The 72,089-nt window shown below is 34.7% G+C and overlaps 6 protein-coding genes across 8 annotated transcripts; 2 read left to right on the forward strand and 4 right to left on the reverse strand.

Moving 5' to 3' along the window:
- Nucleotides 1-9,091: 9,091 nt before the first annotated feature.
- Nucleotides 9,092-12,464, forward strand: LOC145114250 (guanine nucleotide-binding protein-like NSN1). Its single transcript, XM_079050252.1, has 9 exons — nt 9,092-9,246; nt 9,378-9,622; nt 10,237-10,366; nt 10,482-10,646; nt 10,735-10,952; nt 11,041-11,305; nt 11,400-11,579; nt 11,666-11,880; nt 11,998-12,464. Exons 1-9 carry the CDS (start codon nt 9,228-9,230, stop codon nt 12,373-12,375), a joined length of 1,815 nt encoding a protein of 604 aa, XP_078906378.1. The 5' UTR covers nt 9,092-9,227; the 3' UTR covers nt 12,376-12,464.
- A 1,117-nt stretch (nt 12,465-13,581) lies between these two features.
- Nucleotides 13,582-15,407, reverse strand: LOC145114251 (uncharacterized). The gene is made up of 3 exons (XM_079050253.1): nt 15,084-15,407; nt 14,154-14,308; nt 13,582-14,018 (listed from the first exon to the last, which is right to left on the reverse strand). Exons 1-3 carry the CDS (start codon nt 15,307-15,309, stop codon nt 13,794-13,796), a joined length of 606 nt encoding a protein of 201 aa, XP_078906379.1. The 5' UTR covers nt 15,310-15,407; the 3' UTR covers nt 13,582-13,793.
- A 9,096-nt stretch (nt 15,408-24,503) lies between these two features.
- LOC145114253 (vesicle-associated membrane protein 722-like) lies at nt 24,504-26,965 on the forward strand. Its single transcript, XM_079050254.1, has 5 exons — nt 24,504-24,809; nt 25,720-25,861; nt 25,934-26,054; nt 26,176-26,238; nt 26,559-26,965. Exons 1-5 carry the CDS (start codon nt 24,620-24,622, stop codon nt 26,706-26,708), a joined length of 666 nt encoding a protein of 221 aa, XP_078906380.1. The 5' UTR covers nt 24,504-24,619; the 3' UTR covers nt 26,709-26,965.
- Nucleotides 26,966-43,221: 16,256 nt separating this feature from the next.
- LOC145114261 (uncharacterized) lies at nt 43,222-48,088 on the reverse strand. 3 transcript variants are annotated; one of them, XM_079050262.1, is made up of 12 exons: nt 47,920-48,088; nt 47,282-47,472; nt 46,303-46,344; nt 46,058-46,202; nt 45,733-45,962; nt 45,593-45,650; nt 45,443-45,520; nt 45,249-45,337; nt 45,085-45,166; nt 44,558-44,716; nt 44,088-44,279; nt 43,222-43,549 (listed from the first exon to the last, which is right to left on the reverse strand). In XM_079050262.1, exons 2-11 carry the CDS (start codon nt 47,458-47,460, stop codon nt 44,100-44,102), a joined length of 1,242 nt encoding a protein of 413 aa, XP_078906388.1. In that variant the 5' UTR covers nt 47,461-47,472; nt 47,920-48,088; the 3' UTR covers nt 43,222-43,549; nt 44,088-44,099. The 3 variants fall into 3 exon arrangements, with proteins under 3 accessions (XP_078906388.1, XP_078906389.1, XP_078906390.1); XM_079050263.1 differs by having other exon boundaries at nt 43,222-43,565; XM_079050264.1 differs by having other exon boundaries at nt 43,222-43,577.
- A 6,473-nt stretch (nt 48,089-54,561) lies between these two features.
- LOC145114264 (protein SULFUR DEFICIENCY-INDUCED 1-like) lies at nt 54,562-58,377 on the reverse strand. Its single transcript, XM_079050265.1, has 4 exons — nt 57,997-58,377; nt 57,038-57,250; nt 56,666-56,821; nt 54,562-55,172 (listed from the first exon to the last, which is right to left on the reverse strand). Exons 1-4 carry the CDS (start codon nt 58,093-58,095, stop codon nt 54,759-54,761), a joined length of 882 nt encoding a protein of 293 aa, XP_078906391.1. The 5' UTR covers nt 58,096-58,377; the 3' UTR covers nt 54,562-54,758.
- Nucleotides 58,378-62,310: 3,933 nt separating this feature from the next.
- On the reverse strand, nt 62,311-63,909 carry LOC145114272 (Galactose oxidase/kelch repeat superfamily protein). The gene has a single exon (XM_079050269.1). The coding sequence runs from the start codon at nt 63,705-63,707 to the stop codon at nt 62,508-62,510; it is 1,200 nt and encodes a 399-aa protein (XP_078906395.1). The 5' UTR covers nt 63,708-63,909; the 3' UTR covers nt 62,311-62,507.
- Between the last annotated feature and the right edge of the window lie 8,180 nt (nt 63,910-72,089).

The following is a 72,089-nucleotide window of genomic DNA, read 5'->3' on the forward strand; positions in this document are numbered from 1 at the left end:
TTACTTGGATGAATGACAAAAGTAGGATGCTTAGTATGCTAAGTGAAGTCCCGAGCACAATACGGCCCTATTAAGCACATATAAACATGCATAGGCCTAGAGTTAGTGTCTAAAACCACTAATGATAATAGGAAACACCCTTAGAATGTAGGAAACACTTGCAATAAAGTGTTAGAACCAAGAATGAGGGATAAAAAGGAGTTCACAGCCAAACCACCATGGGTTTACGACCCAAGATGTGTTCACGACCCATGAACACATGAAGGGTTTACGGCCCAAAATGTGTTTACGGCCCATGAACACTTGAAGGGTTTACGACCCACTCATGAACATTTGAAGGGTTTACGGCCCATCTATGAAGGGTTCACAGCCCTATGAAGGGTTCACGGCCGTGAACTCTTCAAGTTCATAAAGATGATGATGAAAGTGATGAATCAATGGATGAATACGAAGCTATTTACAAGAATAAGATGATTAACAAATGAAGAGGAATGAATTACTTACGTTTGTGGGGTGAAAAGAGAGCTTTTGTTCGATGAGTCTTGAGAGAGTCTTGAGGAGTTTTCAGCTAAGGAGGGAAGAAATGAGGGGTAAATGAAGGAAACACACACACACACACATATACGGGTTCACGGTCGTGAACCTAGTTTGCGGCCGTGAACATCCCTAGATGATGTTTCCGGCTCGAATGCATTCCTCTAATCCCGAGCTAACACTTCTCAACCTTCAATCCTTAAGTATATTAGGCTTAGAGACTCTCAAACTGTGACAACCGTCAAAATTCAAGTCGGTTCTAGATTTGACTAGACTTAGTTGCACATATAGGCACAACACATATTAGACTTAGTAATTAGAAGCTAAGTTATAACCTAGTAGAAACTTGGAAACATATAGAAACAATGGATGGTATACTTAGATTTCACATTGATATGTGAATTCTATAACTACTTAACTGTAGAGACTATCCATATTCGGGTCACTCTTTGACTCGAACACCTTTTCATGAATCATATGCACACATTATGCACTTGATCTAGTAGTAGAAATTAGGTTGGAGCCTCATAGAAACTTAAGTTAGAGTTGAAAACTAGGACTAGTATACTTGATTCCTCAATTTCGCTTGAATCTCGAAACCACTACATAGAATGCCAATAAACCGATAAAAATAAATTACAAACATTATTTATAACTAGAAAAGAGTTATGAAACTCTAACATAAATTGAAATCTCAAATAATTCAATTTATTTTGATATCCAAATATTTATCAAATCTCAAGACCCTAAAAACCCTAAAAACCCTAAATTTATAAACTTTAACACCTAAAAATCCATAAAATTTGGTATGGACTTTATAATATCAATTTAAAGTAACTTAAATTAGTAAAATATAACCAAGGAGAAATAAAATTTAAGTCATTAGTATTTAACCTTATTTTCTAACCAAAAAATCAAGGTTTTGTGAATGAAAATTAAGATAAGGTGCATATTTTATAAAAAAATGATATTTTCATAAAATAAAGTTATAATTTTATAAAATTTAAGAGAGGGAGACCCTCTCTCCATTCAAAAGTCGGACTCCACCTCCCAAGAAATCTCTTCCCAACAAACATTAATCATTCTTCACCCACACACTCCATCTCCTCCACTTCTCTCTCTCTCTCTCTCATTTCTCTCTCATACTCTCACACACATTTTCTCTCTTCCTCTCTCTATGAACCACGAAATTTCCAGAGAATAGGACCCAAAAGCACTCCTTAAACTCGAAATGTTCATCATCTAGGAGTGTTCTTAAAGGTAAACCCGAAAATCCTTCATTTTCCTTCACTTTTCTTTCTTGTTTTAAAGGTTTTTCTTGCACTTCTCATTCTTCTACACCATTCTTTATGAACATTCATGAACATATCTATGAATGTTGAGTTTGATGATGATGGTGGTAGGATTTCACCCAAGAACAACATGCATGTTGTCTAATGGTGAAATCCAAGGACCAAAACCTATGTCAAACCCTAAAATACGGATTTTTACAAGTTTTAAAGGTTCATCTACCTTGTGCGTTCAAGTTTTTCCTTTGAAAACATCAGTATGAACAAAATATATCCATGCATGGTCTTCAAACCGTGAAGCATGTGATGAACATCAAGTTAAAGAGCTTGATGATCAAAGTACATTGTTAATAGTGCATGTAAATGATTTTATTCATAAAAAAAATCTAAAAATCCTTTTCTGTTAAAAAAAAAATTCTCAGAATCCCAGTAAGATAATAAGAGGTTTTGGAAAATACTAAGACCTTTTATCATTTCCTTGATTTACTAAAATTGTTACAAGAAAACAAGGCCATAAATCATATAAAATACTTTCGGAGGTCTATAAATCCTATAAAAAATCGTGGATGACCCCTATGCTAAATAATGACTTCTCATTAAGTTTCATCGATTTTTGTTACTGTTTAGTGTGGTTTTGAATTTTCTTTTTGTTTAGTCCCAATAAATCATAAAACCACTTTAGAAAACGTCAAAATGATATATAACAATTTTCGCAGTTGCTAACAGAGGTATAAGACTCAGAAAAATATTTTCAGAATTTTTCATAATGCATTCCTATTTTTCCCCGATTTTTGTATTTATAATGGCCTAAAAATAGAAAAAATAGTTCTGCTCATCCAAAATTCATGAAAATTTACCAGAACACCTTGTAGTACATTTAGATACTACACACAAATTTTGATGATTTTTCTCTTCTGTATACTATTTTTCTCCTATTTTCTAAGATTAAATACACTTAAATACACAAAATCGGATTACACTATATAAAAATCACCATTGGGATTTTTCCCAGATTATTTACACTGTAAATAAAGTTTACAAAAATTTTGGTAATTTACTTTAACTGTTTAATAATTATTCTCTAATTAATGGTTATTTAAGAGGATAAAACAAAGAAAAATAAAAATACTATCTGAAAAATATATTTTCTATTTTTCACAGCTTCTACTTATAATAACAGTGTTACAAAAAGTTTGGGCAATTTTGGAAACAGTTTTGTATTTATTTCAATTTTTATTAGAATAAATGAACAAAAATCATAAAATCGGGTTAAACAGTTTAGAAATCCATTTTTATATTTTTCCCAGCTTAAGAATATTTAATCACAGTAATACAAAAAGTTTGGGAAATTTTGGAAACTGTTTTCTAATTATTTCAATTTTTATTAGAATAAATGCACAAAAATCATAAAATTGGGTTAAACAGTTTAGAAATCCATTTTTTATATTTTTCCCAGCTTAAGTATGTCTGATGGCAGTATCATAAAAAGTTTGAGAATTTTTATCTTTTGGATGCTGTTTTTCACGAATTTATATTGTTATGAAGGCTTAAAATTTTGGAAAAATAGTTAATCATATCAAAAATTCAAAGGAAAATTTATGGAAGACCTCTACTGTTTTTAGAATGAAAATGCAAAGTTTGACAATTTTTGGAAACTGTTTGATAATATTTTGGCTTTTTAAGAGCTTAAAACACATTTAAATGTGTTGAAATACCCTCAATTAATATTACAAAAATCTGGAAATCAATATCCAAAATTGTCTTAATCACATGAGTTATAAAACTTTACCATTTCAGAAAAATGTTTGTAACTTATCAATATTAAATTTTGACACAATATTGGCATAATTCTATTGTAGTAGTAAGTATACTAGTGTTAGATTTCGATTAGAGACTCACTAGCGAATACCATTATTATAGGAATCGGTAGTGGTACACGTGGAACGTAGTTCAAGGCACCATTTGCATCATCTCAATGCATTGTGAGTATTCACGACTCCCCTATTTTCGGTTTTTATGTTTTTGGGTGGAAAAGCATGTCCGAAAAGCTATTTATTATTCATTGTATTCAAAAGTGAATTGTATCAAACTTGATTGCTAAATTGTGCTATATTATGCTATGTATGTTTATGCAACTCGGAACATGATAACTTTCGTCTTAAGTCCCTTCCCTTATACTTTACTCCGATCATTAACTCTTTGAGCCAATGGTCATTATGGATAGCGCTATTAGGAATTGACAACTCCTCACTCGCCCGATTGCTTGAGTGCATGATACCATATAATCTATGGAACGATAAGCATAGATCTTGATAGGGCATCAGTCATAGGCTTGGTTGGGAACTCATTGTTTGCTCATACACATACAAACTTGTTACTTATTATAGCAACACACTTGTTTATTAATTATAGCAATGAACTTTGTTTCTCATTACAACAACGAACTTTTATTACTGAAAACTTATATACATGTTTTAGCACTGAAATTGTTTGCTCCTTGTAGCAACGAAATTGATTGCTCATTTTAGCAATGAAACTTGTTTACTCGTTTGAGTAACGAACTTTATCTTCCATGAGAATATGAATGTTGCATCTTATTTGGGCAACATACTTTATCTCTCATGATAACAAAGAACTTTGTTTTTTTTTACAAACTTATTTACTCATTTTAACAATATACTTTTATTATTGGAAAATTTTATCAAAACTTTGATTTCAATTCATGGAACCAATATTATTTTGTTTATATGTGAGTACTCACCAACTATTTTTATAGTTGACGCTCGTTTTACATGCTTTTTCAGGAATCATCGAGTAAGTGGCACTTAGGGACACATCACTTTTAGGAGCATTCGCATGTGTTGTATTTCAATTTACATTGTAATTTCTTTTAAAAGTTGTTCAAACCCATTGTAAATTTGTAATGATTTTTAATACTATGGTTGGTGTTGTCTTTTAACTTTTGCTATGAAACCCTTTATACTGCCACGCCTCGTGTTTCCGCTTTAGCGGGGTGTGACACAAACTGATCCTAAACACAGTAAGACCGAAGCAAAAGCAAGTCTGACTTCCTATTGGTTGCGTTGACTTACAGATAGAGATTTCGGGTTGTCACATGATGGCCTTTAAAAAACCCAAAAACCCTAAAAACGTGCATCCCACTAGGGCGGGGGTGCTTTGTGCTTTCCGATAAATTCCTGATTTTTTTCTGGTTTTCAGCTTCAGCTTCAAACGATTATAACTTTTTCATCCCAACTCTGTTTTCAGTGATCTTTATATGCACACGAAGGTATTGACAAACCCCACAATTATATAAACTTACTTTTGGCTTAAACAATACATAAATTAATTTATTAATACACACAAAATTACAAAATATTACTGTTCACATTTTACCCTTTTGGCTCCAACGCATAACTCAAGGGTTTAAATCACTTAAACATCATTATCAACATTAATACGGAGTTAACTTTGTTTCCTTGAAGCCCAAGACCTTTACTTGATCAAAAATAATGATCCGTTATCATAAAATCAGGAACATCGGAAACTAGATGTTACAAACTTCAAAGAGACAAATCTATATAGCTAAAAGCTTATTTAGTATTAGTTGGAAGGAAATACTCATTGAAAATATCTAATACACGAATATGGTGCTATATATCATTTCGGCTAGGATATTCCTTGTGTACTATGTAATATTTGCAACATCCGTAAAACATACCTATAATATTTTATATTTTTAGTGAAAATATTACTTGAGAATGTAAAATAAAAATAAATAATTAAAAGTTAATAAACAAAATATATGATAAAAAATTAGAAAATAATTTTTTTTTTATTTTTTTAGAATGACGAAATATATTAAACCAAAAAACGACTAGCAAGATGCCAGAGAAACAATTACAAAATACAGTTTATCATCGAGGAACCAATCCAAATAGACCGATCTAAAGAAGCTAAATTCGATATATTTTTAATCCAATTGAAAGTAGACACTTGGATGTCATCTGTTGTTTTTAGAGGGGTAATTCTCTCCTTCATAAACAGGAGCCTGTTCCGCGCCTTCCAGATCGTCTAGAGAGTGGAGTAAACCAGAGCTAACCTTAAAAGAGTGTATCTTCAGTTCTGATTTTGGGACTTCAGCACCTCAAGAAGCTCGCCAAGGTTGCAAGGAATCACAAGCATAATACCACACCACGCTCCAAGCCAGTTCCAGATGGTTTTAGCGTACCCGCACAAAAAGAAGAGATGGTTAGCAGATTCATCAGTACAATTGCAAAAACAACAAAAATAAGAGTTAACAGGAATCCTACGTCTGGACAAATTAACCACAATAGGAATTCTATCTAAAAGAAGCTTCCAAACAAAACAGTTCAGTTTAAGAGGAATTCATCTAACCCAATCGAACTCCAAAGTATCTCCATTAGGATCTAAATTACCAATAACAAATCTTAAAGACTTTACTGAAAACACCCCTGATCTTCAATCCACTTCCATTATTTTGCACCATCTGAGAGTTGAAAATCAGCAATTAAATTCGATAACTCCATTAACTGCCTACTCTTCCTACGCCCTATAACTTGTCTACATCAGTCTCATTCCAAACAAAAGCTGGAATCACCCCCTAAAGAAACCATTTCCGAAATAAAACAATTTTTATTAGAGTTCACATCATAGATATTGGGAATTTATATTTTAAGGGGCACAAACCACACCAAATATCCTTCCAAAAGAAGGTTTTGCCACCTACTCCCACCACCCTTAACAAAAGTTTTTCAAGAGAGACATCAAGATCAACTAAATCAGAATTAATATTATAAATATTAAGCCAAACACTCGAAATCGACTTTTTGGCCAACGGCTTGCCATCCACAAGAGAAAGATTATGCAGTGCCTTAATACACTTTAACCATAGCTCATTACGCTCTGTTTTACCCTCCACTACCACTTCAGAGAAGGGAGAGATTCAAGGCCTTTAAGCAACCAACACCCAACCCACCCTTTGATTTCGCTTTTGTAACTCTATTACAGGACACCGAACAATTTTTTTTCACGGATCCCCCTCTCCAAAGAAATATTCTTCCAATATAATCAAGAAGAAGAATGATCCTTTTAGGAGCCCGAAACAACGAAAAGTAATAAAGCGGAAGACTATTGAGTACCGAGCTGACAAGAGTAAGTCTTCTACCAAACGAGAGATCACTAGCTTTCCAATTGTTCAACTTAGCTTTAAATTTCTCAACAATCACATTCCAATTTCTTAGAAGCCTCATATCTGCTCCAATAAGAAGCCTAAGATAATTGAAAGGAAAAAAACGGATTCACACTTCAAAATACTCGCAAGTATAGCCGCTTCGAAGTCATCCACTTTAATCCCGAACACTTTGCTTTTGTGAAGACTCATTTTGATAGAATAATTTTTTAAGCTTTTCCAAACACCTTTCTAAAAATGCTTTTGAGTTTGTAATTTTTTTTAATTTATTGGTTTTTTTAAATCAATAAATCAATAATCATTTATAAAACTCTAACACCAAACATAAGTAAGAATTTGGAAGTGTGGTTTATAATTTTGTAGCAATTCCAGTGCAAAATATATGGTTATTTTGACGGGCTTAGGTTATTATATTATAAGTAATTATTGTGTGATTGTATGCATAAATGTGAGCCAATCATTTTACTTATTTTAAGAAATTGATTAATACATATTATTAAATTAAATATAATTGAAAAATACCATCTAATTTAACTAGAAGAGTAATTTAGTCAATTAATATAGATTTAATAAATGAAATTTGCATATTTTAAGGGATCATAGATTCTATTAATTTTAAAAATCCGATTTTACGAATTATAAGGTTTTTAATTCGGACATTCTGACAGAATATGTTCGAGTATGTTTAAAAATAAAAATATTCTTGAACCACAAAATACTAAAAATATTCTTGAACATATTTCTTGATCATGACTTTAAAAATTTATTGTAGAATAACAAAATTCTCGAACCATCAATTGAAGAATTAAAATAAAAATTACATTAATTCTTATAGAATACATGTAACAATTGCTAAGAATTACATTTATTGTTAAAGTTTAAAACTAAAAAAACTTTCAAATCTGGAAAAAAAACATCAAAATCTAACAAAGACACTAATACATTCTAAAAGAACAATGTTGCTAAGAGGCGTCATTCAAATTTCGTGGTCCGTTCTTCAAGCATCAACTTCTGTGGAAACAAATCCAATGAATAAATTAGTGAGAAAACATCCATATTCCATTCCAACATAATTGGAATTCGTGATTCCATTCTGATAGAATTAGAATTCATTTACCAATAATTATATTAATTCGGACATTCTAACAGAATACGTTCATGATTATCTTAAAACACATTCTTTTCTGATAGAATACTATAAACGAAGAAATACCATTCAGTTGAAGCATTTTAGCGAGCGCTGGTGTGCATCAAAACAACTTTCAATTTCCTATAAAAATTAGACAATCAGAACAAATTCCCAATTCACCAAAAGTATTACACCTTGAAAGAATTAGACAATAAACCTAAACACATCCAAAATTTCTTTGATTTCTGTCAAACAATCAACCCAAACATCCATTCTATATATTGAAATCAAATCAAATTAAAAAAACTCATTTGAAGATTAAACTTCATTGGTTTACAGTAAACCAGTCAAAATAAGAAGAAGAAGGAAGAAACCTGTACCCATCGACCTCCTTGTCTCTCGTTCTCACCTTACCAGAAAAAAGAGAGGAAGAAGTGGCAGAGCCGCCTACTGCCGCCGCTGAGCGTCCATCCCCACACCCCTGCTCGTCGATCACCACCAAGACGAAGGCCCTTTCCCCTTTTCCTTCTCTTTGGCCCCATCAGAAACCTTTTCTTCCCACTGACCGAACCCCGTTCGTGTACCGTTCAACCACCGTCGAAGCAAACCCACCGAACACGATCTGAAAGCGTCGATACCCTCTAGGATGCTAGGGCTTTATCGGGTGGAATATTGAGGAAGACACACTTATTTATTTAGGTTATAAGTCAATACCATGATTATAAGGATTATTTTTGGAAGTTACTAAACAAATTACTAAATTACCATTATTTATTTATTTATTTAATTATTTAATTTTGATTGGCCAATATTTATGCATACAGTGACACGATAATTACTTTGAACACATGACGAATCTTAAAAATTGTGAAGTTTTATATATGTTTTAACCTAACAGAAAGTCATAAATAATTTTGATACAAATAGCTAAAATATCTACTGTTTTCATGAGGAGGGAAGTAGTTTATATGAATTCGGCGCCTCCTTCAAAAACCCTAATCTTTCTGTCATAAGCCCCTCTCCTCCTGCAACCTCCAAATCAACCTCAAACAGCTAATCAACCATGCCGAAGAGAAGCAAAAGTAAATGCTATTCACACTCATTTGGAACCTTACTTTTGCGCAATTTCTGTACATGTGTGCGTGTTCGTGTATCCTTTATGCTTAAATTTAGTCGATGTATTCATGTCTGTTGTTTTTCTATGTGTTTACAGAGAGTAAGAGCAAGAGAGTAACATTGAAACAGAAGCACAAGGTAATAAAGAAGGTGAAAGAGCATCATAAAAAGAAGGCCAAAGAGGCGAAGAAGCTTGGATTGAACAAAAGGCCTAAGGTTGAGAAGGATCCGGGTATCCCTAACGATTGGCCTTTCAAGGAACAAGAGCTTAAGGCTCTCGAGGCTCGTCGTACTAAGGCGCTTGAGGAAATTGAGCAGAAAAAAGCTGCTCGTAAAGAGAGGGTAATTAGTTTCTTTCGTTAGTTAGGGGTTTGATGTGTTTATGTGGATGCAATCCGTTGGTTCTAGTCCCAAATGAGCACATTTTTCATTGTTCATGTTAAACACCTATACCTTCCAATGCTAGATTCATATGCATCCCGATAAGAGGTTTAAACAGCGTTCCTTTGTAGTACTTATTAAACAGTGTGTGTTACTTGAGGGCTGAGGCCATCGACCTTATGTGAATTTGGCACAGTTGTTGTCATATGTGATTATTATGTTCGAATAATTAATCTGATATTAGCAGCATCAAAACTGGGGTGGAGCAAACTATATACCCCTATGGTTAATTTATATAATCCACTTTAAAAACCAATATCTTCTCTTAGATGTTGGAGTTGTTTTAGGTTGCAGTATGAAAAGGGTTGTTAGGATTCATATAAGTTCTTAGATTCTTTACCTAATGCAACTTACATGTGTCACATCACCAATCTTTGAGAGTGTTTTTGTGGTCATAGATGTTTATTGCTTTCTTGTTATCGACTTATCGTGGGCACTGATCATTTTATTTCTAAGAAATGCTTTCTATGCTACAAAGCTTTGGTTTGAAATGACACCACATGTTTTCACTTCAGGCTAAAAAGAGGAAATTGGGTCTACTGGAGGATGATGGTGATGATATCACCAACCTGGCTGAGCAGGTTTCTGCTAAAGAACAGGAATCTGGTGAGAGAAAAGCTGCTAACAATTCAACAGCAACTCGGGGTATGTGATCGCACATGATCTTTTTGAGCTTTTTACCTTCTTTTCTTACTCCATTGCAAAATCTGGTTCTGTCATCAACTTTCTAAATGTTTTTGGATTTTCATGGACAATTCAGAGAGGTCGTTTTACAAGGAGTTGGCCAAAGTTATTGAAGCATCAGATGTCATTTTGCAAGTGCTTGATGCTCGAGATCCCATTGGTACCCGATGTAATGATATGGAAAAGATGGTCTTGAAAGCTGGCCCTGAAAAACATCTTGTGTTGCTTCTCAACAAAATAGGTAGATCTTTCTGCCCTTTGAAGATGCATTTTCTTATTTGTTTTCCAGTTTTGATGAACCAAATATACTATTGGAACTTGGATATTAGATCTTGTTCCCCGTGAAGCTGCTGAAAAGTGGCTCAAGTATCTTAGAGAGGAGTTGCCAGCAGTTGCTTTTAAGTGTAGCACTCAAGAGCAGAAATCTAATCTGGGATGGAAATCCTCAAAGGCTGCAAAAAAGACGAGTAATCTTTTACAAACAAGTGATTGTCTAGGAGCAGAAACTCTTATAAAGCTACTCAAGAATTACTCAAGAAGCCATGATGTAGACATTTTAACCTTTTTATCTTGTTTTTTTTTTCATGTGGTGTTAACTTATAAGTTTTTGACTGATGGCTTACATGTTGGTGCAGATTAAAAAATCAATTACTGTGGGTGTAGTTGGGTTGCCTAATGTAGGCAAGAGCAGTCTAATTAATAGCTTGAAAAGATGTCATGTTGCCAATGTTGGTGCTACACCTGGTCTAACAAGAACAATGCAAGAAGTTCAATTAGACAAGAATATCAAATTGTTGGATTGCCCTGGTGTTGTGATGATTAAATCTAGGGAGAATGATGCAGCTGTAGCTCTTCGGAATTGCATGAAAATTGAGAAACTAGATGATCCTGTTTCTCCAGGTAATTCAAATTTATCCAAGAAAGTTCTTTTCTTTTCCATACAAGTGATGTGTTTATTATGTTTATGAAATATGCTTTTATTTGTTGATTGCAGTGAAGGAAATTCTAAAGTTATGTCCAGCAGAAATGTTGGTAACTTTATATAAGATTCCTGCTTTCGATTCTGTTGATGACTTTCTTTCCAAGGTTGCTACTGTGAGGGGTAAGCTCAAAAAGGGTGGCGTTATGGACATCAATGCTGCTGCAAGAATCGTATTGCATGATTGGAATGAAGGTTTGTAAAATGAGAAATAAAAAATGAGAAAAAGAAAGAAAGAAAGAAAGCAACTGACGTATGTTTTTTTTCATCTTTTTTTGTAGGTAAAATCCAATACTATACAATGCCTCCCACAAGGAATGAAGGAGAGGAGGCTATGGAAGCAAAGATTGTATCAGAATTAAGTAAGGAGTTCAATGTGGATGAAGTTTATGGCACTGAATCCTCATATATTGGCAGCCTTAAATCTGTAATTGAATTCAATCCTGTTGAGATTCCACCAAGTGACCCTCTTGCTTTCGATGAATCCATGCTCGAGGTTTGTAAATCTTTTTCCCAATAAGTCTTAGCTTTTTACGAATTTGCCCTCAATAAGAACATCTCTGTTGGTCGCTAGATCTTGTTCTTGACTATGTATGAATTTTGGCTTTTACAGGATGAGAAACAAACCACTGAAAAAGAAAATGCATTAGAAAGCAGCATGAATGAAGATCAAGCCATGGCAGAAAAAGATGCAGAGGAAAGTGAAGTGAAGAAGACAAGTAGCAAACAAAACAAGAAAGTAAAGAAAGCAGAAAAGAAGAAGAGAAAGGAGAAAGCGAAAAAATCTGCTGCTGTGGATGAAGATGAGTCCATGGATGGTGATTATGATTTTAAGGTGGATTATGTGAAGAAGGGATCTTCTGCCATGGATGTTGGTGAGGAAGAAGATGATGATGATGATGATGATGTTTCAGTTGAAGAAAATGGAATTGACAAATCTGCCTTGCCAGAGACAACAGTGGAGGTTGATCAGAGTGAAGCTACAAAGTAGTAGAGGATAACAATTTTTGGTTTTTTTTTTTGTTTTACATCATTGTACCTTCAAATTTTTTATTAATGCTTGAAAAATCTATTCAGTTATAGCGAAGCACTTTTAATTTTTTTTATCATGTTATGCAGTGAAAATCTATTTATATCTTGTTGACATTGCTTTTGTTTGGTAGATTTATAAACTACAACTTCTGTAATAAGAAGAAAAGAATTAATGAAAGTGCGTTGCTGTTTCTTGCATTCCCACCTTTTAATCAAATGATTTATATTTGATTCACATTATATACCCATACAATTAGCAACATTGCATGAAGCATGGTAGCCAGGCTAAAACATCAACCATTTTCGTAAGAGGCCTTTGGTTTGACTCCTGTGAAGCAAGCGTCTTTGTTTTTTCTTTAGTTTAGTTTAGTTTAACCCCCAAATGCGCCACGTATTTCAAATTTCGGTTTTGTAGTTTAATTAATCCCGATTTTACCTCCTAAAGTTTTAAAATTTTCAAATGTAACCCTTTCCAAATTCCAACTTCCTTTACAAATTTGTTCCAAAAGCTATGGAATTTAGCCTCACCTTTTCTTTTTTACAGGTTTACCCCAACTTCTAATCGTTTTTATGAACTTGGGTTACTTATTTACAATTTTAGCCCAATGTTAAATTATTTTTACTATTTTGGTCCATATTCTTTAAATATTTTTTTAAATCTTACCTTTCTTTTAAACTTTTTCTTTATGGTTTTCACCAAAAAATTACAACCTTTTTTTTTATATAACTTTTTACATCTTTTTTACAAATTCGTCCAAACACTGTTTTTATAAACTTTTCCAACTTCTTTTTTTTTTTTTTTTTTTTTTTTTTTTTACAAATTCGATTTTTCTTATGATTTTTAAAACTTACTATTTTTACAAATTTTTTTGTACAACTTTTACATACTTTGTTTTTCCATTTTATTTTTCATTTTCATTTGTACAAATTTAGTTTTTTTTTTCACATAATTATTTCTTTTATAACTTTTGCATCTTTGTTTTTATGCATATATCTTAAAGATTTTTCCATTTTTACATCTTTGTTTTTTTTTAAAGACTTCCGTTTTTATAAATTCTAATGTAAATATGTTGTAACTTGTACATACATAAATTTTTATCATCCAATTACTTGCACCATTTTAAATTTTAATCCTTTCCAGGGTTTCCACCCCAACGCGCAAGCATACAACACCTGGTTTTCATTAAAATACAGTAATCATTTTTATGTCACATCCAAAACAACCCCTACATAAAATATTGAGGATTCTCTATAAATATCAACTCAACCCATATCAATATACCAAATCAATTGTTCCACAGCCTAAACTAGTAACCATCTGCTCAACCCTGGTCAACACATAACACATATTCATTCAATCCCGTGGCATGATTTATCTTAATCATCTATTGATATTCCTAAAAGTGGGTCCGTGCTGTCCTTACTGGGGCCCTCATCTTTAGAATCTGAGCTTGATGAAGATGGAGAAATCGTCACTTCATCAATGACTACAATTCGTGAAGAAACACTTGATGCAGGAGACTTTGGAACAATTCCTTGTGCTTCCATGGCTTCACGAGCCGCTTTCTCTTTCGCCTTTTTAGCTCTTTCGACCACTTCATCCTGCATACAAGTCCAAAGTTGAAATCAATTATTTATGCAACAAAATGGATTTCTTACCAATTTACGAAATTAGGTATTAATAATTACAACTCTAGTCTAGTAGCTTCTAGAATGAAAAGAAAATTGATTTAGTACCTGAAACTCCTGTACTTGCTTTTGTTGTTCAGCTTGCAATCGGCCAACTGTACTCAACAACTCACCCACAGCAGATTCCACACGTTCATTAAGTGCTTCTGCAAGAGCCTTCCCCAAGAAAAATGCATCCAACACTTGTTTACTTTCATTTTCACCTGCATATTTTCCATTTTTTCTCATCAAGTTTAACAATTTGCAAGGCTATCATTGGGTATATTTTTCAAAGTACAAGTCTTAATAAAAAAAATAAAAATACAAAAGTATAATGTTGTAATAGACAAAAATGACAGTAGTATGCTATAATACACAAATAAATGAAAGTAGGTTGCTATTTTTGCATTTAGCCCTTTAGTGCTTGTGTATGCACTATGCAGTAAAGAGCGCAGACCTACATGTTGAAAAACCTATATAGCACACATTAAAATCAAATTTGTAAATTTCTACCAAGTGGTTTGCTTTTAAGGCAAACAAGTCCGGGTTCAAGTTCTTCAAATCGAGCTATTATGAGTGTATACAAATTCCATCCCAATTTGACTGAAAAACTCAAAACGTATATCTGATTTTTGTAAGAAGATGAAGATGTTATAAGCACCCCTGAATACAAAGACTCTCAGATCCCATCACCAAATTCTTGATTGAATACTTAAAACCAACCATAAATCGAAAAACAACTCAATCCAAACGTACAAAGTACAAACCCTCTAGAAACCCAATCTTTGTAACGCAACTACCCTCATAAATGTTCATTTCCCAATCCCAATCTGCAAAATTACCCCAAAAGTCGAATTCAATTACTAAAAATTATCCCCAAATTGTTGAAACTCAACAACAGCTGATTACAATTGAACTATAAACAAAACCCCCCATAATTTCATAACACACAAACATTAAAATTTTCAGTACGCATTACGTGTAGAGAAGAGGGGGTACCAGGAACAGGGCCACCAGGTGTGCTGCTGTTACAATTGCACCTAAAACGATGTCTCGGAAGAACCGGTTTCTTCTGCAACAACATACCCACTGCTCCCTTGCCATGACGATTGTTTGTGGATTTAAGGCAGAGAGATGCAGAAACCGATGAATTGGAGTTTCTAACGATTTGGGTGTTGGATGGAACACGAGAATATGCGGTTGGTGAAGAAATTGCGGTACTCATCTCTCTATTAAGTTGTGGAGGGAGACGAGAGATCTGGTTTGGGTTTGGGTTTGGGAATGGTGACTTCAGAAGAATGGGATGATGTAAATGCTATAAAAGTATAAGACAGTACTCTGTACCCGCCATAAGCTATTTCTTTCGTGGACCAGTTTCTGTTGGATTCTCGGGGTGGGCTGATTATGCGACACGTCATACTCGGTCCGGACTCTGGATCTATAAAAATCAATCCAATCAAAACTGGACCAAAATTAAACCGCTGGATCGGAAAAGGAAATTCCATGTCTTCTAGATATTAACTACAGTGATCTTACTTACGACTACGACAAAACTTGTCAAACAAGTAGGCCGATAGTTGTCTCGAAAAATGCTATATGGAAAAGTATTGTCTAAAAAAGTTTACTGACCGGTAAAGAAATCATGTTGTTTTGTTATATTGCAATGTTAAATAATAAAAAATATCATTTAAAATCAAAATACAAATTGTCATATAAAATCAAAATTACTCAAAATGTATGTTAAAATCAAAATGTTTGATTGAAAAAATATATATAAAATGGTCCTCCTAAATCATATGCTCGAAAATCAAAAGAAAGAAAATAATATGAAACAGATGAAGGTTCATGTTTGGTACTTTCCAATCAGAAGAAACAAATCAGGGGAAAAAAAGATGAAATGGTTACATGTGGGGCGGAGCTGTTGACTGCAATGATGCTAGAGCTGGCAAAAATCGACCCAACCCGAAACCAACCCAAAATTAGCGGGTTGGGTTGACATTTTCAACCCATTTAACTTAAATGGGTCAACCCGTTTAACCCATTTAATGAAATAGGTTGGATTAGGTAAAAATTATCAACCCGTCAACCCATTTAACTTTAATATATATATTTAATTTAATAATTATTTGAATATTATCATGTATTAATCAAAGTATTAATTTGTAAATTATAATGTTGTATTACTATTATCTATGTTTAATAAAATTCAATCTGTCACACCCCAATACAATAACGGCGGAAACGTCTGGGGGCGGATAGAGTGACTTCATGTACAGTATCATAACAATTGAATATTAATGAAACATAACAACACAAACATTCATACATTGAAATTTCAAGTAATTCATTGTTTACAAAACTCTATTGTTCAAAAGTTGAATACAAATAACTGAAAAGTAGGAAATCATGAGACGACGACGCCGACCCTCAAGAAGGGTTGAGTACTTGTCTACGGGTTTCCTGAGAATACAAGTGATTTTGAAAAGTGTCAACAATTAAGTTGGTGAGTTCATAAGCATTTTTGCATAAAAAGGGTTTGTAACTGTTTCGCGAAAGATGGTTTCGTACATTTCCAGAAAATCTGATATTTTCTTTAATATGACCTGAAATTTGTAAGTAATTCCTTTGAATATTTTCCTGGTAAAGTCATAATGTATATTTCCAGAAAATCCAGTATTTTCTTAAAGGTGAACTGTGGTCTTAAACCCTAATACCAAGATGGTAGTGAATATTGTACAGAAAATAGTATATAGTTTCATATCTTTTTAAAACTAATGAAGTATAAGCTTCCCGTAAACCAAATATTTCGCTAATCTCTATGTGAGTTCTTATAACCATGCTAATATGACTGATATGCCTGAAACGACGTTCTTAAGGCGTCGGATTCGGTAAGACATTTGTCACCCTAGACTTAACGGTCTAACTGTAGCGAACAACTGAGGTGTGGGGTTGTCAATCTCGTATAAATCTATACACAACGGTCTCGCTCTCCCTCCAGGAGACTCTGGTTATAACGCAGGACTTAAGGTGTACGCTAGGTAGTTACGGTGAATGAAAGTCTCACAAGAGCATTAACAGATTTACGTGAACTATGACTCCCCTTTACTTGCAAACTGAGATAATTATACCTTTAAATAATTATATGTAACTTTGAAAGGTGTGGTTTGTGGCTTCCAAACTATACCAATTATAGTTTATCTTGTTGGTTTGAAACTATTTATATAATCTTTTATATAAATATAAAGGTGTATTCTAGCATGAAAATATGAAATCAAAACATAATATTTTGGTGTTAAAACCCACTAGATTAGTAAGTGACTATAATGTGCCATTTCTGCTAGTAAAGTTATCTTTTAGTATAAGTTCCCAAAAGCCATGTAGTTTACAAATCATAACTTTTCTTATGATTTTATAACATGGATTATGTTTGTTTTAACAATATGTAAATCACAAATATTTATGCCAAAAACCAGTATAAACCATAACTTAAGTAAATAATATTTTATCTTTAATATAAAGATGAAAAGCATGAAATTATTTGTGAGATAAACAAAGTTTACTTGTATCCCCCCCCCCCCCCCGAGCCCCTAAAACATGGAAAAAGCTTGAAAATATGAGGGTATGAACTCACCTTGGTTTGGTTTGGTGGATGATTTGAAGTGACCAAGTGAAGATTTCAAGCCTAAAACACTTGAAGTGTTTGATGAACTCTTTGAAGCTTATGTTACCCTAAGGATGTTAACACATAATATTATGTGTAAATAGGATGAAATCAAAATAATAAGGTGTAGGATCACTAGTAAATATCGAAAATACTTACCAAGATTTAGGGATGACACTTGAAGAAATAAGCCTTCTTAAAGTTTGAAGTTTGAACTCTTGAGAGTAATTGAAATTTCACAGTAAGTGGAGATGGAATTGTGGTATGTGAGGAAGAGGGTTTTCATTCATAATAAAAGAATGGAGGTGATAAGATGTGTGCTTGGTTAACTGGAGGTTAAAGAATGGAATTGTGGTATGTGAGGAAGATTTCAAGTTCTTTCTCTTAGAGTTTTCAGCCAACAATGATCCACTAATGTAGTTTACGGCCAAGCATTGATTCACTAGAGTAGTTTCGGTCCTAGTGCTTTGTTTTGGTTTTGTTTTTGGTTTTGGATCCTCCATGGAAGGGTTTTCGGCCTTAGTGGGGTTCTAGGCCATAATTCATAAAGGAAATGCTTATTGTGTGCTATCTTGTTGACTTGTCAAAATGCATTTAAACATGGTTCCACAAAGCTTATTTACACATATTTATATACATATATGTCAGCTTATAAATCAATGTACTTATGGCTTTCAAATGTTCTAGGGTGGGTGGGATACTAGGCTAAATACTAATAAACAATATATTTAAATCCATGATTCCTATTCCAATTTATTTGTCTAGTTTTGCCTTGATAAACTTGTTTACTTTCAAGAGGTTATCTTATATATGATTTCCAAAGTGTATACACCCATATACATGCACTTATGCCCTTTTGGTGTTCAAGGTTTTTTACTATAATAGGGTTACAATTTAGACCGTGCTTGATCCAAATCTTTCGGGTTGTCACATCATCCTAATTTTCATCATTTTTTTAGCGCCAATAATACTGGTCATTCTCCAAAATCACTATGAAACTAAACATTTTTAATGCTATTTGAACAATTTATTTGTATTTATGAATTAGGATTGTGTTTTTGTCATAATTTTGAAGTTTTATTTACGTTTTATAATTTAAGTGGTATATTATTTAATTATATAATTTAATTGATTTTAAATGGGTTAACCCAAGTTTAACCCATTTATTAATAGGTTAGGTCAGGAACTACATAAACAGGTCAACCCGGTGATAATCCATTTATCTAAAAGGTTGGGTTGGGTTGGAAATATTAACCTATTTAAATAAACACGTTGGGTTGGGTTGAAATTTTCAACCCAATTATTAAATGGGTTGAACCTGAACCCAATCCAGGTCGACCCATGTGACATCCCCAATTTCACGGCCAGAAAAGACCGGTTTAATTTATGCTTTTAAAATAATTTCAGAGTAATCATTTGATTAAAAGTGTTGCGGAATTTGTTCCCAGAAAAACATGATAAATATGTTATCAAATCATTTCCGAAGAAATGTATTTTATTCACTTAAACCATTGGGATGTCATTGTCAATACAAAAACATAAGCATAAACAAAACTTACATTTATTACACTAGTGATCTACTTCTCTTTTAATCTCTCAGTGTAAAGCAACTTCGTATCGATACCTGTGATACAATTAAACTGAGTGGGTCAGACTTGGGAGCCTGGTGAGCATATAGGGTTTTCAACCCACAATAAATAATAAACTTATTAAGTTCTCAATCAACAATAAATTTATTAATTCCATCAACCAAAATAACCCTAATTACCCATTCCCATTATCCTCACTTTACGTCCCTAAAACAACTATTATAAGGGACCTAGCCTAAGGATTATCACTAGGGGCGACAACATTGCTTTGGGAGTTCCTCAGCAAGTTATGTCAAATAAAACAAACATCGGGGTAACAACATTGCTTTCCCTCAGCAAGTTATGTCAAACAAGACATCCTAACATAAAACAACCAACAAGGTGACAACATTGCTTTCCTTCAGCAATTTATGTCAAATAGGCACGAAGTCACATCGTCGCCATGTGCTAGTCCATAGCTCTTATTCATCGACGATATTTCCCACGGGAGTTTCCCTCTGCAATACATGTCAATGAGTTTTCCATATACTAAGTCCATAGCTCTTATTTATCGACGGTATTTCCCACGGGAGTTCCCCCCCGCAATACATGTCAATGGGTTTTCCATACAGCTGATGAACATACTTAAGGGGTTTCCCCAGCCTTACATGCCCTAAAGGCACTCATGAGGGGAATAGAGTACAGCGAATGAACACTTAAGTCCATTAACACCTACATGTTACGAGTCTGCTAGTGTTCCACAGACCATCAAAACAGTCCATGGTTGTCATCCATACTCTGCTGAATGACGGGGGTCTTAGAGTACAACGAATGAACACTTAAGTCCATTAACACCTACAGGTTGCGAGCCTGCTAGTGTTCCACAGACCATCAAAACAGTCCATGGTTGTCATCCATACTCTGCTGAATGACGGGGGTCAACGTTGGGTAAGGGCTTTTCTCATATTGCACCACTCACGCCAACATTTGGGTAAAAGCTTTTCCCATATTTCACCACTCACTTTCAACTCATGATCTATATCACTGATCATCTCATCTATCCAACTCACCTTTCATCACACACCCACTATCTAACTCATGATCTATATCACTAACTCATGAAGCTCGTCCAATCACTTCATAAAAGAACAAAGACTCCAAAGCTCTTCCAAATAAAAGTATAGGGAAAATACTGATAAAGTACTCCCGTACGCTCCCGTACCCCGACACGTAATAGTGTCAAAAGGAAGAACTAATGGATGAACACATAGTTCAAAAATACCTAATGAACATATAGTTCAAACATACGTACCGATTACAAGTCTACTAACGTTCCACTGGGCTATCTAAAATAGTCTGTGGCCGTTGTCTATACTCTACTAGATGACTAGATCATCTTAAACATCGATACCTCTCATCACTTTTATTTCATCACACATCATCTAATTCATCTACCCATGTTTTACCCACATATTTGTAGATAAAAATATATATAAAGTTTAAAACTTGTATAAAACATCAATTCAACAGTCACCTTAAATAAACAATTAATATATTTACACATAGCACGTATTTTAAGGTAAATACTTCATATCTATGTGTAAGATGAAAGTGACTATACACTCACCTGATTTAATGAAAATCGGGCAGCAATTCGTTTCCTAAAACGATCGTTTCTAATAAAACCGGGAGTTTTATTGAGAAACCGGGCTCTGCGAGGGTCGGGCTTTGAAACCGAAAAAATAAATTTCTCGGGCTTCTCGGGCACTCCGGGACGTGTTCTGGGCGTTGGAAATGATCTCGGGGTATCGGGGGAGGTCAAAATAACCAAAATATTGAAAAAGGGGTAAAAATGGGCAATTTCCCAAAATTACCCGGGAAGGCTCGCATGCCTTCTATTTATAGGCTGCGAGGTCCGAAGCCGGTTGATCAGGAGGGCGAGTCAGCGAGGCAGGTGGCAGCAGGAGGCGAGGGCACTTGGCTCGGACCGGAGGAAGACACGCGTCGGACACGTCTCGCATGCGAGGGCTCGCCACCGAGGCACACGCGTCGGATGACTCAGCAAGGTCGGACACGGGGCAGCTCCTGCGAAGGCCACGTGCGAAGCTCGGACAGGCGGAGGCTTCTAAGTGGACCGGACTTCGGTCCAATGGGGAAGAAGGGTGACGACTTCGGACCAATCAGCGGTTGCCACGCGAGGCTGCGGTCCAATCAGAAGATGCCACATGGAGGCTGCATGCGAAGGGTGACGTGGCCGAAGCCACCTATGCGAAATTTCTCGGTTTTCGCGCCAAAACTTCTAAAATCCATAACTTTCGCATACGAGCTCCGTTTTTGACGTTCTTTATATGCACGCGTAGGTAAAATTACGCTCTACAACTTTTGTTTAGACTTCGTCGGCTAATTTGGACTTTAATTTTTATATTATTATTTTTAACAGACCGGGACAGGAAATCCGTTAAAAATTCATAACTTCTTCATCCGACGTCCGTTTTCGTCAGACTTTTTACCGTTGTGCTATAAATGACGAGACATTCGATTCTCGTTTAGGTCGTGTCGGCTAAAAATCTCTCGATCTAAAATTCTAGTTTTTAGCTGTCTACTGCTAAGCTGAAACTTCGAAAAATCATAACTTCCTCATACGAAGTCAGATTTGGGCGTTCTTTTTATACCTACTCTCGGTTTAACGAACACTACGAGTTTCGTTTAGATCACTAAGGCTAAAAAGTAGTTTATCAAAAACTCACTTTTTACGACATTCGGCCCCGTGCCGGTTTGTCGCGAAACTCCGACATGTCATAACTTCTTCGTTATAACTCGGATTTCGGCATTCTTTATATATCCGTAATCCTTGTCACGCCCACTACAAGTTTCTTAATATATATCGGCTTCATCTAAAATTTAATTTTTGACGCTCATTTTTATTCTTAATTAATTAAACCCTAATAATTAAGCATAAAACACATAATTCACATAATATTCACATAATCCCTTTTCATTTCTTCTAAATGAGTTACAAAGGTTAACCTAGACCATTATGTCAATATTAATGCCTAGCCTAGAAACACGGCCGTTACAACCCATCGCCACCTCTACGCTTGGGGGGCGGGGGGAGGCTGGTTGACGACGAAGTAGGGAGCTTGGTGGGGAGGCGATGATGTCTGATGAAGAGCGCCAAAGACATATCTTACCGGGAAAGACCCATTTTTTGTGCAAATCAAACAGTCTTTCTGACCCATTCAACCATAAAGATATGTTTTGGATGTGGAAAAATGTCTATTAAACGAAGCCTAAGTTTATTAACCAAATGTAACATCCCAAAATTCAAGACCAAAAATTTCATTTTTATATAATAGAGAAAACCCTTAATAACTTCGTTCCAGACATTTAAAACATTTCAATTAAATAAATATCAGAGTCTAATCCCAAAATCACATAATGCGGAATAACATGGGTGAATGCGCTGCGATCGTCCCGAGCTCCTCTATCTGGAAACTTGAGGTACCTGAAACCAAAAATGTAAACCGTAAGCACGAAGCTTAGTGAGTTCCCCGAATACCACATACCATACATATCAACTGGGCTATACATGTCATACATACTGTGAGCCATACATATCAATCATATATCAAATAAGGTGCTATGTGCCGCACATAGTCTTGCTGTTATGCCACGGGCCGCCACATGGTCTTTCTTGCCAAGCCGGGGGCCACCCCCTGGGTCTTACAGACAAGTGCCAAGAGCCGCCTCCTGGTCTTCCATGCAAGTATCACATAGACATCTAGCATACATACTACTCTACTTAGCTAATGAGCATACAGTGTGTCAGGAGCCACCTCCTGGTCTTTCATGCATATTGCCTAGGGCTAACCCCCGGGTCTTCCTGTCATACATAATAACATACTGTGTGCGATGAGCTACCCCTTGGTCTTTCATACATAGTGCCTAGGGCGAACCCCCGGGTCTTCCTACCATACATAAACTAAATGGGCTGGCATTGTGGCCGTAGATCCATACAAACAGTGAGGAGACTCACCTCGCACTGCTGAAGTCCCCCAGATAATCCTCTGGCTGCTAGTTGGTAAATCCACGAACTGCCGATCCTTCGGCTCCCCGAGCTACTGGTTATCGTATAAACTAAATAAGTTCGGGATTCTCATAACTTAACCATAAGTTCTCACTGGGGTAAAAGACCATTTTACCCATCACATATTCTTGTCCAAAATGAACTCCACTAAATCCTTGGCCCAAAAAGGTAAACACTCTTATAAGACCCAACACTTGGCCCAATTTCCAATTGGGCCCAATCCCTTCACATGGGCCTTAGCCAAAAGCCCAATAACACTTCTCTAGTCCAATGTTCGATTCCAAATGGCCCACTAAGGCCCAAAGCAGCCAAGTCCCATGAATGGCCCAAAACGAGGCCCAATAACCCCGTCATTGGGCGACGACTTTTGAATACCAACAATATGTCCGCTCATGTCATCAACCCCTTCATTAAATTTAACAAGATCATCTGAATGGTGGCATGAGAAACTCAGGGCATGTAGACTCATGCAATCCTCATATATCCATTGACCAAACGCTTTCAATGTTGCTGCCACTGACATAAATAATCCATGGTCTAAAGAAATAGCCTCTCGCAACAAAACTCTATGTTCATCCGTAGGGAGGTGCAAACTCTTGAGATGTTACCTCCTACTTCACAATTCATGCAACAATGAAACCCATGAAAAGGACATGACCAAGTTCCGCACGTAAATGTAGGATACTATTGTTTTAAGTTTTTTTTTCTTGGTTGCATAACCGAGTTTCCAACTCCGATGTAGTTTGGAATGCTTGGCTTTTAAATCCTTTGTAATTAGTGTTTTATTTTTTTTCTTTTATATATATATATATATATATATATATATATATATATATATATATATATATATATATATATATATGAAACTGCAGCTGTTAAAAAGAAATTGTTCATGCTTCAATCTCGAATTTGTTACTTTTTAAAGAATAATTCGTTACTGATATGTTGGTATTTTAATTAGTTTAACCAGAAATAAAAGCAGTTTCACCAAACAAGTATTTTTTCAAAAACCGACGGATTCAAAGAAACTGAGCGTGGCATTCCCGTTATTTCCGATGCAATCAAGCCCTTTTACAAACCACAACGTAATTTCTATTCTACGGAAACCCCCAACCCCAACCCTTTCTTTTTCTCTGAGTAGTCCCCTTCAACCTTCTCTCTCTACAAACTCCTTCCCCATCTCTCTCGCTCAAACCCACGCACTTCATTCATCGGAGGGATGGGACAGCAGTCGTTGATCTACAGTTTCGTCGCCAGAGGGACGGTGATTCTCTCCGAGTACACGGAGTTCACCGGGAATTTCACTAGCATCGCTGCACAGTGTCTCCAGAAGCTTCCTGCTACGAACAACAAGTTCACCTACAACTGCGATGGTCACACCTTCAACTACCTTGTTGCAGATGGATTCAGTGAGTCCGATCTGTTCTAGCCTTTTTGTTATTCTGAAAAACGTTTTCTCGATCTGATCGTATTTTCGAAAATTGAGGATTTATTATTTTGAAATCTTACTCGATTTGAATTTTAAATGTCTTATTGTATTACTCTTTGTGGCGATTGAACTTATTTATCTTAACTTAGCCGATACTAGATTTTTGCAAGGATTAGTTTGATTTATGTTGGACTAGGTTGAATATGCATCATACATACTAGATTCAAAAGTGATTTATGCAGGTTTACATGATCGTTCCTAGTCTGATTTGCCTTTTGTCGATGAACTTAATGTCTTTGACTGTATTTTTTTTCTTTTGCTGCTGATGGGTGCGGGTTATCTTAGATTTGGATCTTAATCAATCGCCTAGAGTTATGATGTAGTATGTGAAATTGAGTCCAGATTGTATTGCTAGGTTAAGTCGTGAGGTAGTGGGTTTTCATTTCTGTTGACACAGTTTGCTTTATATAGTATTTGTTTTAATGCATGATACATGGGGTAAAATCTTAGCAACAAGATCATGCTAGATTGCTATTTGCTAGTTAGTTTGCTATTAATAGTAACAACATAAATTGTAGTGTATCGAATTTGTTGATGTTTTGGGCTTTAACATCAGTTTACAGAATTAACTCTTACATAATATAGAGCCTGGTTGTACCATGAGCTTACTTGGCAGCTACTGCATGGAGCATATTGTTATGCTTTAAATGTTATTTTCTTAGATGTCATTTGAACTTCATACATGTAATGCTCTGTTTGTAGTTTAATATGAATGTAATTCCCCTGTTTTAGTTTTATCGACTATTATATTAGGAATGTGGGTTGCTTCATTTATTTTTCTCAACACAGGGTGACTAACTCTATGTTTAACATGTGATTGAATTATGAAGCATACTGTGTTGTGGCGGTTGAATCGGTTGGTAGACAGGTTCCCATGGCTTTTCTTGAGCGAGCAAAGGAGGATTTCACTAAGAAATATGGAGGTGGGAAAGCTGCTACAGCTGTTGCTAATAGTCTCAACAAAGAATTCGGGTAATACTCCATTTTGCTTTCATTCTCTAATCTCTAATATCCCTCTTCTACCACTAATATCCTTGTCTTCAGTCCGAAGCTGAAGGAACAGATGCAGTATTGTGTAGACCATCCAGAAGAGATCAGCAAGCTTGCAAAAGTCAAAGCCCAGGTTTCAGAAGTCAAGGGTGTGATGATGGAGAACATTGAGAAGGTAAAACTTTTTATCCATTTGAGTAGATAATGGAACAACACATTACCCCTTTTTGATGTGTTGTATCATCATCATCATCATCATTATGATTATTATTGTTTGTAACATTTTGAATGTGTAGGTTCTTGACCGTGGAGAAAAGATTGAGCTTCTGGTGGATAAAACAGAAAACCTTCGCTCTCAGGTCAGTAAATCTATCAACATGTTTTTTTTTTTTTTTTTTTTTTTTTTTTTTTTTTTTTTATTAAATCGTGCCTGAAATGGAAACTGAATCTTACAAGCTGTGTCATGTAAAGAATGTGAGGGTGGGTTTGTTTGTATGTTAAACTATATGAACTAAACCCCCCAATTAATTAATGAATAAGTCTCTGTGTTGTGTGTTGAAATAAATAATTGTCAAGTGCAAGAAATTGCAGCACATAGCATTCTACTTTCACCTATTTATAATAGCAATGTCTTTACTCTTTATAAGAAGAAATCTGAAAGTGGAATGGTATTTTACAGGCACAAGACTTTAGGACGCAAGGGACACAGATAAGGAGGAAGATGTGGTTGCAGAACATGAAGATAAAACTGATAGTTCTTGGAATCATTATTGCCTTGATTCTCATTATAGTTCTATCTGCTTGTGGGGGATTCAACTGTGGCAAGTAAAACTACATCTTATCATCTTTGGTTTGGGGATTTAGGAATGGTAAAAGGTAAAAAGTCTCTCATTCTCTTTCATCAGCTTTGTCATCCCATGTTTATTTGTTTGTTTGCCATTGATTTTCTTTTCTTTTTCTTTTTGTTTGTTAGTTTTTTTGGACACAAAGCCTATCTTTTGAGCTTTTTTATATTGTGATATATAGTGGTTGTATAGTTTGTACCTTTTAAGTACCATTTGAATTTCACATCCACATCTTCATCTACATCTTACTAGGGTTAAAACAATTTGATTGCTTGTTTTTGTATTTTTTTGACGCTTTCTTTCTCTTCATATCATTCGTTTTCTGCTTTCAAAATGTAACTGGAAAACACGTCACGACTACTCTTGACATGCATCCTGTGTTTTTGCTATTTTGGACTTTTTACTTATTAAATCTGTTTGTTAGAAAAATCACATTTAATAAACTAGGTGCTTTTTTATTCACCTACATATTTTATGGTTCACAATAAAGACAATTGGTTTTCTTGGTCGACTCATGAAAAGTCTTCATTTAAGAAAATATTAAAATTGGATGATTCAACCTTACATGCTAACCATGATGTAATATTTAATCAAATCAAAGTATGTATTATTAATGTCAACTTAGGCTTCATAATGCATAACATTTTGACATACATTTGAACAAAAAGAATCCAAGAATTTTGTACAATTTATATGTAAAACAATTATTTTATATAGTTTTAGGCACTTGAATTTTTTTTAAGAGGTTTAGCCACATGACTTTTATTCGTATAATATTCGGTAGTTTTTAACTTCTTACCTTTTGAAATATTGACAAGAACATGTCTAAAGTCAAAAAACCGTAGTTGATATGGATATGCAACGTGATAATATATTTGAAAGAGTTTTATTATATAGGAAAATGATGCAACGGTCCTACTTTATCATTTCATTCCCTAAAGTTTTTTTCGTATTTTTTAAGAAAACAAACTGTTTTTTTGTTGGGTCCATTTGATAATTTTTTCAAAATTAAGGGGTAACCCGATTACCCCTTTGTCACGTCTCTCTCTTTCTCCTAAAGTTTTTTTCCGTACCTTTTAAAGAAACAAACTGTGTTGGTCATTTTTTACAAAATGAAGGGGTAACCCGTTTACCCCTTTGCCACATCTATCTCTCTCTCTCTCTCTCTCCTGATTAGGAACCAACGTACAACTCATCTTCACCAGCTATGGCTTCGCCCACACCATCATGCCCACCATCGTCTTCGATGGCTTTTATGGTGCTTGATTCTACAATGTTTACAGGATGAAGCTAATGAATATTAAACCACAACAAAACCCAAACAAACCTAAATCAAAATTACCTTGTAATCAAAACTGAACAAAATCAAAGTCAAAATGTTTAAAATCAAAACATGATGAAAATCCCGATTCCAAAATCAAAATCAAAGCTAAAAATCAAGACCTAATGAAAATGCATATTCCAAATGAAAAATCAAAACATGGTGAAGATCCCAATTCCAAAGCAACCACCGGTTCCAAAACAATCAATGATTTCAATATCTCAATTCCAAAATCAAAACCAAAACCAAAAATCAAAATCAAACACGAGGAGATGGTTTCTAGGAAGCGACCATCGATTCCAAAGCAACCTGAGTCCAATAGAACACATCCAACACCCACGAACACCCACTTCAAAAATCAGAGTGCTTAGTCGATGAGATGACAGGAATACGGGATGACAAAAGAATCTATGAGTACCCACTTTAGAAAAAGCCTCGTCTTCATCTCTCTCGTCAGGAAAAGCCACCGCCACTCGATAGATTCCAATACTTGATTTGGAAATCATCAACGATGGGTTCTAGTGTGAGTAACAGAGACAGTTCTTGGTTAGTAACGAAGACGGGTCGTAATCTCCTTCCTTCATCCCTATCTATCTTCCACAAAGGTTGTGGTGGTGTTGATCTGTGATAGTGAAGGGCAATCAAGATTGTGGTCTTCGCTGATGGAGAATGATTCGGGTCTATGATGGGTGTATGAAAAATAAGATGAAGGCAGATTATGGAGGATTGATCGTGAGAATGGAGGCACAGGTGTGGTGATGTAGGATTATTATGATGAAAGTTTGGTGGGGGTTGTGATGGTGAATCTACCTAAATCGATGCAAGTTTCAAAGTCGGGAAAAAAGAAAATCAGCCCGAGAGGGAGGGAGGGAGGGAGGGAGGGAGAGAGAGAGAGAGAGAGAGATTTTTATTACTTTTTTTTTACTAAAAAAATGTCAAATCATATAGAGAGTAAAGTCACATCAGCTTTAAGTGTTTACGTGACTTATGTAACTTGGTATATTAGGTCGCAGTGTTCAAAAAAGCAGGTTGACATCAATTTTGTTCTCTTAAAGGGCAAGAAAATTACTTTAGGGACTGAAAGAGCAAAGTCGAAATAAATAGTACAGCCTTTGCGTTGGGCTTAAGATTAACACTTAGGTAACTGAGGTATCTAAATCTGAATCAAAATCTGAATCAATGGCAAGGCCGTAAGGCTTAAGATTAACACTTAGGTGTTGTTTGTTTTTTTGAAGCAAAAATTCATTAAGTCTGCGGACCACCTCTGCAGTAAAAGAGGTGGACCAAACGACTGCAAACTGTAATAAAAAGCGTGTTTTTTTAACATCTGCATGCTGCTGCAGATATTAAAAAATTAAAATAAACTGATTTTATAAACAAAAAATAGTTTTTAATACCGAAAATTTAATAATGTATGACATTTCAACAAGAATTTTTGATATTTCAGAAAAAATAATGATATTTCAACAAAAAATAAAGATATTTTAACAAAAAATAATGATATTTCATCAAGAAATTATCATTATTCAATATAAAAAAAACGAAAAAAAAATTCAACAAGAATAAACCAAAAAAAAAAACAAAAAAAAATGTAAAAGAAGATTTCAACAACATATAATAAAGATTTCAGCAAGAAAAAAGAAGAAGATGTTGGAAGAGGCAATACAAGTGCTGCGCCAAACAGAACACGCGCAAAAGTTTTTAACTCTGAAGACTTCTAAAAAACAAACAACTGCGAAATTAAAAGTGTTGCGCGTGTGTTGCGTCGCGCAACAATAAGAGGTTTGAAGATGTTTTTTTACAAAAAACAAACAGCACCTTAGAGATTGTCAAAAAATTTCTCTTACCCGATTCTTGTGACATTAAACAAACCCGATACAAAGATAAAAGGGTTTAAGTTAAGTTTTCATGACCCGCCAACCCATAACCCATCAACTCTTTTATTATATGTGTTGTGTTCGGGTTTGCAAACAATTTGCTTGTTGACCCGCGAATTTGTTCATTTTATTAGATTAAAAAAAGAAAAATAAATATATTTATTAAATAAAGAAGAAAATAAGGACTAATAGTAAGGACCCACAAATCTAATTACGATCCACAAGATTGAATCTGACCCATGAACTTGATTCTGATCCGCAAACCTGACCAATGAACTCAAATATGACCCATTGGCGGAGCTTTATTAGGGCTAGGGGGGGCTGTGGCCCCCCTTGAATTTTTGGTTATAAATAGTCCTTTTAGTTTCATTTTATACATTTTAGGCCCAAAACTATAAAATTTTGGCTGTAGCCCCCCCTGCTTACCAATTTTTATACATATTATATTTCCGCCCCCCCCCCCCCCCCCCCCGAATCAGTCGTTGAAGCTCCGCCCCTGATATGACCCATGAACCAGCGAAGTAGTATTATTAAATGGGATTTGTCAGCTGACTTGTTTATGGCTAACCCAAGTTATGATTGAGAAAGACGACACAAATATTTATGAGTTGTGTCTGGGTTGAACTTTAATGACTTGACAACCTGCAAAATGACATGATTGACACCCCTAGAGACCCGTATATTACACGAGTTGACAACTTAGACAATCAAACTATATTAGTAAAATATGAAAAAATATAATAATACAATATTAAAATATGATGAAAAATAAAAATATAATTTATTTCAAATCAGTTCCCATGATTTTTAGATATTTTTCTTTAATAAAAAATTTTAATCCTAAGAAATCAATTTAAATTTAAATTTCTAATAGATTTAAATTGGTTATAAATTTTAAATTTTAGTTCCCATATTTATTTAACGGTGTATAAACACAAAGAAAGTATATATTAGGAAATCTCAAATAACTTATTTCAAATTTTAAATTTCAAGTCTAATATATATCTTGATTTATTTGAATTAATAGAAAATTTTTGTGAGACTCACAGTGTCAACCTAAAAAACTAGATTTTTACATATTTCCAAGGTAATACAATACAAATCTTTGCACAAAAAAAAAAGGAATAGTATCTACTACAAATCATGACTTTTTTTTTTTGAAACTAGAATATTACATATTTCCAACCATATGTAATACAATACAGATCTTTTAGCATGTTCCATTTTACAACATTTAGAAAAATGAACATAAAACCTTTTAAAAATCTCCAAATCACTCACTGTTTTTCCGATTGAAGACTAGACTTCCACTTCCAGATTTTTCATATATTATAAATAACTTTCTGCCTTATGGATCGTTTCATATTTTTCATTGAAATTGGTATAAAAATAGATTCATAAGTTTGAGCCCTCTTTTTTTAGATTTTTTTTTTCAAAGGAAAAAAAAGTTATTGACGAAAAACTAAGCGGATGGAAAAAAAAACCCACCAGCCAATAAGAGTTGAACACTTGTCATGCTGGGTGAGGACACGTGTCAGCTTCTGGAGAGGCCATATGACCGAATTTTCATTTTCTTTTTTTCTTTTTTCTTTGAATCTTTTTGCTTTTGTCACTTATACCCTCTAAACAATTAACATTCCTTGAAAATTATCAAAATCTCGCAATTAATTACGAAAATGTTATATCATCTCGCAAAAATTTGACGATAAATAAAATTAAATTTTGACTATTTATTTTTTCAATTTTAAGACCAAAAATTGTTTTCGCGGTTCCTACAATTTTTTGAGTTCCTACTTGATTCTACTTCTCTCTCTCTCTCTCTCTCTCTCTCTCTCTCTATATATATATATATATATATATATATATATATATATATATATATATATATATATATATATATATATATATATATATAGAGAGAGAGAGAGAGAGAGAGCAAGGATCATTTGAGAACCTATAGTTTCCCGAGAACCAAACAAGGACCACTAGATTAAAATAATAAAGGGTTAGGATGTATTGTGGCATTTTTGTAAATATCTGAAAATAAAAAGGAACGGGGGCATCCTATTGAAATTAATCAGGGACATTTTAGGGATTATGTAACTGATACACTCTTATCAAATTTAATCACGTCAAGCCCCCATCTCTCTATCTTCATCTCGTCTCTCTCTCTCTCTCTCTCTCTACCTTTCATCACACATCTGACCTATCAGATTGTCGATGACGGATTGAAGAAGAACCGCATCGGATTAGAGTCGACAAATCGATGACATTTGGTACCAATGACCTTCTCAATCGCCGAATCTCAAATCCTAAAATCTTCATCGGAGTATATGATATTAATGGCCTTCTCTATTGATTCTGGTGTTGTTGATGAGTTGGAATGGCCTTCGATATGTTTCACCAGTTTTCCGTTCAGTTCGTATAACTTTTGAATCGCGGATTCCGCTTCCATGAGTTGGCCTTTCAACGTCTCGCATTTGATCATTGCTTTTCCTCTTCGGCTGTTTCCGGTTATCTCGACTTTCCGTTTTAGATCCTCGATTGTGATTTGAAGGTTTGTAAGCTTTTGAACATTGGAATTCAGTCTTTCCAATACTTTTCTTTTGTTTCCGTCGTCCCCCCGAAATCTCTTCGACACCTCTAGTTTCTCAATCTCCATCACCACGTTTGATTCCGATTCCAGAGTTTCGAGAGACACCTCGGAGGCGGTCGGATGGTGTCGGAATTTACCGTTTTTATCGGCATTCTCCCATGCCTCGCCTTCGATGGGTCCTCTTTTACTCACCCCATATGAGGAACATTCTGATGCTTGATCCAACATGATTTATCTTAGAGCTGTAGACCAAGTGTTTGATGAAATGGCTGAAGGAGATTGCCTTTTCTTTTTTGCTAATGTTATTAAGTTTTATTCAGAAACCTCTTTGGCTTAAACTGCTCAGCATCCTCCCAGACTGAAGGATCTCTTCCTATTGCCCAAGCATTAATAATCACTTGCGTGCCTGCTGGAATGTCATACCCCATTAATTTGACATATTCTGTTGATTTTCGAGAAATAAGTAGCGGGAGTGGAATATGCAACCGGAGAGTCTCTTTAAGGACAACATGTAAGTAATGCATTTTTATATGAGTCGAGTTTTTACTAATGTTAATAAGTATCTAAAACATGGTTATTAAGTGTAGCTTGTTTTGGTAACTGACACAGGGGACAAAGATACCCTTAGTTTCATGTGACCTGTTTTGTCCATGACAGAAACATGCAGGGGCCCCTTAAGGTCTGAAAACAGTTTTAGTATCTCAAAGCCAAAGAGCCTAGATGCATCATATGTAGTGTAGTCTTTCTTGTGAGTTTTGAGTTAAGTAACTTAGATTCTTTAATTCAACCAATAAATATCATATTCCAACTAGTAACTTAGATTTTTTAATTCAACCCAAATTTGAACTTAGCATGGAAATGCGTTCTACATCACAAATGAACATATGAATTAATTACATGTGAATCACATCACATATGAATCACATGTAATTCACATGTGAATCACACATGAATTATATGTGATTCACATGTAAATCACATATGAATTACATGTGATTCACATGTAAATCACATGTGAATGAATCACATGTAATTCACATGTAAATCACAAGTGAACCATGCATGAATTACATGTGATTCACATGTAAATCACATATGAATTACATGTGATTCACATGTAAATCACAAATTAATCACATATGAATTACATGTGAATCACATGTAATTCACATGTAAATCACAAGTGAATCACACATGAATTATATGTGATTCACATGTGTAAAAACCGGTAAAATTCGGTCAGAGTTCGACGATCAAACCCCCGTGAGCCGTTATGCAATAAAGACCAATGGCACGTAAATTGGGGTCTATTAAGTATATGTGTTTGTATTTCTAATTTAACCAACCGAGATTTAACGAATTAATAAATGTTACGTCCTCATTATATATATAAGTTCAATATATATATATATATATATATATATATATATATATATATATATATATATATAAATTATATATATATATATATATATATATATATATATGTGTGTGTGTTAATTACTTTTGCAAAATATCTAAATACAAGTATGATATATGATGTATATATATTCGAAATAAATTATACACTAACAAATATATAACAAGTTACAATTATTCAAATATATAACCATTTACAATTATTCAAATATATAACCATTATCATTATACACTAACAAATATTTAACAAATTTACAAGTATTCAAATATATAGCAATTATGTGAGCTGTCAAATTGAGGCAACTGTAAATCATCTTCCGTGATTCCAGCACACTCAATTCTTTTTCTCCTTGTTTCTTGCAAACCATCAAACAAACCCAATTCATATTCTTTTCTTTCTATAACTCGTTTCCAGTAAGAACACTTGGTTCTTAAATTCGTGTATAACTTCAACTTATCTGTCAAATGAAACAACAAAACAATTGTTTTTCCCTTCTTCAATTTCTTTGAATCACCCAACCCCAAACAACCTAACAATTCCTGTCAACAACCAAACCCAAACATTTTTCCCTACATCGATTCTTATCAAAATAATCATCCCATTCATCAATTTTCAATAAAAATAACCAAGAACAAACATCTCAAATACCCCCCCCCCCCATCGATTTCAATCCACAACGGAAAAGAGAAAAAGAACTTTCTTTTACCTGTTAGCCACCGTCGACTGTTGCTGTTGCGGGTTGTTTCCGGTCTACTGCATCCAGAGAAGAGGAAGGAAGGGATTGCTACTATCGGTTATACTTATCCTTTCTCGAATCAGATGATGGATCAAAGACCCCACCTGATTGTCGCCTTCAATTTCAGTTTGTGTTCCTTCCTGATCAGACGAAGACGACGGCTCAATCAAATTAACGGATCGCCGGAGATTGCTATCCTCGTGTTCTCCCTTTTTCGCCGATCTCCTCCCTTCTCCGGCCAAATTAAGTACCGATAATAACTCTCCGATTCAACCCCTGCCCTTTTCCTTTCGGTGACCGCTTACCTAGTCGCTGCTTGCTTCCGTCCGTTCCAACCACACGCACAAAAGAAAGAAGACGCCGACGATCGCCATCGGCCAGCGCCCCTACATGAGATTTGCTCGATCTTTCCCCGTCTCCTTGAACCTCGTCTGCGGCTGCTGCCTCGTTTCCTCGGGCCGAGATTTCCGACGATGGAGGTAGATCTTTCACAGGGACGTCGGAGCCGGGCGGCGATGGTGGTGATTCCGATGTTTTCGGTTTCTGTGTTCGGTCGCCTCCACTCCCGTTCATGTTGTCTCCATGTTGCAGTCCCGTGCACCCGAAGCTCCCGACTGGTTCTCTCTTTTGGAATCGATCGGGCAAAATAAGGGCAAAAGCCCCAAATTCTTTTGTTGTGAGAATTATCCACATCATCCCCTACAAATGCCAAGTTATATCAAAATAAACCCCCATTTGTAAAAATTGATCAAATCTGGTCACCGGTGATTAAGGAAATTACTAAACAACCCCCATTTGTCAAATTACTTCCCTAAACAGCCCTACACTTGTCAAGAAATACCGAAACTGCCCTTTTTGTTAAAAATTAATACAAACGGTCCCCAGAGTGTTTCAAAGCTCAAGAATTACTAAATTACGATTCTCATGTGAAGCTTCACCAAAAAGAACCGGGATCGAGTTCACGCTACGACTGAAATATAAAGATACACGGTGAATCGTGGTACGAACGAAGAATGTCACGTAACAAATCTCACGACAAGTTTCCCAAAAGAACCCGAATACCGTGCGAATCGAACTCACGCTTCAAGGGTGAGTTCATACCCCTACATTTACATGTTTTTCTTAAGTTTTAAGGGGGGAATACAAGTAAAATCATCAAGAACACAATTAAACTTTTTCTAACAGATTACATCAGAAAAGATGGACTTTAATCACGGACTGTTTTGGTCAACTTAAATATTTTAGTTTTCAAAACTGTTCCAGGTGCAAGTAGTTCAAACTCTTAGCTTTAAAATGGATACTTGCACATCTCCATATGATTTTTCTACAATTTATGGTGATTTTTACAAAACTGTCTGTCATTTCAGAGGCAAACCCGGACCAGTCTGTGATTATGGACATTTTCACCTCTGTTAGAGATCACTAAAAATCTTGATAAAATTTACAAACAAACTAGACTCATATTCCAAACTCTCAAAATTTTCGGATTTGGATTTGGAGCTTTGATGGTTTTTCTATAAATTTTCTAAAAACAGTAACAGAAACTGTTTTCAACAAAAAGTTGCTGTCAATTTCATTTCACCTTGTAACATGTTGAGCAAGGTGTATATCTTTATATGATTATATGTTATTGCAATATATGTCATTTTATCTTAATATATGGACACACATCAGTTTACAAATGGATTTGGACATATTGAATATAAAGAATAACAAGTGATTATAATCAAAGTACAACCGATATATTCAAACATTTAATAAACTATTTTAAATATAGTTTGCATACATTACTACGTACTACCCTTGGTTGATAAACTATAATAGGTATAGTTTATGATACATTACATAACACATACATTTAAAAAAATGGTACATTTATACAAAGGATATTTTCATTAAGCAAGGTACGGCCATACGGTACCAAGTTTTCATAACACGTAATTCCGTTAATTACTTTGTGAGACATTTACTTCAAATTACCATTAAGTCCTGTATTGTAACCAGAGTCTCCTTGAGGGAGAGCGTGATACTTGTGTATAGATCTATATTGGGTTTGACAAACCCACACCTAAGCTGCATGCAACAGCTAGACCGGCAGGTCTGGGGTGACAAATGTCATAACATTTCCGACGCCTGAAGAACGTCGTTTCAGGCCAACTAGGTCATAGCATGGTTATAATAACTCACATAAAGTATTAATAAACATTGGAATTTACGTGAACTTCATTAAAATTTAACGAGTTTATGTCGATTTAAACTTGCATTGTTTTACTATAAATATGACAAATTACTTGTACATTTCGGTCTTTGGGTTTTAAGACTACATTTACACATTAAGGAAAATATTGGATTTTCTAACACAAATACTACTTTCACAAACGAAAGGCTTTAATAATACCAAACAAAAGCTTATGAACTCACCAACCTTTGTGTTGACACTTTTTCAAACAACTTGTATTCTCAGGAACTCATTAAACAGGTAATCAAGTGCTTTTGAGGATGGGACGCTAAGGCGTCTACTATTTCATATTTTGTCAACATATTGTAATTGATTCGTAAACATGTAATTCATACAATGATGTAACTTTTTCAATTATATATATGTTGGTTGTGTTTGCTTGAATTACTATTACAATTGTTGTTATGATACTATACATGAAGTCCTCCACCCCCGGACGTTTCCGCCATCCTTGGTTTGGGGGTGTGACAGATTGGTATCAGAGCACAGTTTATAGTGAATTAAGTATATCAAACCACATAAGATATACAAACTATAAACACAATTGGGACTAATAGTCTCTGATTTGTGCATTTTTCAAATAAATATACTTTTAGAAAATAAATGATTTTTTTTATTAAAAGTATAAATACATGCATACATGCTCATATAGTGTCATAACTAGAAGAACATAAAATAAAAGAAGAGGAGTTGTACATTATGGGTATGCCTTGGTATATGTAAATCAAGTCTGGGAAGGATATAGCCTGATCAACTATATATGTCCTAGGAGTGACTTGCATATACTGGGGGATAGTCATAATGGGCAACAAATCTATCAACCTAACTACACCCTACAGAGAATACTTTAAGAATCGAATCTAAACAGCTAAAAATACTATAGGAGTATTTGGTGATACTATAACCAACTTATGTGAAAACTAAAGACCTCTATTAGTAGGCCTATGATAACTGAGTGCATACGCCAAGGTTATGCATAATTAAAGATATTATAGACTCAGAATCTATGACTATTGCTCTACTTCCTGTTCCTTGTTTGGTTGTGGACTTAGAGTAGAGTCATTTATTCGAAAGTCTATCCTATCTCAAATTATGTATAACTGATATGCACTACGTGATTATAGACGTAACTAATAAGGATCACCCCTATAAGTAATTATAGGATTAGGCGTCTATTAATTATCTCTTCTACCCCTATTCTCGCAGGAGTAACATGATGTGTAAATTTTAACGCCCGTACAAAACCTACTTCTACCCACTACCATAACTCCATCTCCAAGACGTTAACAGAAACACCAAGAATAGTTCACTAAAGTGCGAAATTATACATGTGTATATAAATGGTAAGAATATTTACTAAAAGGTTTATCAATGAAATAGGCATGCATTTTATTTCATTGAATCTCACTACTTGGTATTACAAACAATTTACAACTGGTAACTCTAAGATTCTTTAGGTGTACCTCGAAGTTATGTGTAATTAAGGAATGATTGACCTAGAAATGGTGAGTCCGCCTTAGGACCTGTTCCTTGTTTGGTTGTGGACTTAGGGTAGACTCATTAGGATCAACAGTCTAATAAAATTTTAATTACACATAACTGGGGGCATGTCAAGTGAATCTTAGGAGTGGATCAGACATGGAACAAATCACAAGATTATAATCAAGTTATTCCTACTAAATTCATAAGTCTATTTATATAGACCTCTGGTATAGAGTCGTCGGCGTAGTCATGTCGGCAATCTAAAATATGGCTAAATACATAATACAAACTATAATACCCAAATTATACAAAATTTTCTGCATTAAAAATCAATAGACAAATACATAAAATGAAACTAAAAAAAAAAGAGTATCAAACTATCAAGAGAAAAACACATACAATGTAGATTAAAATCCACGAATGATAACAAAATGGCTAAGGATTGTTAAGTCCTCTCTTCTTATAAATAGCTTTGAAGCAAGCTTCCCTAAGCTTCTTTGTTCTTTCTGTCAATTCCATACCTGGCAATTTCTCCATCATCTTCTTGTGTCCTTCTAACGTCTCTATCTCCTCGTTTAATCCCAACTCCTAAATTTTTTTAAAGGTAGATACAATATATTTTTCATGTGAGTTCACAAAATTTACAATGAGTTAAGTTTATATAAATATAAATCAGGAGATCGTAGTAAATCAATTGATTTGATGTGGCATATGCCTAGGACCTATGTTTAGTTATAAAGAAGCTAACGATTAAAATTTTAGAAAATACCAAAACTACTTTGGTTACCAAGTGCATGAGTAATGTATAGAAGGTTATTATCATAATTTACCTTGGCATTTTCAATGAGGGATTGAAGGCTCTTAAGTTTTCTATGAGGCCATCTGTTTATGTTTAGCTCTCTGCATCTTTTCTTCAACACTGTTAAACTTATCCCTAGTTCCTTTGCTGCCGTGATTATCGGCATCTCAAAGTACTTCTCTATCTCTTCAAACTCCAATGGTCTCAATCTCTTTGTTACCTTCCGGCCACCGTGATCAGTGGTGACAGCACTAGCACTACATGTAGCCTCACCACCGGATTTATAGTCTTCACTGAAACTAACCAATGGTAAATTACCATCCTCCCAACAATCCCATAAGCTTATATCTTCAAGGGGATCAAGATCGTGAAACTCATTTCTAGAAATGATGTTTTGATCCTTGTTAAGTACTGTGGAAACGTTCTGATCGAGCCCTTCATGCAATTTTTCCGACAACTCGTAATCATGATGGTTGAGCATGTCACCACTGCAAAAATCCAAAAAAAAAAAAAAAAAAAAAAACTCAAGATAATCAAATCCAACACGATGAAATACTCTTTTTGATCACTACAAATCCAAACCATGTTTTGATAAATGTCGACAAAATCACTTTTCTGTGCGTAAGATGGTGTAATGAGTGACGTTTATATATACCTGAAAAGATCTTGATGATCAAAGTACTGAAACCAATCGAGGTCATCTATGGGGTTTTGATGATCTGCAGGTGGATCCATTTGTGAGGGAGAAGTTAAAAGTCGCGGTAAGAATGTGATGATTTATATAAGTAAAGTGGGAGAAGTAATTAATAAGCAAATTGTTGGGAATGCAACAAAACAAGTTAAGCACTTCTGAAAAATTGATAAATGATTTCGGTAACACTCGCGGAATATAAACTAGTGAAAATTACAAATGAAATAGAATATATATAGTCTATGATGTTATGGTTATTGTGTATCTAACAAATGAAGAGAAAATGAATATATATATATTCTTTGAGCCGTAACTTTCTTCTTCCATTCACACACGTATAAGTATATACTGCTAAAATCTTGACTTGTGTGCCGCATGCATTTAATGCTTCACATGTCTACCCTGCAAATCCTTGACTTTGAAGCGACGTATCAGTTCCCATATACCTCAGATTAAATTCTTTTCACTGCATACTACAAGTCTTCAATCATGCAAAAGAAAACATGACTTGTCGTAGCTAAACTACTTACGTTCGTTATAATTATTTGACTCGTATAAACTTGGTTGCTATAAGCTGCTTTGTATGTGTATGCTAGTGTCAATTCATGAGGTCTTATCACATTTAAGTCCCTGGAATCAGTTCACACTAATCATTAACTCATTTGAGTATATGGTCATCATGGATAACGCTAGCCAGAAGTAGACAACTCCTCACTTGCACGATTCGCTTGAGTGCATTTTAGCATTTTATACACTATGTTTTTGATACACATAGTAGTCACTAGGGCACAATTCGGTCATTAGGCTGGGGTTATGAACTCATGAATGGGGACTTGGTACATCTACGAGTCTTACATCACGTTTTATCAACAAATCTTGTATACTCATTTTAGCAACAAATCTGGTATCTCATTCTAGCAACAAATCGTGTATCTCATTTTAGCAACAAATCTTGTATCACGTTTTAGCAACAAACTTTGTTTCCCCTGAGAATATGACAGTTGCATCTCATTTGGGCAACATACTTCATCTCTCATGATAACAACAAGTCATTGTAATAAAATAAACTTGACATCATTAGTAGTTACGTCTCATATAACTTCTTTGTAAACATCATACTTTGACATTACTACCAATATTTATGTAAATTTCTTTTGTGTTTCAGAATTTTAAATTTATGTTTGAGTAAGAATTAGGTTTAGTGAGTTGCAGATTCATTAAGGAAGACAATCTAGTTTTATCATACATATATAACATCTGGAAGAGAAACATGTTTTGTATTCAGTTCCCTTCTCTGTTATAATTCTAACATTGTCATGCTGAGATGATAAGATGTTTACTGTTTCGTTATTTAAAAGTGGGAGATGTTTTTAATAGTTAATTATTTAAAAGATATAAGTTTTTATAATTGTTTTGGTTTTATATCTAATATCTATAGAATATACTCTATAATTCATATTTATACCGTTTTGATTTTTTACTTACGATAGTTAATTTATCTAATTTATAAAGTAAAAAGTTTTAAAATTCAAGGAATCGGGTACCCGGAACCGGTCTTGGGGTTCTAGGAAGCAGTTCCAGATTTCTAGAAACTGGTGTAAGTTGTTCCTGTTCCAGTACCAATAATATAAGAACCGTCGATACGCCTCCGTGAGCTTTGGAAATATTGTTAATCAAATCCATAATGAGTATTGTTTTACCCACGCCAGCTCCCCCGAATAGTCCGATTTTTCCTCCACGGCGATAAGGGGCTAAAAGATCTACTACTTTAATTAGACGAGATTTACGAAAAAATTGTTCGTAGGAGAGAACAAATCCTTTTTTCAATACTTACACTCCTTATTATATTAGTTAATAGTCCTAGTGATCGTATTGATATGCTTATTCCGATAGGAAATAAGATATTCAAATAATTTAAATGATTTTTTATCAAATGACTATTCATCTATTGTTCCGGTTCCAACAAAAATAGGCGGGTATCCGCCTATGCTTGTCCCTAGTTGCAATAGCAAGGAGTTCTTTAGCTAGGTTTGCATATTTAGCCTTTAATTTAACAAAGTTTTAAATGATCCATTCGTAAATTAACACATGCAAATAGTCAAACATTGTAGATTTTTCATTTTCAAAGTAATTAGCAAAGTTTTCGATTTGACATGATACATGGTGAATAGATCCCAATCAATTGCAATACTATTACCGAGATTTTTCATGTATGGCTGCTCGAAACTCCTGTCCTCTTCAAAAGCCATTAAATCCTCCTCTTTCTTTTCTCCATCAGATATGCATGCTCCTTTTGTCATGTGATGTTCCTTTGCATTGTCCTCCTATCTCTCCAATCTTTATGCTTCCTTTCAAACATTGTTGTCTTAGCTAAAAGTCTTTCATACTACTTTCCATAATCATCTAGGCAATCTGAAACATTTTCAGTGGGTTATGGTTTATTGACAATAAACAGTGTGTCAGATGATTGGTTTGTTGAGACAAGAGTTGGAGCTGTAGTCATATCTTGAATATCATTCAACTTATCCATTGATGCAAGTCGCTAGCTAGGTTTAGACTTTCATGATTCTTCGACAGACTTCCAAATATAAATATACTTTGGAGGTTATATGTGTGGATTGTGTCAATCTCTGTCATCACAATAACCACATACATGTTCCTCCTATATATGTAGGTTATTAGATCATTTGAGTGAAGTGTTGAATTGGGTATATGTTTAGGTAAATGTCTCATGGTGTTGGCACAAAAGAGTCATATGGCTTAGTTACTTATAGCTTTAAGTTTCATGAACATAGCTAGAACCTTTAGAATGTCCTTTGTCCCATCACAAGGCACGATATTGACAGGAACATATGCCCCTTTATTCATAATAGTAAGCATATAGTGATGCACAGGGTACATATGAAGGGTGAGCTTGCTTTTCCATATATAAAAATGATCAACATCAATTTGAGGACATTTGGAACAATAAGATTTCTTTTAGGGGGTTGAGAAATAGGTAACAAAATCAAATGAAAAGGATCTAGAAATCGATGATTTCACATGTTTTCATATAACTTGCTAATCGATCAAAATTCTCGTTAATATCCATCCTCACAAAGATGATGTTTTCTGAGTTTCTCTAAGAATGGATACACGCACAAAAGTGATATCACCTGTAAATATATTATAGTTGTAAGAGAGGAATATTGTATGTGGCAGAAATCTTTGAGATGGTTACTTGGTAGGTGGTCATGAGTTAAGACTTGGGTAGATTCTTTATGTGACAAACTAACTTATGTTGATGTAGATTGTGAGTACCTACCTACATGCTTGAACAATGAACAACCAAAACCAAAACCAAAACAAAACTAGATATGTCAGAAGATTTTATATCATGTAGAGTTACAGATTATACGATTAACACTACAAAAATATGCACTAAAGCTTCTTGAGTAGATTACATTAAATTGATTCATTAGTCTGACTAGATAGAAAATAAGCAGGCAGCTCACCATAGTGATTGTTACAAAAATAAATTGTGTAATGAGGAATCCATCCATGTGATGTAAAGACCCACCCACCCACCCAAGGCCATTTACTTGAGAGTTGCATATATAACCGGATGCTCTTCTAAGGGTCTCAATTTTTCTCATTAACATGTTTTGTTTTTGCAACCCAACACCTGGAATTGTAACCAACTGTCATTTAAACTGAAACTTGAATCAGAAAAGGGCATAATAATGATATGTCTAAAATGCGCATAACAATTTCTCATTTTTCATATTTATGCAACAACAATTTGTTTTTTGTTTTTTTTTTCTTTTTATATATACCATATAGGCATAAACTGGTAAAAGGTGAAACATTGTTGTTCAAATAAGTATCTAATTAGTACCATGTAATAATTGTTCCTGTTACTACTTGCACATTTTTAGAACTAAAATGAAACATGATTGCATATTTTGGCATATAAAATAGGAAAATTTTGAAACTAATGATCCATAAATATGCAATGATGTTTCATTTTAAGACTAAAAAAATATGCAAAATATTTAGCCTGTTGAAAAGTGAAACAGTTTTGCATTAAGAATGGAGTCGCATTTTACATTAAAGGATATTTGATTTTAAACTTTTGAAATACGACACTTTTTCTAGGGCACAACACAACACAAGGAAAAATGTGAGGTGAAGTGATGAAAATGAGGATTTTTATTTCTTACCTTTATATCTATCTATGATGATGATGATGATGATGATTGCCAGGTGGAAAGTGCCACAAGGGTCAACAATCCAAGCAAACCGTAATTGACAATGGTGTCAACATTTTTGATAGTTTGAAGCTTGTCAACCATCATATCCCATAATTCTGCATGAGGACAACTACTTCCATTTCCATGTTTCACTTTCACCACCTGCACATCGCCATACACTTGTCACTCCTTCCTTCATTGGATAACATTTACATAACAGGAAGGAGCACAAACTTAAGATCAATATAAGCGAGTGTTTGGTTGGATGGAATGGAATCAGGAATGAAGAATGATTAGTAATTAGTAATTACATTCCATGGTCATGTAGGAATGGAATAAATTTCATATGTAAATACAAATTATAGTTTTGACTCTGCTCTATACGTTATTTAGTTATAACTAGCTTAGATGTATTCGTAAGTGGAATTAAAGATCCTTACATTTGTCTCCAGATGATCAACTTGTTTCCCAGAAACTGAACTAGTAGTTGTTATTCTTGGAGTTGGATCTGATGACACATCAGATTTGGGTTTACCTCTGTAAGCAGAACCAGTGTGGATTGTTTTCATCACTGAACCAAAGAAATTTGTCACGGGTACCTGAACAACAAACACACACAACTCAAACTCAATAAATCAAAACCCCAAATGCCAAAACCACCAAATATCATTTTGCAAAAATAATAAGTGCCATCACTTTTTGGGGAATTTGATTCTTGGGTTCTAAATTTTTTAGGAGTTTGAAGAAAGAGATGGAGAATATTAGGGCAAAACGGTCAACTTAATGGTTTAAGGACGAAAAAAGACAACCGATGAAAGTGATAGAACATATCCATAGAAACCAATATACCACAGGGACTACTTTTGTAATTTAGTCTAGAAAGAAACAGTGGTATGAATGCCTAGACCTTGAAAAACAGAAATTCCCTTTTCAGGAAGGGTGAGATGTGATGAAAAATGGCATATACCTTCTCCAATTCTTGTTGGTATAAATCTGTTCGATAATATGCAGTTGACAGCAGTAAATCTGGATTAAATGAGCCAAACAGACTGCAAAACAACAAAGAAAAATGAAGTAAAATAGGCCGAGAAAACTTTAACAGATTTTTCAAAATGCAACATTTTTTCATACCTGATTAACGATGCATTGTCATACATATTGAGCCTCTCAAAGAAAGCTAACGTATAAAATGTGAATCGATCCACAACAGAGACACCAACCTATATGTGTCACACAGAATTAGCAAGAGAAGTTAAAAATCATGGAGTATTTCTGTATATCAAATTACAAAATTTTCAACTTGATAGAATCCAGATAATACTCACATCAGAATCTAAGTGATGTGAATATGAGTTTTCCCCTTTCATGCTACTCCCAATAGCCAAAACACCAGGTGAATGGAGCTGAAAACAAAGAAAATAATAAAGTTATGTTTTCATTTATTTCCATACTTTAGGTGAAAAAAAGAACCAGACCTGGGAAAAGAGGGTAGCAGCTTGACATGTATCTACCATAATCAACAGTTCCTTGAACCTAAAAACATGAACACATAAAGTCACCAATCTACAACCAATGACAAAAGAGATAACATAACACTCAAATGGGTACTTCTGACCTACGCTTTTCTTTCATTTGTTTGACTGCATCAGCCAAATCATGACTCTGAAGTTCATCAGAGTCTTGAAATTTCAGAAACTCATCTCCTCCATGTCCTGTCATATATAACAGTATATGGCTTCCTTCATCACTCATAAGACGTTTGGATCTTGGAACAGCATTTTCATGGCGACCTGTTAAAACTCTCAAAAAGTTCTCAACTGTCACTTCATAACCTCGATAGTCTACCTGACAAAGCACTGTACTAAAATCAGCACATCTTCTAAAAAAACAGCTATGTAAATAAGTAAAGGGCTGTAAATTAATTGGACACAAAAGTTGACCTCAACATTATCTCCATACAAGTTAAGCCTATGGTTTTCATTGTTGAAAACTTGTGCAGGGTATTTGTTTCGGGAATTGCAAGCCATGTCATCTGCTAACATAAGAATGATCCTCTCATCAGGTATCCCAAGTCGTTTCACAGTCCTATACAAGAACATTAAGAGAAAGAATGACAGAGAAATGTCAACAGGGTGTGAATTATAAAGTCAACACAAATATAAGATTATGATGAAACACCATATACCTATACAAGGATAAAGTGTTTGCCATATGCCGATAATTAAACCTGAAAGATAATCACACTTTGTTAATTCAAAAAAGGTCAAGAGTGCTACAAAGGAACCTTCCTATCAGATATTATAAACAGGAAGACCAAACTAAACTATACAGTGTTTTGTGATGGTCATCCATGGGAAAAGAGATAATTTTCTGTTGAAATCCAAAAAGGAACCTCATATCAAATTCTATAAAATCTGCTGTCCTGGAACTCCTAGGTCTATTAATTTCAATTTTCAAGCATGTTCTTAGATTACTGTAGCGATGAGGACAAAAAAGGGAAACTTAAAACTTAATCGGTCCCAAACCATGACCTAACCAAGGTTTAAAAGTACGGAATTGAGCCTTGAGGCGTTTTCCCTCTGCCTCAGGAGGCGTAAGCCTCGAGGCGAACCGAGGCGTAAGCTCGAGGCGGAATAAAAAAATAGTTTTTAAATATTATATAACTAATAAAAATATAATAAAGATACATAGAAAGTCATAATTAACTAGAAAACAAATTTAAAGAAATTTTAATAACATTGCCATAATACATAACTAGATAGCAACTAAGTATTAAGAAGGTATTAACAAAGCAAATATTGAACTAAGTTATGTCAAAATAAGTTCATCATGTATGATTGTCAATTAGGTTATTTAGATCAAAAAATTAATTTTTTGTTTTATTTAGGTAAAAAGGTATAAAAGTTGACAAAAATATTACATTTCTCTTATTTTTTCATTGTTTTTTAACGAGTACGCCTCGCCCCGCCTCACGCCTTGAGGCGCTGCCTCTCTCCGCCTCGTTCAGCTCCTCAATTAGACCATATGAGGCGCCGCCTCAAGTTCGTTTTTCCACCGCCTCGCCTCGAGGCGTACGCCTCACCCGATTTTTAAAACTATGGACCTAACCATGTAATCGAGAAATCGAAATGACTGAAGAATCAAAAAACAAAAAGGAAAAATACCAGAAGCGTGAGGTGCAGACCAAGACTGCCCAGTTGTTGGTGTGCACTGAAGAAGAAGAAGAAGAAGTCGAGGAAGCAGCATGTGAGAAATTCACACATGAACATGAAAGTGATATCATAATCGCTGTTATTGTTAATATGAATCTGCTGAAAAAGTTGTCTCTCTTTGGATTCGTCATCTTCTTCAAGATCTGTTGTTTTCAAAATCATTAGTTCATGTGAGAGAAGGCAGATTACATCTACTGCCTACTGATTTCAGCATATCATCAGCAATTTGGAGTAGAGCATCTGTCCACTTCGATTTGAAAAGAGGATTAAGCAATAAACACCCATTTTCAGAAATCAATAAATCTTTGTAATTTTCAAATGGTGTTGGAGAAGACAGATTAATCACAGAGTAAAAAAGTAAATGGTGCCACAGAAGACAAATTATAATCGAAACAATTTTTACAGCATTGATTTAAACAATTTTCACACTAACAGATATTTCACAAACCCTAAACCAATTTTCACAACGTCTGAGAAGACCAAATGGAAATCGCGAATCGGTACTGGAAAAAAGGAGTGGACCAACTACAAATCGAGAATCAATATCGGAAAAGGAGAGTGAGGACCAACTAGAAAGCAAGAATCAGTACCGGAGAAAAAGAGATGACACCATGGAGAGGATACTGGCCGTAGATGACAGTGATGAAGCTGCTGCCCGAAATGACTGGTGCAGGGGGGATGAAGCCCTTGTTCGATCCGGATGAAGCCCTTGTTCGATCCCGAAATGACTGGTGCTGGAGACCTTGACGTGATTTTTTAGACAAAATTTCGCAAATGGTCCTTTTTTTCAAATTTTCCCTAAAATAGTTCTTATGATTATTTATTTATTTATTATTATTATTATTATTATTATTATTATTTTGCATAGATCGTCCATTTGGAGCAAACATTGTATGCAAATGATCCTTATGACTAATACTTAGGGGTGTCAAAAAAACCCGAACCCGACTAACCCGATTCAGTCCAAACCCGAATAAGATTAATAGGGTGGGGTTTATTAGGGTCTGAATGCTAAAATCGGGTTATTCGGGTTAACCCGATTAACCCATACCTTAATAGGGTCAGGTTTCGGGTATGATGTATTTCGTTTATTCGGGTTCGGGTCAACCCAATTAACTCGGTTTAGCCATCGGCTTTAAAATCTTTTCATCTTGTACTTATGTTGAACTAATAGCCTTGCAACTTATACCCCATGAACTCAACTAATCAAACAAGTTATTTGTTGATCTTCAATGATATGTGTTTACTGCAAGGTATTTCATGCATATTAATCCTCAAGTAATTTGTTTTTTACACTTGTGGTCTACGACTGTTATTTGTCATGGGTCTTAAATTTCATTTTGATCATGAGTCTTAATTTCATGTTTACATTTATAGTACGTCATCAACTAAGTTAATTGTTTATATTTTTAGTTTTTATATCATGATAAAAATATAATATTTAAATTACTTATATAATTTATTTAATAAATCATTGGATAATTAGATAAATATAGGAACATATAGTTGTAAAACATATTTTTCATTGAATAATATGAAATTAATTTAACTTCTAGGTACACTAGCTTCATACAACACAAAGTGAAACAAAAATTTCTTTCCATAATATATTTTAAAGTATCAACCCTTATAGGCCTTCGCAGATATAAAATTGATTAAAATGACATAAATTAAATTATCTTACATTTTAAGTCTTTACTCAACATTGTAACCCGCCTAACCCGACAAACCCGAAACCCGACTAACCCGACTAACCTGTACCTTAATAGGGTTGCGCTTAGGGTCAAATTTTATTTTTGAAAAACCCGACTAACCTGGCCCGACTAACCTGAAACCTGATCGGGTTGACCCGATTAACACCCCTACTAACACTGTTAACGGTCAACGGAAATCAACAGTCAACCAGGTCAACGGCCACTGTGTCGTGGTGAGTCATTGGCCGCATCGTGGCCAAGTCCAGACAAAACAATTGTGATGCAACACGCCACCATGTCGTGGGCCTTCCTTGGCCACATCGTGGTTTCATTCAGAATGTCATCTCTTCATTAAGAACTTAATCCTTGCAAATCAAAGTTCTTAAACTCATATCTGGTTCTTCTTATTAACTTAATGGATAAAGTTTCAAACTTTATCCAATTAGACACAACCACAAAACACGATCTAAAATCCTAAGTCCATTAAGTTTTCTAATGGGCAAGTCCTTGTGCATGAACTCAAGTTATCCCCAAGCACGGACCTTTCTCGCTTAACATGGATCCAAATGCCATGGAAGTACCAGAACAAACTCTGTAGTTTCTCAACTCCAAGAACATCCATAAAATAGACCAAAACCAAACAAAATGAGCATAATCTTGAATCTAAAAGAACAAAGGTTAAGGTATAAACTTTATACCTCAAATGACTCAGAAATTCGAAGAATACGATGGATTTAAGATAACTTTATGTTTCCTTGCACCAAGATGGAGTTAATTGTTCCTAAAGCTTCACAAAAACCAAGATGACAGTCTCAAAACCAAGGGAACAAGCATGAGGTTAGGGTTTTGAGTTGGGAGGGTGGAGGCCAAAGGAAATGAACTAATCCAAGAGTTAATGTCTTTAAATATGGAAAAAACCCTAAAATCTTAGGCTTGGGCTGTAACAACAACCACGTTGTGGTCACCATCTCGCCATGTCGTGGTGACCAACTAGGCGAGTTCTTCATTTAAGTGGCATGACTACGTTGCGACCATCAACCTACCACGCCGTGTCATAAGGTTTTTCCCTAAAACCTTATATCTGGCATCCTTAAGTCTCCAACTGATCAAAACGAGAAAAGGGACGTTACAGTGTTATAAGATAAACACCGATGATTAAAGTCACTTTTGCATTTAGTTGTTGTCCGAATACATTTTTAAGGATTTTTATGTGATTACGTAATGTAATGTATAATGGAAAAATTGACTGAGCATATTGTTCTAACTTTGGTTTCTATGATTCCCATCTTTAATTAAGATGACCTTGTTGTTTGCTACTTTGATTTTATGTAAATTGTTAAAATTTGTTAATTATTGTGTTCGAAATGTATCATTTTAATTACTCGATAATACAATGGAAATTGTCAAACGTTGTTCATTAATATGTTTTCAAAGTCTTGTTACTTAAAAAAATAGTTATTTTTTACCTGCATGCAAATTTAAAAAAACAAGCAATCTTTTTCTTGTATGTTATAGACGTTTGGAAAACTTTTTTATTCTGCATAACTCTGGAGATGTGGTTCACATACTAAAAACCTTTTACCTCTTAAAAACAAAAAGAACCCTAGCATGTCAAGTTTGGATTAATTAAATTGACATTTGAGAAAACTTGGATAAAAGGGGTATTGACTTGGGTTCTAAACTTTGTCCTATTTGTATTTTCGAAATTGAGATCAATCAACATGGCTTGATCATTTGTGATGTAGCTAAAAACGTGTGGGATAAACTAATTATAGTGTGGGATATGATACAACTTCAAATTACTATGGGGGAGGAAAGATTGTTAGTGGCAGATCATATTCAAGACAATCGTGAGGTTAATCATGCTTTAATGTGGTAATTTTTGTTTATAGGTGGGTCACTTGGAGGTTTTAGTAGAGGTGACAATGGGTCGACCTAGGTTGGGTTCGGGTTCAACCCATTTATTAATTGGGTTGAAAATTTCAACCCAACCCAACCTGTTTATTTAAATGGGTTGATATTTCCAACCCAACCCAACCTTTCATATAAATGGGTTGTCACCGGGTTAACCCGTTTATGTAATTCCCAACCTAACCTATTAAATAAATTGGTTAAATTTGGGTTGAACCATCTAAAATAAAAAAAAAATTAACTAAAGATTACACCACTTAAATTAGTTATAGACTTAAATAAAATTTCAAAGTATAACAAAAGCACAATCACAATTCACATATACAAAGAAATTGTTCAAATAACATTAAAGATATGTAATTTCTAAGTGATTTTTTAGAGTGGCTAATATTGTCGGTGCCAAGAAAAAAGGTAGGAATTAGGATTCCATTTTTTTAAAACATAAATAATAATACAAACATTGTAATTTAGAAACTAATACTTAGAATAATACATGATAAGTAGCGGGAGTGGAATATGCAACCGGAGAGTCTCTGGCTTAAACTGCTCAGCATCCTCCCAGACTGAAGGATCTCTTCCTATTGCCCAAGCATTAATAATCACTTGCGTGCCTGCTGGAATGTCATACCCCATTAATTTGACATATTCTGTTGATTTTCGAGAAATAAGTAGCGGGAGTGGAATATGCAACCGGAGAGTCTCTTTAAGGACAACATGTAAGTAATGCATTTTTATATTAGTCGAGTTTTTACTAATGTTAATAAGTATCTAAAACATGGTTATTAAGTGTAGCTTGTTTTGGTAACTGACACAGGGGACAAAGATACCCTTAGTTTCATGTGACCTGTTTTGTCCATGACAGAAACATGCAGGGGCCCCTTAAGGTCTGAAAACAGTTTTAGTATCTCAAAGCCAAAGAGCCTAGATGCATCATATGTAGTGTAGTCTTTCTTGTGAGTTTTGAGTTAAGTAACTTAGATTCTTTAATTCAACCAATAAATATCATATTCCAACTAGTAACTTAGATTTTTTAATTCAACCCAAATTTGAACTTAGCATGGAAATGCGTTCTACATCACAAATGAACATATTAATTAATTACATGTGAATCACATCACATATGAATCACATGTAATTCACATGTGAATCACACATGAATTATATGTGATTCACATGTAAATCACATATGAATTACATGTGATTCACATGTAAATCACATGTGAATGAATCACATGTAATTCACATGTAAATCACAAGTGAACCATGCATGAATTATATGTGATTCACATGTAAATCACATATGAATTACATGTGATTCACATGTAAATCAGATATGAATTACATGTGATTCACATGTGAATCACATGTAATTCACATGTAAATCACAAGTGAATCACACATGAATTATATGTGATTCACATGTAAATCACATATGAATTACATGTGATTCATATGTAAATCACAAGTGAATTACATATGATTCACATATAAATCACAAGTGAATCATGAATTACGTCTATCTTCACATATGCATTTTGTGTATTATAAATTTCACATTTATATACATATGCATTTTTGTGAGTGTTCTTGCATTGATCATTTTTTTTAATTTTCTTGTAGATTTGGAAGAATTTGTAGAAAATATTGAAGATGTGAAAAGTGATAAATTGAAGAAAATATGGAAATCTTTACACGAAGACATGAAAACGCTTTGAAAATTTCTAGCATTTTTTATTTTTTATATTTTATTTTGTATCGAATAAAATATTTGTATTATTGTGTTTATAGTTTAGTAATAAAAATGGGTTTATTTAAATGATTTACTTATGAATATTATAGTATAAGAAATATGCATATACACACCTAAAATGTTGATTGTTTAGTTAAAAAAGCTATAGTTTTTTTTTATTTTTTTTATTTTTAAATTTAAGTTTTTTTTTTTAAATTACTTTTTTCTTAAATTATTGTTTTTAAAAAAATTGCAGTTTTTTTTTTTTTAAAATGCAGTGTTTTTTTTTGAAAAAAAATGCAGTTTTCTTACAAAAAATTGCAGTTTTTTTGAAAAAATAAATGCAGTTAATATTTTTTTCATTTTTTTTTTCAAAAATACATGTTTTCTATAAAAAAATAAAAAATCTACATTTAAAAAGAAAAAAAAACGAAAAATACTATTTTTTAAAAAAATCTGAAAATTTGATTTATGATGTAAATTTTTAGACATTTATATTAATATATTAAATAACACAAAAAAATTAAACATTAAATGAGATTGGTAAGATGACGATCATGTCCTTAACGAATTACTTTTGATCCAACGCTCCACTTTTAGTTCTCGGGTTATCGGGAAACTTTGAGTTCTTAACCGATCTCAACCCTATATATATATATATATATATATATATATATATATATATATATATATATATATATATATATATATATTAGTTTAAATAAACATCATGTAACTAGGTAAACAAATTCTGAGACCAATGTTACTTTATTGATTAATGGATGAGATGAATTAAACGAATGATACCTATGGTCTAAGGTAATTTGTACGTCTGGTCTCTAATTTTTTTTTAAAACTTAAATCGTCCTTATAATTTAATTTTGTTCCGTGTTTGGTTTCTAATCAATATAAAAAGACTAATATGACCTTAATGGATTTTTACTGTTTATATACTTATTAGTTATTAATTTATTTAAGGTATTACACTTTTGTTTTAAAAAATCAAAATAATATGAAAAGTCCATGGTTTCCACTTTCCACCTATCTCTAATAAATTTGTTTTCACTTTTTTAACTCATTAGAAAATTCCATGTGAACCAACACCCAACCATCGACTGTTCCCCAGGTCACCGATGGCGACCATCACTTACTAATCACCGACGACGACCACCTCATACCAACCATCACCGACGACTTTTCTAGAATTTAATGTACGTCAAACAACATCAAAAGTGTTGGTTTCAGAAGATGAAATGTCTAATGTTTTTTCGCCCCGAGAACTAATTGGATTGTTGCGAGAGGAACGAATGGGACACGCTTTGGAAGAAGCGATCTGTTACCACGCCGTCTTATTGGGAATAACAAGAGCATTTACGAATACTCAAAGTTTCATATCTGAAGCTAGTTTTCATCCTCTTTCTCATTTCTTCCCTTACCCCCTTCATTTGTAACCCTAACCTACCAACAAAAAGAACACAAACCCAAAAAACTGACGCCGCCGAAAAGAAATCGTTTTTTTAAAATTCCATTGCTGCCGGAAACATCCTGACGCCGCCAATGGATCTGCACTTCAAACACCATCGATCTGATAAGGGTAGTATGGTTATTTCGGGACTAAACCAATAACAAAAATAAACGCGAGGGATGGTCCGAGTGCACAAAAATGGATATGAACTAAACTAACAGTTTTATCCAAATCTCAGGTACCATTTTAATACTTTATTCTAAAACTAATTGTAGTATGTATTTTCGTGCTTTTATTGGTCCAATATTTGTTGTCTTAGTCATACATTTCTATTGAAACCTTATATATATATATATATATATATATATATATATATATATATATATATATATATATATATATATATATAATGGATTTTATTTTTTATCCATAATAATAGCATACATTTATTTACACATTTGCTTGACAAACATTTAATTTATTACAAATGATTTTTTTCTAAATAATTGCTCACACAATACATACAACTATTGAGCAGCTACTAGCAAATTTACAATGATATACACACAATCATGCCCCGATTATATCACATAACAAATCTCAAAAAGAATAAAAGAAATTTCCAAAATTCTAGAAAGCCAATTGATCCCTAAATTGGTCAATTTCTTCAAATATAGGCAACCTTTTTGATTTATAAGGGGCCCATACGTTTATTAATCGTTCAAGCCCAGTAACAAAGTCATCATCTAGTTCCAAGCCCAGGAGGTTCTCCGGCAAACCAGAAGGTGGTTTCCGACATGTTTCCAACTCGGTCAATAGTTGTTGAGCCCGGGCACAGGCCTTGGAATCGTCGGCTCCAGGAAACCTACCGCTAAGAATCTCAAAGAGGTTGAGTTGGGCCTCTTTGTAACGGGCCTGTTTCATTAGACAGAGGGCCAAGTTACAAGCCTTGTTTGCATCAGGGTCGATCATTTGGGCTTTCTTGTACACAACCTCTGCTGCCATGAAGTTTGATTTTTGCATATAGGCCCACCCCAAATTACCCTGTTAAGTGATAACCCACCCAAAAAATCTAAAATGTCATTAACTCATTCCATACCACCTAAAAAAATGCACTTTTATTTATTTGTATTAGAGCATCTTATTTATATTTAATTTAATTATAATATTACATTTTTTTTCTATAAATACATTGTATTCAGAAAAATCTACCAATTACATGATTTTTTTTATTGGGATAATGTACTTTAAAAAAAATACAACAAATACATAATACATAAATATGAAAATAAGATTTTATAATATATAAATTAGTTAGAGCAGGCTACTCTTTAATGCATTAACCTAATTAATTAATATGAATGCGAAAACTACAATTATAATCTAATCTAAATATATGAATAAATAAATTTAAGAGATTGTTTTAATTTAACTACACTTTAGACGCCTTTTGACCTGATTTCTTTTAGCAAAAAGTGGATACTTATGTATTACTTACTTTCATTTTTTTTAGAACGGTAAGCACAAGATTCACACTTTTTACAACACTTCTAAATTATTCATTTCAAATCCGGCGAGACTTGAACTCTCAACTTTTGGTTAAGGGACATACTTTTACTTACACCTGACACTACTAGACTATAAGCTATTTGGTATTATTTACTTTCATTTTACATATCATAATATACTTTTTTCACTTATAATAATATATTTTCCACAAAAATTATCGCCAATAACATTAAAAAAACCATTTATAGATCCAATATTTATTTATATAACATAGGATAAAATATACAACATATATAAAATATCAAGGCGACTTGTAAAAATGAGTTGTAAAGATGTGTATGGTTTAACTGTAATTAGATGTTTGGATTATATAATGCTAATTTAAAAGCACGTTAAAAATGAACATGTAAGATAAAGAAAACAATAAAATAGTTCTACAAGTAATATATGGGTATATGTTTACATAGAAATCTTATATTAACAAAAGAATAGGTATTAATTTCATTTGTTATTTTTTCAAATACTCTATAAAAATGACATTTGTCATTTTCTTATTATTTTTTATTTTTTTAAAAGTATTGATGTTAATAATAAGTTAGACAACTGTTTATTTGATCCTGATTTTTATATGACATTTAAATTCGTCTTAAATAAGTTTCGGCTATGATTGCCGACAATTAATTGTCTTTATATATTTAAAATCTTACAATATCATGTTTAATTAATAATTTATTGAAAATAACTGATTAATAATTATAAATTTTACTATAAAAGTTTAATTATTTTTGTAACGGTGGTTTCCACGGGCTATAACCAAGTTACAAGTATATTAGACTGCATTAGTACCACCTTACATAATGTACATAAAACTTAGAAACAAAATATTATAAAGCTAATTTTTATTGAAAGTATTATGAGTAACAAACACAAATAATTAAAAAACATACAATTATGAAAAATAATTTCAACAAAAAAATAAAATAAAAGAATAGTAGGGATGGGGTTTTAAGGGATTAATTATTACGTACCAGAATCTTGGCAGTTTCTTGTTTAACCGAGACCTGAAATTTCTTGCCATGGGATCGAGCAGTTTTTGTAGGTTTTCCATTAAAAGCTTCTCCTCTATAAATCACCCTAAGCTTTTGCTTCAATAACCCTATTTCTTCATCGAATCTACCACATTTCTGTTGGTAGATTTTATTAATTCATTCACATATATCAGCATTCAATAAATCAGATTTTAAAATCAATCAAACTATGAATTATTTTCTTCTTAATTATCACTTGATTGTGGGACCAGGTATGAAGAGATAGTTAATGAGCCATGTGCGGGTTTTAAATTTTAATTGCAAATGCATGGGAGGTAGGTACTGTGTGCATGAAAAGGTTGTACGTAGTACCTTGTATAAGTCGATCAGGAGATTATCAAGAGATGGCTGGGAATATTTGGAGCAAAGGCATCTGAAGGACTTAATGGCTTCAATGGCTTCTTCAGTTCTATCCAACTGCTTCATAACAACAGCCATGTCTTTTAGTGCACTATCCACTCTATCTCCTCCATTTATCGCCTTCCAAAACCATACAATTGCCCCCTCTGGATCTTTTTCTACCAGCTGTACTTAATTATTTTCAAACCAAAAAGTAATTTTTAATTATTTAAATTTATACGATGGTTGAGTTGAAAACTATGGCTTATCATTCAGTATTTTTGTAACTATAGATTAAGGTGTAGTTTAGGAGGAGGTTAGATTTGCCGTTTCAAAAAAAAAAAAAAAAAGATTAAAAATTTGAACGCCTGATTAATTAACTATAGGCTATCATTCTTGGTTAAAAACCTTGGGATCCCTAAGCAGCAATCTATCAGTTCGAAAGAAAATAATATCGGGTGGAAAAGGATTGCTAAAAGCCATGTAACTAAGGTCAAAACGATCATTTCTCGAATCGGGAAATTAATGTTAAAAATGTATTCAACATGACAAAACTGTGATTATGGAACAAGTTATTTTTCATATACTATGGATTTTTCCTCAAGTTCAGCTCTCAACATGATTTGATCGTTTGATTAAAACGGTTCTTCAAGTTAATTGAGCATAGTTGGATCGACACAATTGAAATACATACTGTACATGAGTACTATATCAAACAAGCGATTTTTCATGAACTGAGGATCAATTTCCTCAGATTCAGCGGGATATTTGATCATTTTCGAAATCCGATCCTTCAATTTTGCTCGTTCGAAATAAAAATCACAACTCAAAAGGATTCCAAAAACGAGTTGAATCTATATAATTTAACAGTTACGATGAATGTTTGTGTTTTTCAGATTTCTGTATGAAGTATATATGCGGAGAAGAAGAACCTGAGTGTGTTTAGCTTTAACATATGGACCATCTCCAGAAGGAACTTTATGAAGAACATGAAAACCGTCTTCTTCTTTCTTTCTGCAACTTGTTTCCATCTCTCTCTTTCTCTCGAGAAAAATACAGAAAATTATGAATTATCATATAGGAAGGGAGGTGGGGATGGGGAAGCGAATGAATCTGGACGCAATTTCGACCAGATACCTTTATGACTTTTCTCTATATGAATAGGTTAAGCTCCATCTGAATAGACTTGTCTACCCCATTGCCTTGGCATAAGGTAAACGACTGTAATAGAAGAATTAAGATCTGGTTGCGAGTCTTGGGTTTGAATTTGGGTTTAAGCTTCGGTTTGACCAATTTAAGGCATGAAATCCTGGTGAAACGACTCATCTTGGTTTATATTTATTGATATTGATATTGATTGTACCTGTAAAACCGCTACAAAGAGATTTGGTTTGACGGGTTGAACCGATTTATATATAAAAAATAAAAAATAAAATTGGAGTAATTTAGTTTTTGGTATGGCCATTTTGCAAGATGGTGGAACCATTTACATAGTCGTAGAAGATAAACCAACAAATTCAAACCAACTCCTTAATAGAACCATTAAGAGCTCTCATGTGCCTTGTACATGAGAGTATTTTGGGTTTTTTTTTTTCATATAAAACATCTATTTCCCTCTTTAAGATTAAGAACATTTTGGTTCAGTACCACCACCAATGTCCAAATTCAAACAAAAACCAAATCCAAAGAAAAATCATGTAGAAATCTACAAATGAAGACAAGCATGATCATGTGTTATTTACTAAAACCAAGAAATTGAAACTTGATTAATATGGTGAACTCAAACCATACACACAATTGTGAATTTGTCTATACATGAACCTATAGTGTCCATAGAAACAAATGCACACAATGGCGTGTAAATAAAGATATCTTTTTGAACTCTTATTATGTATTACAAAAGATAGTTATTGTAATTTCATAGTTAACCTCAAAACACAAATTATACCATTCATTACAAACTTATAAAACACAAACAAATATTCGAAAAAACATAAACTGGCCCAACATTATCTTAAGGAAACCAAAACATGAGTCATTATTTATGATTCATAAGATACATATCCTTACATGGAATTGCATAAGCATACAATACAACAACCGAACACATGGGGCTATTATTTTCATAACTTATAGGATAACATTAACGAAAAAGTACCTCCACCAATAGCTATCTTACTCTACTATCTATCACCACAACTTTATCACCTTTCTTAGCCTCATCATTTTCACCGGACCTTCGCCATTAGACTGCCCCTCACCACCAAATTGTCCTTCACTACCCAATTGTCCTTCTCTGTCAAACTGCCCATATACAACAATAACTTTTGAAATTGTTAAATAATTGATTAACATGTTCTCTTTCATAGACAACAATCACTTGGGAATTGTTAGAATCTTCATCACCCGATGATCCTTTTAAGATACAATCTTAATAGGCTAATGTTGATGAAACTTCAAAAACTAAAAGAGAACACAAATGTTCTTAAGAAATATTTGGATTGATTATTTTATCGTTCTAGTGAATATGACTCTTACTGAATTGAAAATTAGATTTGAGAAAATAAAATATTTTGAATCTATTTTAGGGGTTTTGTGTGATGGATGAGGGTTAGTTTCTCTATTTGATGACAAACTAAAAAAATGTTTGAACCTAGAAATTCTTCGACAAATGGTGATAAATATGATATTGATAGAAAATATTTACTTATGTGTTTGGTCTATCATATGGTACAACAAAGGGGTCTTATTTTTTTCATCTCATTCTGTGCATGGAAAACCTATAGACAAACCATTTATGCATATTAGATAAGACACTCAAACAACCAGACGACCTGATACTCACGCGTCTAACAAAGAGGATGAGATGAAAGAGAAACTCATGATATTTTCCCGGGATTAAGTTTTATTAAGGGTTTTGGTTTTTTAGGTATTAACTTTGTTTTTTCATAATCTTTTAGAAGATTAGTGAGATGGTGGCTGGTTGTCCGGTCAAAAACTAGAAATGTGATTTTTCTAATATACAAATTATATTTTTTGAAGATAAAGAAGTTCAGTGCATCTTAATGTTATCCTTGCAGGTCACGACGACCTATTTGCAGGGTATGAAATATTTTGGTGAGTATATGTAATGTTTGTTGGGTTTTCTACGCATCAATACATTCTAACAAGACAACGGAAACAATCAAAATTTACCTAAGTATACATGCATCCTAGGATCTAGGTTTTACTAGTTATAACAACCTATTTTAAAATTGTAAATCTATTAAGAAAGACATATATTAACCTCTTGTGTAGTTCGATCTTGATCTTCTCGAACCTTTCTTATCCCTTCTTGATCCAACCATGTTTCTTGGATGAGAGGAACCAAAGTAGAATCCCTTTAATGGAATCACACCCAATAACTCCAAAGAGAGAACCAAAAGAACCAGGGGAGGATCGAATTTCTTCAAACCCTAGGAAGAGTTAAGAAATTTGTCCCATAGAATGAAATGGAAGAAGTTGGTGAAAATTTCAAACCTCGGTGCAAGGAGAAATGAAACCCCTAGCACCTTATTTATAACCTTAAAGCTCTTGCCAAGTTTTATCTTTCATCCCATGATGAAGATATCTTCTCCCATCCAATATGAGATGGAGAATTTCGAATCCTTCTAACCTTTAAGGGTTCAAGAATATTTCACTTAGTCAATATTTTAACTAATTAATATTCAACCTTTAGAATTAGCTAATTCCTAATTAATTCTAAAATAGCGTCTAATTAATTTATTAAACATAGTAGATTAATAAACTTATTTTCTTCTTATGTCTATTTCTTTTAATTCATCATTTGTGTCTTGAGGGCAACCCAAAATAATTTTGTTATTATTTAGAAATATTACCAATAATTAATGACCTTGAATACTATTTCCAACAATATTAGTTATTATATTTTATTTCTGCAACTTATCGTAAAAATTCAAAAATATGTAATTGCATATTCTTATTACATTGCATATCCTCATTATACTTTAAATCCGCATGTTGGAACAATATGTCATAAAATTTGATGTCAAAGTTTTATAGAAATGAAACAAATAATAACAAAGTTTAATTATAATAGAACTAAAATTAAACTGAATTTTTAAAACATAATTTAATATAGCTAATTAAAATAATATGAAATTTCAGTGCTTTGATGACATTATCTTTATTTTTTTATCATACTACAACTATACTGATATTATTCTCACTTTCCTTATATATATATATATATATATATATATATATATATATATATATATATATATATATATATATATATATATATAATCCTTATTTATACTGGGTTTTAATGATATTTGATCTACTTGTCATAAAATATCTCAAAATTATTAGATAATATTACATTAATATATGATATTATTCTTAGTTTCCTTATATATGCTTGATATAGCTTTTATATTGAGTATGTATATAATCCTTATTTTTTATCATGCTGCAATTATACTGAGTTTTAATGATATTTGATCTACTTGTCATAAAATATCTCAAAATTATTAGATAATATTACATTAGTATGTGATATTATTCTCACTTTCCTTATATATGTTTGATATAGTTTTTATATTTCAGTATTGGTATTAATATAAGAACATTCATTGTAATCTATTAGATCATCTGGTATGCTTATCACGAAATAGTTCGTGGTCTATGTAGCCACTAACCACAAATGTGAACACCATCCCATGTGTTTGTGGTGGAGCATTTTCATGGTAAAATGTGGTGGGGAGCGCAGACCACCACACCCAATCAATTTCTTTCTCTCTCTAATTCTCTCTATCTCTCTCTACCTTTCTCCATCTCTCTACATTTTAATTAATAAAAAAATATATATCTTTTTATTTTAATAAAAAAAAATAAGAGAGATATATTGGTGAGTATCCCAACCTTTTAGGGGTTAAATGTGGATGAGTTGACACTCACCATTATAATGGTTAGTAGTTGGTATAACGGATGATTTAAGTACCTAGATTGTTGTTAATGAAAATGAGAGTATGAGACATATAAATATCAAAATATTCAGGTCCATGTGTTCATTTGCACTTAGATTGTTGTTTATTGTTTTTTTTGCTGATTTTGAATCGTTACACTTGGTGACTTAGATTGTTTCTTTTATGCTAATTTGATATAGGTCTCGTTGTGAACTGAAAAAACGCAGCTTCTTAGGGTTTAGTAACTGATGTGGTTAGCATTTTCTTAAATCTGTATGATCACGATTGTCAAACATGTATTGATCGGATTGGACCAAAAGCATTGAAACATGCATTGATCGGATTTAGACACTAAACATAGATTAAATGCTAATAATGGGTATTTAGTTATTTTGAGTATTGCTTATACAGCATTTTTATCTACTCAGTTATTTTATCCCATATATAACGTAAAAATAAAAATAAAATATATTCTAAGCAACTTCACCATCAAGAATCCAGCGAAGTGAAATAGTTGAGCAAAAACTGATGACCTTATGAAACCTATTCACCGGTTCAGGCAAATCAGGGATCCTCCTCCATCTACACTGCTTGGAATCAGAGCTAATTTCACATACACAAGCAGGGTAATTCCGGCGATGTTCTTCGTTAAACACAAATATATATTTCCCAACTCCAACACATTTCAAGCTGGCAAATCTATCATCTTCATCGCTATCAAACAAACAGTTGAGCATATCAGGAGGCATAATCGCAACTTCACTAAACTCCATTGTTAATTCGTCAATTCTCCATAGATTAAACGAAGGTCCATGAGGATTGTTGCATAATCCGGCCAACATAAGCTGATTCCGGCAAGATATTAGGAATGATGTGATCACACCTGGTGGGCGGAGTGTTTGAACTTCACTCCAAACTCGATTGTTTAAATCGAAGGATGAAATGAAACATGAATGTATACCGAATACGTAGAATTTCGATTTGAAAAAAGCGGAAGACAGTGATTGTGAAGAGTTGCCTGACCGGAAATCCGCTGGCAACGGTGGACAAAGATCCCACGAATCTAAAGTTGGATTATAAATTTCAACCGCTAAATTATCTTCAATATCAACCAAACCACCAATGAATCTAACACCACCCACAACAATAATCTTGGGCAAATTCAAATTATGTTCAAACAGATTGTTTTGATTCGAATTCGATGAAAACTCAGAACTGATAACACCTACCAGAGGGTTTAAACGGGAGAATTTCAGAGGTGTTGTTTCTCGCCATGAGGGTATTAAAATTGGGGCAAAACTGAAATTATTAGCAGTGGTGTTGAAGAAAAACCCACCGGAACCGATGAAGGATGATTCCTGCGAAATTGAAACGGGAAACAGAGTTGTGGGGAGCTTGATCCACTCGTTCGAATCAGGGTCGAATGCGAACGCTTGATTGTTTTTCACGAAAATGTTGTTTTGGCCGTAGAGGAAGAACCAGGGGGGTGCTGCAGCGGAGGCGGAGAACAATGGGGCGGTGATGATCGAGTGCCATAGCTTGCATACGGCGGAGCAACGGATGATTGAACGAACTGGGAGGCGAGCTAAGATGAGTTCGGTTAAATCAGAGCTGAGGAAATTGAAGAAATTGTTGGATGAATCAGTTTCTTTTGGGGTAGTTGAATCTTCCATTTGATCGATGAATCGTTGAAGAAGATTAGAATGATTGGAATATATAAATGGATTTGGAGATTGTAAGAATTGTGGCTGAGAAAATTCAGAAAGATGAGACAATTTTAGTGGAAGATAACAAAATGGTCCACCCACACCAGGTACCTCCTCGTCTCATTGAATGGCGTTCAGTTTCCGGAGGTTTCAATGCAGTTAATGTTTATCCATAAACATTAAGCCACTAAAAAAAGCCTCACCAATCAGTTCCAAGTTTAATGGTTTCTGAAGACCGACAAACTGACCTATGGATTTCGAAATAAGATTAAACTTTTTTAGTTAAAATGGTTTTTGAAATATTTTATTATAAAAAAAAGCCTTTAAAAAATGTTTTTTTTACAACAAATTCATATGATTTAGAAGAGGGACAGTAATTTGTCACTCAAACATTGTAAATTAATGTTCAGCTATGTTATACTAGGGTTTGTAAATTAATGTTCACCTATATATATACTAGGAATGTGTAAGGGCCGTGCTTTGCACCAAAATTTCTTTGAAAAAGAATAAAAAACATTAAACAAGTATAATGTCATAATATGCAAAAGCAAAAGTCTGTTATTTGTTTCGAACATGTGAATGTACCATCTTCTGACGTAGTTGAACCTATAATGAAAAACATGGAGTAGTTATTTGAACAAAGAAGCAAGTGAATATCAAAGTTGAGGTTAAATGCAAAAAATAACACACACACTCCTAATAATGAGTTTAGTACAACACCCTACATCTTCCATTTTCTTCCTTTTACAACATCGTACTTTAGAGAATCTACCTAATTATGACAATGTTATCCAAATACACTTTACATGATTTCAAGTGGAAAATAACAACCGACTTTGGAAAACTATCAAAATCTCTCTCTCTCTCTCTCTCTTTTTTTTTATTATAGATTTTCAAAGCAGGATGCTATTATGAAAGACTCTAGTTTTGAAAAACTTGTATATAATGCATTTTATTTATATTTAGATAACGTATAACTACAAAAAAGAATGAAATTTAATTATTTTACATTGAACATGAAGAAAATGATTATATTACCCTTCATCTGATTGTTCCAACTAAATGACTATATTAACCTTATCTAAAATTTTAAATGACAATTATTTATAAAGAAATATAAAAAAGGGCAATTTAATCATTTGACTTGGAACCAGACCAAAAAAGTTGCAAAGACCTTAAATGAAGAACAACATAACTATATTCTCCTTTATTTATATATAAGAATAGGCTAACAACAAAAAAATTGATATTTTCTTCAATAACAGACAAAAAATTCAAGATTCTTAATACCAACTGGTTTCGGATACACATCTTGAAAAATATCTATTCTTTTCCCACCATATATTTCTCCGGCAACAATATAAATTAGGGGTGTGCAAAAAAACCGCAAAACCGAAAAAACGAGCCGATCCGGCCAATCCGAAACCGCAAAAACCGAAACCGAAAAAAACCGAAACCGAAAAAACCGGGTATGTACGGGTCGGTTTCGGTTTTTATATTTAGATATCCGTGAATACCCGAACCGAACCGTCATATATATATATATATATATATATATATATATATATATATATATATATATATATATATATATATTGAATAATAAAACAGAGACGTATTAGTTTTTCCAAATTTCTTCAAATCTAGTCATGTAATTTACTTGCAAGTTCATGATATGGCTAAATCCACATAAAATTAACCATCAACACATCGCAAATCACATTTAATTCGCTCGCTGGTTGAACAATTATTTTTTAATATATAATTAATTTATATATATTTTATAGTTTTACTAAATGTACACATTTAGCGGTTATCCGTGAACCGAACCGTGGTTACCCGTGTTTATACGATTCGGTTCGGTTCGTTTTTTAAGCAATTCGGTTCCGTTTCGGTTAGTACATGTGAGGTACCCGCTCCGCGCTCATGGTTCATAATTTTCTTACTATCCGAACCGAACCGCCCCGTAAACACCCCTAATATAAATCTCGATGTCACAGTCAATATCAAGTGCCCGAACTGTAGGTGCAGTTTCTTCGGGAGTCTAAGGGCATAACATGTCTTTTTATTTTTAACTCAGAATTTATAATCTTTTCTTTCTGTAACACCCGATTCAAGGTACTTTCATTTTTAACCCTTGGTATGTAAATATTTTTGTAGATTTGGTCCCTAGGGGGCAGTTTTGCCAATTTTGGAAATCTTGGGAGTACGCGGGGTGTACTTCTCGTACGCGGGGCCTACACATGCAGCGGACAAACCCTAATTTTTAGGGTTTTTACCCTATTTAAACAACTTAATGACCCATGATCCTCTCATTTCTTAGCCTCTATAGCCTTTTGAGTCCCATTTAGAAACCCTAGCCCCTCTTAAGGAGATTTGACCCTCTTGTGTGTGTTTTAGTGTGTGTTGGTGAGATTTGAGGAAGACGAGCTTGGAAGAAGGAGCCTTGATCAAAGGAGAGCTTGTAGATCCAAACTTCACACACCATTTCTAGCTTCATTGAGGTATAAAGCTTGGAACTTGCTCCTTGTATGCTTAGATCTAGTCTTTATGAAGTTTTGGTCCTTTTATAGTCCTATGATGAGATCTAGTAAGTTTCTTCCACTGTAGAAGTTAGGAGTTGCTTCTCTTGATGTTTCTGAGGTCCCTAGTCCATAAAGTTAACATCTTGATGGTTGTGGATCAACCATGCATGTGTTTAGGTCCTTTTGATGAAAGTAGAATGCTAAAGTAAGTTTTGGGTTCTTTTGAGCCATACAAAGGCTCCAAGTTCATGACTTTATGGATTAAGACGTTCCTATAGACTTGGATCTGAAGTTTGGACGTTTAGTGCAAGAACTAAGCACTTAATGGAAAAAGTGCTTAATGGCACGTACGCTGCACGTACACTGTCGAGTCCCCGATCCATGTACGCGACCTAGTACGTAGGGCGTACGTCTGGTACGCGCAGCGTACCAGGCCTGATCCATGGGCTATGCAGTTTGGGCCGTTTTAAGGATATTGAGAGTTGTAAGCCTTGTTGGGCCACTAACCTTCTGACTTTGGGTCATTGTTAGGCTTTGGGCCTCCCTGGATTTAGGCCCATTATGGGTTTTGGTCATCATTTAGGATTTTGGGCCATTAAATTGGGCTTCGGTTATTGGGCTAGGAGTTGGACAAGTGAAATAGATTCCCATTTATGGTTTATGGCATAATTTTTATTTGGTGTTTTATTGATTATTTAGTACGGGGACTTTCTGGATCAACAGTACGAGCATTTATCTGATTTTTAGTAGTTTGGGGTGAGTCTCCTCCCAGTGTTTAGAGGGTCGAAGGCACCAATGTCGGTCCATTATTTATTATGATTAGGATGGTAGTTGTCTGTGTGACTCTTGCATGTGTAGTATGTAATATGTATACTGGGAGGGGTCCGATGCTAGGTAGGGACTGATGAGTGTATTGTATGTTATTTGTCTTAGTGATTCTTGCATGTGTTTTATGTGTCAGTATGAATGTCCGCCAGCCTGATGCCAGGAAGGGCCTAACGAACGCGATTATTGACAGATCTGTTCCGAGCAGGGCTCGATGCCGGGCGGGGCCCGATGGTTGTTGGGCATGGCCCATTGTATGTTTGATATGTATGGTATGAGGTATTTTGGGGAACGCACTAAGCTTCGTGCTTACTGTTTTCAGTTTATGTTTCAGGTACTTCCAGATCGAAGGGGAAGAGCTCGGGATGATCGCATCCAACACACCATATTGTTTCACATTTTATTTGACTCTGATGTCATTGGATGATTATTGACATACTTTGATTTCATTATGGTTTTATGAAAACGTTTTGGATGATGGTTTTATTATTATAAAAATGAAATTTTTGGTCTTAAATTTTGGGACGTTACAAGTTGGTATTAGAGCCTTGGTTTGAGGGATTCAGACACACCCTCGGGTGTGTCTGAACTCAAACTGAGGATTTGGTAGATTTTTCATAAAAAGGAATATTTTGTAAAAAGAATTTTCTAACAAAAGAAAGGGGTGTGGTGCATGAAATCGACCAAGCTTAAGTAAGTTTTCCCAAAATACCCATACATGTTTTGTGCTTATGCTTTGAATTGTGAATCTATGAATCGCATGCTTGTTAAGGGCTAAGGATCTAGGAGAGATGCATTTGTATGACTGCTATATGAACTTGTAGACTTGCATGGTAGTACTGATCAGTCAGTGATAGGATGACCTGATTAGGTTATGATTGTTTCCGATTACTCGATGCTCGAATGTTGCTTACGTTGTGCTTTCAGGAGTTCCCATTAACTTCAGATAACTATTAAGCGAATATGCTAAGTTACATATTATTGAGACTAAATAATTTTATAAGGTTAGGTTTTAACTCTATTGCGTAACTCTTGTTTAAGTCCAACCGTTGTAGTGTGAGAACTTTCATTTGAAGAACTATGTGGTGTCGGTGATATGTAATTGTATTCGTGAGCTAGTTAGAGGGCGTTAGGGGGAGTTCCTTCTACAACTGATGGTGGAGAATAGTGTGGGCGTTGTCCTAAGAAAACCTAGGAAGAGATTTGGTGCTGGGAGCATTGTCTTATTGAGGCTTATATGTATAGATAAGGGAGTAACTTGTAGGATTCGGGGTGATCCTTGAGGAAAGTACGGATAGATATGGAAGGTAGTATGGGCCTGTACTACTGGAAGCAGAGGATCTGTACTCGAATCAATGAAAGCCACGATGAAACTAGGAAGCTTGTAGAGTATGGGATTCCTTGATGTTTATATATCTATGTGTTCTGATGTTTTGAATGGTCTATTTTTAGTATGGTGTTCACTCGAGGAGGATTTGGTAGTGGTTCTAGTGCTAGTGAGGGTTTAGGTTCGGTATTTGGAGTCGGAATTTTGGATGATCAGATGTGGGTGTTCATTTCATCATAGATTACCCGCAGTATTCTTGAGAAGACTCCTATGATCTTCGACACGATCAAGGAGGGTATCATGGAGATTCTGGATGAGCGCATGGGCGCTTTTCGTTCTGAGATGGTGGCGATGATGGGAGCTCGCACTTTGAATTTCCGTGAGTTCCGGGCATGTGGAGCCTCGAAGTTCTTCGGGAAGAAGGACCCGATTGCGAGCAGGCATTGGTTGGCAGACGTTGGGAACGCCTTTCGATCTAGCCTTTGTCCTAAGGAGGTGAAGGTCCGACTTGCATCCTGTCTTCTGAAGGACAGAGCTCAAGACTGGTGAGAGGAGATTAGGCACGCTTTGGGAGGCGAGTTGATTGAGTTTATGACTTGGGAGGATTTTGTGACAAGATTTCGGGCTGATTTTGAACCTGTGATTGAGGTCCAACAGTTGGCGAGAGAGTTTCAGGACCTTCTCCAGACTACTGAGACGGTAGCGGAGATCACTGCTATGTTCTGCTAGAGGGCGTTACTAATTCTGCATTATGTGGCGGACGAGGAGATGAAGAAGGCGAGATACCACATGATGTTGAGCAGCGATATCCGACAGTTTGTGAGCCGATCCAGTTGCAGGACACTGGATGATATGATAGAGAGATCCAGAGAGAGAGAGAGAGATTGACTTGGAGACGGAGAGGAAGAGGAAACCGGATCAGGTTCGGGGTTCAAAAGGTTCAGGCAAGAGGCCCAAGGTTTTTGACTCGAGATCGAGAGGCCATCAGGGCGGGGGCCGCTATGGTAAGTGCGGAAAGGCGCACGATGGGGCGTGTAGGGTAGGTGGTTCTGGCTGCTTCAAGTGCGACAAGATAAGTCATATCAGCAGGGATTGCACTGCCACCACCACCACCCATGTATCTGATATGATTTGCTTTCATTGCAATCAGAGGGTCCATAAGAAGGCCAATTGACTGAGTTTTTTAGCAGCGGGACCAGTGGTAGCACCCGCTCCAACTACTTTAAGGATCACAGATGGTCGTCAGGGCAAGGCGGATGCGCCTGTTGTGAGGAGCAAAGCTTTCCAACTGACAGCCGAGGAGGCTCGTGCAGCACCAAAGATGGTGACGAGTATGTCTCTTCTCCTTATCTTTTTAATTATGTTGATTTCCTGCTTATATCTATGTGTTTTGTTTTAGGATCGTTCCTTGTGAACGGTATCTCTTCTTTGGTATTGTTTGATTCGGTGGCTACTCGATCCTTTATATCTCTTGCCCTCAGCAAGAGGTTTGTCGATGCTCTGGGGGAGCTGGATTGTCCACTAGATGTTGAGATTGCCGACGATCGTCTTGTCCAAGTATCTAGGGTTCATCGGGGGTGTGTTCTGGAGTTGTTTAGGGAGCAGTATCCAATCGATTTTGTTCATATTCCCCTGCGCCAGAGTAAGGTTATAGTGAGGGTGGATTGGCTGAGCCTTAATGGGGAAATGATTGATTGTGAGCAACAGTTGGTGCGTATCCGAGCCCCAAGTGAGGGAGAGTTGGTGATTCAGGGAGAGTGTGTTCATCGCAGGCCGGTTTTATTTTCAGCAGCTAGGGCCAGGCGCTATCTTCAGCAGGGTTGTTCCATATTTTTCGCCTATGTTATGAATACCCGAGATAAGGGTAAGGCGATTGTGGATGATGTGTCGGCCGTTTGGGAATATCTTGATGTGTTTCCTGATGATTTTCCTGGAGTGCCTCCGGAGAGGCATGTGGAGTTTTGGATTGACTTGGTTCCCGGTGCGGCTCCGATAGCCAAAGCACCTTATTGGTTTGCACCTCCAGAGATGCAGGAGTTCTCTACACAATTGCAGGAGCTGTTAGACAAAGGGTTCATTCGGTCGAGTAGTTCGCCATGGGGAGCGCCGATCCTATTTGTGAAGAAGAAGGATGGGTCACATCGGATGTGTATCGACTACCGGGAGTTGAATAAGCTAACAGTGAAGAACCGTTATCCACTCTCTGGGATTGACAATTTATTTGACCAGCTTCAGGGTGCATCTTGGTTTTCCAAGATTGATCTGTGTTCGAGTTATCATCAGATGAGGGTTAGAGAGGAGGATATGCAGAAGACAACCTTTCAGACTCATTATGGTCATTAAGAGTTTGTGGTGATGCCCTTCGGGCTCACCAATGCTCCAGCCACATTCATGGACCTCATGAATCGCGTATGTAGAACCATGTTGGATCGGTCTGTGATTGTGTTTATCGATGATATCCTGGTCTATTCTAAGACCCATGAGCTGCATGAGGAGCATCTGAAGGAGGTATTGGAGACTTTGAGGAGGGAGAGACTGTATGCAAAGTTCTCTAAGTGTGAGTTCTGGTTGTGCGAGGTGCAGTTTCTGGGGCACCTTTTCAACCATAACGGTATTCTGGTCGATCTGGCCAAGGTTGAGGCGGTGATGAGATGGGAGGTTCTGAAGTCTCCATCTGAGATTCGGAGTTTCCTTGGTTTCACATGATACTATCAGAGATTTATTCAAGATTTCTTCAAGGTTGCGGTTCCTTTGATTCGGTTGACGAAGAAGACCATCACGTTTTGTTGGGGGCCTGAGCAGCATGTAGCTTTTGAGACCTTGAGGCAGAAATTATGTGAGGCGCCGATTCTGACCCTGCCAGAGGGTGTTGAGGATTTTGTGGTTTATTGGTGATGCGTCGATCACATGTTTTGGGTGCAGTTCTGATGCAGAGGGGACGCGTTATTGCTTACGCTTCGAGGCAGCTGTAGCCTCATGAGGTGAACTATACTACGCATGATTTGGAGTTGGGGGTTGTAGTGTTCGCTCTCAAGATTTGGCGGCATTACCTCTATGGGGTACATTATACTATCTGCACGATCACAAGAGCATGAGGTATTTGATAGATCAGCCGAATCTGAACATGAGGCAGCATAGGTGGTTGGATGTGGTGAAGGATTATGATTTTAAGATGCTTTATCACCCAGGGAAGGCCAATGTAGTGTCCGATGCTCTCAGCCGCAAGGCGGTCGCGACTCTGATAAGGGATTTGTGTTTGAGGATGACAGTGATTACTCCACTCTTGGAGCATATTCGTGAGGCTTGGATTGAGGCTATGAAGGAAGAGCACCGGAAGAGTGAGCGCATAGTGGGGCAGGTGGCTCCTTCGATTATGATAGTGGGGGGTTATTGACCCTTCATCGGAGGGTGTGGGTTCCGTACTGGGGTGGTACGCGACAGGTTTTGATGGAAGAGGCGCACAAGTTGAGATTATCTATTCATCCCGGAGCGACAAAGATGTATAGAGATCTCCGTCCCGATTATTAGTGTCCATGTATGAAGCGGGATGTGGCATGGTATGTGGAGAGGTGCTTGACTTGCAGGAAAGTCAAGGTCGAACATCAGCAACCTCACGGCAAGATGCAGCCGTAGGAAATTTCCGTTTGTAAATGGGAAGAGATTACTATGGAT

The sequence above is a fragment of the Lactuca virosa genome, chromosome 5, assembly GCF_052849685.1.
Source record: "Lactuca virosa cultivar CGN04683 chromosome 5, Lactuca_virosa_CGN04683_v6, whole genome shotgun sequence".
NCBI classification, from domain to species: Eukaryota; Viridiplantae; Streptophyta; class Magnoliopsida; order Asterales; family Asteraceae; genus Lactuca; species Lactuca virosa.

Coding starts and splice junctions, on each gene's coding strand:
- LOC145114253 (XM_079050254.1), top strand. CDS start 24,620: ATGGGACAGCAGTCGTTGATCTACAGTTTCGTCGCCAGAGGGACGGTG. Junction 25,862..25,933: donor AGTCTCAACAAAGAATTCGG/GTAATACTCCAT, acceptor CCTTGTCTTCAG/TCCGAAGCTGAAGGAACAGA. Junction 26,239..26,558: donor CAGAAAACCTTCGCTCTCAG/GTCAGTAAATCT, acceptor GGTATTTTACAG/GCACAAGACTTTAGGACGCA.
- LOC145114250 (XM_079050252.1), top strand. Junction 10,647..10,734: donor GTTGCTTCTCAACAAAATAG/GTAGATCTTTCT, acceptor CTTGGATATTAG/ATCTTGTTCCCCGTGAAGCT. Junction 11,580..11,665: donor ATTGCATGATTGGAATGAAG/GTTTGTAAAATG, acceptor CTTTTTTTGTAG/GTAAAATCCAATACTATACA.
- LOC145114261 (XM_079050262.1), bottom strand. CDS start 47,460: ATGACGAATCCAAAGAGAGACAACTTTTTCAGCAGATTCATATTAACA. Junction 45,963..46,057: donor TGTATGGAGATAATGTTGAG/GTCAACTTTTGT, acceptor GTGCTTTGTCAG/GTAGACTATCGAGGTTATGA. Junction 44,717..45,084: donor ACCAACAAGAATTGGAGAAG/GTATATGCCATT, acceptor TTTGTTGTTCAG/GTACCCGTGACAAATTTCTT.
- LOC145114272 (XM_079050269.1), bottom strand. CDS start 63,707: ATGGAAGATTCAACTACCCCAAAAGAAACTGATTCATCCAACAATTTC.
- LOC145114251 (XM_079050253.1), bottom strand. CDS start 15,309: ATGAGTACCGCAATTTCTTCACCAACCGCATATTCTCGTGTTCCATCC. Junction 14,309..15,083: donor ACCTGGTGGCCCTGTTCCTG/GTACCCCCTCTT, acceptor GAAAATATGCAG/GTGAAAATGAAAGTAAACAA. Junction 14,019..14,153: donor AGCAAGTACAGGAGTTTCAG/GTACTAAATCAA, acceptor ACTTGTATGCAG/GATGAAGTGGTCGAAAGAGC.
- LOC145114264 (XM_079050265.1), bottom strand. CDS start 58,095: ATGGAAACAAGTTGCAGAAAGAAAGAAGAAGACGGTTTTCATGTTCTT. Junction 57,251..57,996: donor TTAAAGCTAAACACACTCAG/GTTCTTCTTCTC, acceptor AATTAAGTACAG/CTGGTAGAAAAAGATCCAGA. Junction 55,173..56,665: donor AAGAAACTGCCAAGATTCTG/GTACGTAATAAT, acceptor ATCACTTAACAG/GGTAATTTGGGGTGGGCCTA.